The sequence below is a fragment of the Chelonoidis abingdonii genome, chromosome 19 (assembly GCF_003597395.2).
Source record: "Chelonoidis abingdonii isolate Lonesome George chromosome 19, CheloAbing_2.0, whole genome shotgun sequence".
In the NCBI taxonomy this organism is placed as follows: Eukaryota; Metazoa; Chordata; order Testudines; family Testudinidae; genus Chelonoidis; species Chelonoidis abingdonii.
In genome coordinates this window covers 34,965,670-35,037,156 of record NC_133787.1, presented here as the reverse complement: position 1 = coordinate 35,037,156, position 71,487 = coordinate 34,965,670, and the positions used below count along the sequence as shown (strand labels likewise).

General features: G+C 43.2%; 3 protein-coding genes and 1 long non-coding RNA gene across 10 annotated transcripts in view; 1 reads left to right on the top strand and 3 right to left on the bottom strand.

Moving 5' to 3' along the window:
* The window catches only part of USP10 (ubiquitin specific peptidase 10), an 81,841-nt gene extending 73,950 nt beyond the window's left edge, over positions 1–7,891 (bottom strand). The window contains exon 1 of one of the 4 annotated variants that reach the window (XM_075073760.1): positions 7,747–7,891. In XM_075073760.1, coding sequence (XP_074929861.1) covers positions 7,747–7,767 — 21 coding nt within the window. In that variant the 5' untranslated portion in view covers positions 7,768–7,891. The remainder of the gene's footprint in view (positions 1–7,746) is intronic. The other 3 variants (XM_075073761.1, XM_075073762.1, XM_075073763.1) reach the window with 3 other exon arrangements.
* A 10,176-nt stretch (positions 7,892–18,067) lies between these two features.
* Positions 18,068–40,552, bottom strand: KLHL36 (kelch like family member 36). Of its 4 annotated transcripts, none has more exons than XM_075073891.1 (7): positions 40,175–40,552; positions 39,229–39,361; positions 37,422–37,747; positions 32,216–32,297; positions 27,505–28,578; positions 26,223–26,380; positions 18,068–21,259 (listed from the first exon to the last, which is right to left on the bottom strand). In XM_075073891.1, the coding sequence occupies exons 4-7, from the start codon at positions 32,273–32,275 to the stop codon at positions 20,704–20,706; spliced, it is 1,848 nt and encodes a 615-aa protein (XP_074929992.1). In that variant the 5' UTR covers positions 32,276–32,297; positions 37,422–37,747; positions 39,229–39,361; positions 40,175–40,552; the 3' UTR covers positions 18,068–20,703. The 4 variants fall into 4 exon arrangements, with proteins under 4 accessions (XP_074929992.1, XP_032633455.1, XP_032633454.1 ...); XM_032777564.2 differs by having other exon boundaries at positions 37,422–37,572; XM_032777563.2 differs by lacking the exon at positions 37,422–37,747 and adding an exon at positions 34,084–34,278.
* Positions 39,795–68,875, top strand: COTL1 (coactosin like F-actin binding protein 1). Its single transcript, XM_032777570.2, has 4 exons — positions 39,795–40,177; positions 40,561–40,643; positions 54,725–54,882; positions 68,411–68,875. The coding sequence occupies exons 1-4, from the start codon at positions 40,101–40,103 to the stop codon at positions 68,519–68,521; spliced, it is 429 nt and encodes a 142-aa protein (XP_032633461.1). The 5' UTR covers positions 39,795–40,100; the 3' UTR covers positions 68,522–68,875.
* On the bottom strand, positions 40,843–42,711 carry LOC142047965 (uncharacterized). Its single transcript, XR_012657301.1, has 2 exons — positions 42,608–42,711; positions 40,843–40,954 (listed from the first exon to the last, which is right to left on the bottom strand). It is a non-coding gene; the product is annotated as an uncharacterized LOC142047965 (long non-coding RNA).
* Positions 68,876–71,487: the final 2,612 nt, after the last annotated feature.

The following is a 71,487-nucleotide window of genomic DNA, read 5'->3' as shown; positions in this document are numbered from 1 at the left end:
ACAGTGAAGTCTTCCCAGGACAATCAAGATATTCCCAAGCTGTGGAGTGGAGCACTTGCTGGTGGCCCACAGAAAGCCAAGTGACACATACTGCTGGCTCTATTTCCAGCTGTTAAACTGGCACAAGATACAGCTTCAAATGTGGTATACTTTCCTAATACTTCTCCATGTCGGCAACTGCTGTAGTAGCCTCCAGATATTATGCCATCATGAGCCAAAGGGGATGTCATCCACAGAAATATAGAAGGAACAGGAGATCGATGAGACACTCTCTGTACTAAAACGTGGGCCACACTAGCGAAGAGGTCAGTCTGACAACGTCAGCTCTGATCACAAACTGTTTACCCTGGTCACACTTGGGTTGGAAGAGATAGGCAAGGCCAAGTTGGCTGACCGGAAAGTTGGAGAGTGTGTGCTGTCGGCACTACGTAATCCATTCTGATTGCTAGTCCACTCAGAGGTGATGAAAAATGAAACCTCAGTATACCTTAAATTGTACTTGTGCACTGCTGGAAAGATTTATAACATGAAAAAAGTAAGAATAGGAATGTGACAGCTATAGCCCATAGAAGACTTTTGATGGAAACTACATGAAGTGAAAATCAATTGAAAGAATACTTTCAGAATAACTTAATTAGCATTGTCCACTACACTGCTTTCATGGTTGACATCAGTAACAATCCTTTGGAACTTTTATTCTGCAGCTAAAGTCAGACCCCAGCAATGATAACAACAACCCTTTATGGCCTCTATATAATAACGACAAGTACTAATCATGATAACATGTTCATTATCTTTACCCTAACTAACAAAGCAAACTTGGGGGAGTAGGCTCTTGGCAACATTAAGGTATCTCAGGTTCGTAAGCTCTTCTTTTGGAGGTGCCTTACATAGGCAGATCCCTAGCGAAGTTGGATTATTAAGTAGGAGAGGTGACTACCATAATCCAATTTTGTTTGTGAATAGAACACAAACTTGCCAAGACAGAGAATGGGACTTGGGTGACTAAGCAAATTTTACTCTTACAGTTTTACTTTTTATAGTTCAGTTTCAGAATATTCCTCTCCACTCTTGTATGGTTTTATTATGTACTTTATTTTGTTGTTGTTGTTGCTTTTAATCCCAAGAAACTGTCAGTAAAATTAGTTCTTTCCTACTAAAACACAAATATAAAAATATGTTTAAATGATCATGTAAATAATGTATGAATATTTATTTTCTGTCTTAAGCGTTATTCATCAAGGGTGGATGGGCAAAACTAATTTAAATGATCTATAACTTTCATTTGATTTTCAATACACCTTACATTAGGATGTTACTTCAATGAATAGTAATACATCACACATCAGAAATTCAAATAGCAATGCGTTACATTTTTTTGGAGGAGACAAGGGGTGAGAGGGAGTGAGGAGTGAGACAAAGGGTGAGAGGAGACCAGTGTCACTTTCCATTCTACAGGGGCATCATTTCTCACTTTCTTTTACTACCAGTCCAATTACACACCACTACTAGAGGCAGCATGGTCCAGTGGATAGGGCACTGGACTAGGACTCAAAGAGATCCAGATTCTATCCTCAATTCAGCCATTAACCTGCTTTACCACTCTATGCCTTTGTTTCCGACATCCACCTTAAAATTAAGTAATTCACTTTTCCTCCCTCTCTTCACTCCACCCCATGCCCTTTCTAGAATAATTTGGCACTTTTACACCATGCAGAAATTTACAAACCTCACTTCCCTTTGTTTGCATTCTGCTCCCATTACCTCCTGCCTTGCAAGACTGGAAGAGAGGCTGGCTCTGAAACTGCCCCCCTATTCCAGACCTGTACTGGGCCAGGCAATTGGTCAAAAAACAATTGAGGGCAGAAGAATAATGTGCTTGTGTAGCGAGAATTCAATGCTGCCTCAGGGCAAAAGAAAATGTGCTGGCTTTAAAAACAAAAGTGTAAGTTTCTGGTGACCACATACTGAATTTGAAGCCTTGAATAAGTTTGTATTAATATTTTGTTAAACTGTTAAAAATCAAAGCATGATGTGGACAAGCAATCTTTAAGTTTCACAATATGTAAAGATCAATGCTCTGCCTATGGCAAAACACTGAATTATACATCATGGTAACAACGGCCTTTTTTCAATTGATATTGCTTTAGATTGAAAATTGTTTTGGTGTCTGCAGAGACACAACCACCAGGAGTTTTCAACACCATGATTTTCACCACAAATAAGTTCTCTTTTTCTGTGGGCCAAGGATGTACAGCTTCTTTACTTCTAATATGGATTGTAACAATGCTGGTAAATCCATGACAAATATGTAGCTTTCAATAGGAAAAGAACAGAGTTAAGAGGAGATGCCCTGACTTTGTGAAACTACTGCAGTAAATTGTAAGTGATGTATGAAATGAAAAATCCTTTCCATTGCCCTCAGGAAATACAGGTCGCACTGCACTATTACTATGGTTCTAGGATATTTAGCCTAGTTCCAACAAAACAATACCCTAAAAAGCATCTACTATACACACTACTATTGGAGGGAAATCAATCTTTTAATACGTTTTTTAAAATGTTTCCCCACACATTATCTTTAGGGGAAGCTTGGAAACTATAATTTTTTATACTGAGAGCTTTCCTATAACATTCTTCTGCTCCCTCTTTTTGAAGACCTCCAGATCCTCTTCCCCACTTTAAAAGGATTTAAACATTAAATAAACTTTTGGTACTTTTCCCCCCTTATCCAAAGTGAAAATGTTGCCCTAGCTTCATGATGTGCTGTACATGAGGATCACAACAATCAACTCAAATAAATTACTCAAATATTCAAACTAGTGGCAGCAGACAGAGGTGCACAGGTAACAAGATACAACATTCAACTGCAGACTGGCAATCCTTTTAAAGTTTATTATCTGAATTCCAAAATAGTTGGGCCAATCCCCACTTATCAAAATAAAAGATAGTTTTCTGTTCTGTAGCTATTATTGATTCCCAATTAAATTTTAACAATGCATATTATGACAATGATTCCATAACCACACCCTCCTTAGATTATAAACTATATGGAACAAAGAACACGTCGTATGCTTCATTTACAAAGCCCATGTAAATTTACATCACTGCTTACATGATTAATAACTACAACCAGTGTCACTTTCACAGAATGTTAAGCCTTTATTTCAATTTCTCCTACACTACAAAATAAAAATCCACAGTAGGCTCTGGGCATCCTTGACAATCTCTTAAAAATGCATTCCTGAAAACACAACACACAACAGTTTAAACAGAATTTTAATAAGCCCCAAGACAATCTTACCCATCTCCATATAAGCAAGGGAGAAAAAGAGAGGCCTTGCAGCATGCTCCGAAGGTTAACAAACTTGGGCTATTTCAAGCCCCAGAGAAGTAGAGAACTCCAAGATACAATGGTGGTGTTAGGATCAGATGCAAATAAACTAGGTATTAAGACTGCTGAATCTAATAATCAAACACAGCTGCTGTGCTTCATTAGCGCGGTAACTCTTAACTAATTTTAACAAACAAGTCTATAGAGTTAAACTCTGAACACATTAACAATAACTTTGATTTGTACAAAGTTATAGCTTTTAAGTAATCTAAAACAGTATAATCCTATTATACTATTTAGACAAAATGGGGGGGGGGGTCTACCCCTTCTCTCCTTCCTTCGCCCACCCCAGAACACACTGACCCATCAGTGGTAATATCACCCAAAAGGTCTGTACAGTCCTATTCACTAAAATAAAAAACAAGTAATTACACAGAACAGAAATAGGGATTTCTAATCCTAATTTTAAAATGTATCAAATATGCCATGAGGCTTTTCCACTATGAAGTACCTTTGTTCTGTACAATGTTCCTTAATCCTAAATTGTATGTTAAATGGTCACAAATAAAGCACTTCCACTAAGAAGAAAAACTGCAGTTCTAGCATGTGTAATTCTTTGTAAATGAACATCTACATTGCTGAAATGGCATTAAAGTGACAAAACGACTATAATCCAATGGCCCAAGGCCAGCAAGTTCTATTACAAAACAGACAAATCTGTTTGTATGACACAGCATGCTGCACATGTATCACAACAAATAGAAACTGAACAGTATACTTTACCTATCTGCAAACACATTACTTTCCCCCCTCTTTAAACTGTAAAACTACTTTTAATCATTACATGGATGGAGGTGGCAGTGTGTCTAAGCAACAAACAGGCTCCCTAAATTGACACTACAAAAATCATTAAATAAGCAAACTGCAGTAGCAATTCTAAAATAAGATCTGAATCAGTACTGTAGTCTAGAATTTTTTTTTGGAAGAGGGGCAAGCAGACTGAAAAAAAGGTACAAATTTTCTTTCTAGGTACCTGTGTGGCACTAAATTAATCTTGTCAAAGAACAAAGCAAGAAATGATTCATCCCACTTTTGTATCCCTTTCCCCATTCAATTTGTTTTCAAAGTTTATGCATGAAGTTTGTCATATAACTAATTCCACCTAAAAAGATAAAAAAAACCAAACAGAAATAGGAACTGTTCCTAGCTTTCATACCTAGCAATGTGTATTAACACTTCCAATAAAGAAACTTCCAACATTCGCTGAAGAATGAAAATGGTTTCATTTTAAGAGTAGGATTTTTTAAGCTTTCTTAATGCAATATAGTTTCAAACACACAGCTAATGTTAAAACAAAGCTTAATACCTGTAATAGGACTCAAGCAGTGATGCAACAGGTTTATTTCGAGTTCTGTCTTTGAAGAGAGAAAAAAAACCTAACAGATTTTAAACGTGCTCAGAAGTACACACCCATAAGTATAGTAGAGTGATAGGAGTGTTTAAGTGTCTGATTAAAATGATTATGAAACAGCTTCATTAAATAAAAAGCCAAAAGCGATGAGTATATTTGAATTATATTGGGATATTCCGAAATGCATTTTGTACAGCACGTTGTCAAAACTGTCATTTCAAGACACTCCTTTCAAAAGTCATGTACTATCACTTCAACAGAAATAAAAATACAGTAAACATGGAATTAAAGCCCAGTGTATTCACTTTCTCTACTCCATTACAGTTAAACTCTCTGGATGATATTGCTCTACTGAAAACAGACTGCATGTTTCATGGATCCCAAAACAATCATAGAGAAGCAGAATAACTTTTCCTTGGAGACAAATTTCTCAATCAAGATAAACAAATTTAGTTCATAGCCACATGAAAAAATAAATGCTTTATACCTTTACTGGGTCTCTTCACAGAATCATAGAATATCAGGGTTGAAAGGGACCTCAGGAGGTAATCTAGTCCAACCCCCTGCTCAAAACAAGACCAATCCCCAGACAGATTTTTGCCCCGATCCCTAAATGCCCCCCTCAAGGATTGAACTCACAACCCTGGGTTTAGCAGGCCAATGCTCAAACCACTGATGGTATGCACATAATGTGTTAAAAAATTAGCAATGTGCTATAGTCTCATACTAATAGATAAGTCCTATCAAAACATACTCTCACTCCATTTCACTCTAATATTGCCTCAACTTAAAATTATTTTAAAAAATAAAAAAAAATCCACATCTACATCTAAAATTGTATTTCCACACACAAAAATACACACCACAAGTATGTACAGAACTTTTTCTCTTCAGGTTCCACTTTTGGGAAATGCAGTCCTGAAGATGCCTTCATAAATTTCTTTTCTCCCAAATAATATTCTCTTCCTACTTTAGCATTTAAAGCATGCCTTCCTACAATACTATCAATCACTGACACCTACAGTGATACCAAAATAAAAACAATATGCAGAACTGGATTATAACAGCACATGGTCAGAGATTTAAGCAAAAATTTAAAAAAACTAGACTATTTTCAGGAATAATGTAAGTAACAGTAAATAAACAAGTATTAGCATATGACAATTGTAAAGTGCCAAGATGATTGATTTAAAAAAAATCTGAAAGTTTATTTTCTGAAGGATACATTAACTTCAGTCCTGATCCTGTAAATACTACATGCTTCATTTTATCTACAGAATAGTCGCACTAACAGTAGTACTGCCTGCAGTTGGTTAAATGGCCTTGAAGATACTCACTGTGACAAGTGTATATTAGAAAAAGAGCAAAGCTGCATGTATAATCCTCTCTAACTGCTACAATATAACTGTAAGTTATCAGTTGTGTGCTTTTTCATTACAGAAAAAAGACAGAGACTTAATGAACTAAGCATCAATACAAAAAATGTCTGTCAGTCTGAATTTCTGTCTTTTGCACTGCATCTGGATAATAATCACACAAAATACTGCTTATTTTACTCACTTGGGGATGGGGTAGAAGGGAGTCCAAAAAACTTTAAAGCGAACTATGAATTTCTCTCAATTTTCATTACGGTAGGTGTTGCAGTCTGTCTGTTCAAGATCATATACTGATCACTTGAGAAACAAAACCACATTAAGTCCCACAGACTGCTTACAGTGGAAGTTAAAAAGATAAGAAACTCTGTAACCATTTTTTTTTTTATAAATATTAAAACCAAATGAACAGGCCACACAAACTAATTGCCTCCAGCACTCAAGGGTCAACAAAAACAGCTCTCTCAAAAATCAAGCCTGACAAGTACACCTCAGTAGTTTTGATCAAGTATACTCTTGGCTTTAAAAACAAAACAAAACAAAGAAAACCCAAAAAAAACTAACCACCATCACCATTAAAGCACTACTTTTACTATATATAAACACTTTGATGAATGACTTTCAGAAAAACATGCTACACAACTAATGCATTATCACATTGCTCTAGACACTTTCATTTTCTGAAAATATTTTTTTCAACTAGTAAAACTGCATACTATTATTATTTGTATTATGCCTAATCTGATCAAACATAAAACTTTGTTTTTTAAAATACACATCTGCCAATGCAGCATATTTATTTCCCACTACTTGGATTGGGAACAAAACTTGCACACACACACACAAAGAAATTGTCCCATTCAATCATTTGCCTTTTTTTTAAAAAAAAAAAAAAAAAAACCACACAGACACTGGAGATTGGACCAAAGAATCAAGCCTCATGTGCTAACTTTGCTTCAAATTCTAACTTTCATGCAAAAGCTCCCAGGAATGCAGGATTTTTATTCCATGTATAGCTATCTTGGTTGGTTTATTACACACACATCCCAAATACAGGATTTTTATTCCCTGCACTGACACCTTGGCTGGTTGATCACACACACACACGGATTTTCACACACATCGCAGCGCATGTTAATCTCGTTACTCAGCCCTTTGCAGCATCGTGCAGTAAGGTTTAGTTGGGAAGAGGGGAAAACCCAAATTAATCCCCAAACTCCTTATTCCCTTCCCATTACAGAATCACTTCCCCTCCGCCCCAAAAAGCCCATCTGCCTCCCTCCCCCACCACGCAAAGGCTTGGGAGGAGGAGGAGGAATCTCCACATCCCGCAAAGGACACCAAGGAGGCCACCCGTTCCCCGCACCAACCCGCAGTGAAACCCCGGCGATTAAGGGCCAGGATCCCTTCCCCCGACCAGGGGCTGCCAGGAGGGAGGCGCTGCCGCCCCCTCCGGGGGGGCTCAGAGCCCGCCGGGCCCCTGAGGAGATTCAATGAGGCTGCAGAATCACCCTGGGCCTAGTCCCGGGCAGCATGCTTCCCCTGGGCCGGCGGGGCCCAGGAGCCCCCCAGGGCCGGGCACGGCTCGCCCGCCATGCCCCGCCCGGCGGCCCCGCGCTGGGCAGTACCTGGGCGCTGTTTAAGGCCATGGCGCCCGCGCTTCAATAGGAAGCTCGGCGTCCGCTCGGCTCCTCACGCTGCTGCCTCCGCCGCCGCCATCTTCTCTCTCGCGCACACACACCACCAGGCGGGCAGGCGGTCACCAGGGCGCCTGCGCGCAGCTCGCCCGGCCGGCAGGGGGAAGGGCTCTGCGCCTGCGCGCAGCCCGGGAGGGGGGGGGCCCTGCAGAGTAGCTGAGCCAGCGGGAGAAAGGGGGGTGGGAGTGTGTGAGGGATGGAGCCGGCTTAGGGTCTTTGGGCCTCTCTCCGGCCCAGAGGCCTAGGCGGCCATTGATTGTAAGGGATCCAGCCTGATCTGCCTTCCTCTGAAGGGACGCAGGATGGCTACACAGAGCGTCCCCCCCGCACCCCGGGGGGGCGGGGGAACTGGGCTGCAACAAAGACAGCCTCACAACCCCCTCCCCCATCCCAAGTGCACGTTAATGCTCTGCCCTTTAAGCGTCATACATGTCAGCAGTTGGGCTGCCCTGAGGTACAGGTGCACAGTCCTAGCTGTCCACGGGAGATCTATCCGTCTCTGTAGTTGTCACATGTTCCACCGCTGGGAGAATTCTGCTTGGGTCCGGCTGACTCAGCCTTCTGCAAGGTTGCTGGCATTGGCAGGATGTTTGTGGGTCTTCAGTTCTAGCCCAGGTCCCAGAAAGTGTCACCTCACGGCAGCCGCCTTTCATTCAGTTGTATCACCCAGGTGATGGGGGTTGTTTGCTCAGCTGGAAAAACTCAGAAAGATGATGTTTCTATTAACCACAAATTACCAATGTAGACAAGCCATCTATGCACGGTATAAAATCAGTTCCTTGGTGAAAGCAATATATCTTCAATGTGTTATTAAAGAACACACACAATTTGCATTCATAATGGCAGTACAAAAGGCTGCCTCCAAGAAATTTAAGTCTTTATACTTTGGTAAGTGACTGTTACAATCACTGCTGCAACCTACCAGTGTTTTTAGCTGTGACTTTACTGGTCAGACAGTTCATTTCTAAAGCTTCCCCACCCCAAATACAAATATCGTTTAAAATATTTCAGAAAGAGTCACATCATCTGCTTCACTTCTTAATGTTTTTCATGCTGGTACCCTTCGCTAATTTAGTAATATGGGACAGGCAGAGTGGTCACAACCTCCACTATTGCCAACACTTCAGTTTTATTGAAAATCTTTTGCTTAAAGACCCAGCTCATAAAGTCATGTTATTACTTGAGAATCTCAGCTCTATTAACAAAATAAAAAGAAAGTAAGTTTCTAAACTTCATGTCACAGAGAAAAGTTTGAAAATATGGGACCCTAAAGCCTCAAACATCAGAAAGGAAATTCAAACAACTCAAAATTTGTATTTGACAAAAAAAATCAAATACTTAGGACAATTTCATGATGTCAAGGGAGCTGATTCATGCTTTTTGAATGCATGAGGTTGGCAATACTTCACCCTCCAGGTTGAGAATCCACAGTATACTTCACTAATTAGTCCATCAGTGTGATATGTTTGTTTTGCTCTATATTTGTTCTTTTAAAAAAAAATCTTGCTGTACCCTACAAAGGCACAGCTGGAGTTAGAGTCTGATGGTCAAAAAAAACTATGAATGTCTTGCTATGATCAAACCTATGATTGATTGTTTTTCAGAGAAAAGGCAATATTTGGGGGGGTTGAGGGGAGGGCTAAGAAAATATAGGGGGGTGTAGTGAAGGGAAAGGAGACATTCATGTTGGGCTTTTCTTCTGCATACAGATTATTAATTTTGAGTGAGCTCACCCAATTCTCTTCCAGCTGAAATTAAAAAAAAAAATCCCAATCCAAAAATAAATCTGCCCTTTTTTATCTGAATAGAAGTCTGTATCAAGCATGGAAATATCTGACTCTTAGGAAAGTTTGTGATTTTGTTTTAAGCTAAAGCTTTCTTTTAAGGAGGTCACTGCAAATGAAAAGTGTTCCTCATCCACTCTGCTTTTGGTAACAGGGTTTACCCCAACCTATTTAAAGTGAAGTTGCACTCAAGGCATTTGCTAACATATTGGCATTTGCGATGCTAGGAAATATCACAGCTTAATTTCTTAGGCCATGTCTACATTAGCAAACATACAGCGACACAGCTGTACTGATGCAGCTGTGCCGTTGTAAGATCACTTGTGTAGCCGCTCTATGCCAACTAAAGAGAGCTCTCCTGTTGACATAATAAAACCACCCAAACAAGCAGCAGTAGCTATGTCGGCGGGAGAAGCTCTTCCACCAACATAGCACTGTGCACATGAGCGCTTATGCCGGCAAAACTTATGTTGCTCAGAGGGGTGTTTTTTCACACCCCTGAGCAACATAAGTTTGCCAACATAAGTGGCAGTGTAGACATGGTCTTACTGAATAATTGTTCTGGGGTTTTTTTTCTGTCACACACCCTGTCTCCACCATTCCCTCTCTTGTTTCTGAGAAGCGTAGCTCTTCTGTCCCAAACTGAGACAAGCAGAAGTATTAAAATCTTAACAAAATAGCTGTTATTGTTTGGGGCATTACATATGGTAAAATAAAACACCAAAGGGTGTTTAGTTTACAGAGAGAATTATGGACTACTACCCACAGGAAACTCATTTAGTTGAAGGCAGGATTCACTTCAGCATAGAGTACTACCCCTGATAAACTGCTAGTATTTGTTAAGAAAAGGCTGAGTGTATAGTGTTCTACAGTAGGGTGCCACGCACATGAACTTTGAATAATGAATTAAAAGCAGTTGTTGATGGGAGAAAATTGGGGTGTGGCTAAAAAAAAGTGATGCAAGATGCAAAGGAGTCAGAACTGAACTCTGGCCTTTAAAACATTGTAGTAAGCTGATTTTGTGGGAAAGAGTGGGATATTTATAAAAAAAGTAATGTTTGTAACTAGAGACACTCCTGCAATGTTCTAGAAGTGTGCAGTTCAAAACCTTGTGAAACCATAGTCAGAGGTTAAATCTTACATCAAGAATATAGAAGATTACTTTGACTGACACCAATTCCTGGTAGGCTAATGGAGACCAAGTCTAACCATTCACTAATTCAGGATGCCCATGTTGGGTGGGATCCACAAAGGTACTTCAGTGTTGCAACACTGAACCTCCCAGAGCCTACCTTTTAGGCACCTAGAACATCATAGGAACAACACAGAGATCCACAATACCAAATTAGGTGCCTAGGCTCCCTATACAATGAACAGGGATAGGGGAGAAAGGGGTGCTTAAGAATGCAACCCACAAAAAGCCAGTGTGCTGGGCACAGAGTCACCTAAGCCAGTCAAAGGGTCTCAGAGATGCCAACCAGAGGGTATGTGCTAAGCTTCACCCCTCTCTCTGAGATAAGTGTAGATCTGTGCTTAGGCACCTAAGACAATCAAACGTACATCGCTCAGGGGTATGAAAAAGATACCTCCTTGAAAGACTCAAGTTACAGAGACGCAAGCGCTGTCCACTCCGACCCTATGTCAGCATGAGAAGCTCTCCTGCTGACTTAGATCCCATCTCTTGCGGAGGTGAAGTAATTGTGCAGATGGGAGATCACTCTCCAGTCGGCATAGAGCATCTTTGCCAGACGCACTACAGCAGTCTCCAGCACCTTCTAGTGTAGACCTGCCCTGAACTTAGTGATCCACTAGTGAATGGAAACCAGCCACTTGGAGTCAGATGGGCTTAGGCACCTAAGGTTTTCTTGCAGGAATGAGTTAGGAGCCCGCCGTGCTCCAACCAAAACGGCAAGAGGAGGAGGTGATACCACTAGCACCCACTTTATATCTTTTAGCCCAGTGGTCAGAGTACTCACCTGGCATATGGGAGACCTAGATTCAGTTCCCCCCTCTCTGTCAGAAGGGGAGAAAGGATTTGAACAGAGGTCTCTCCCACCTCTCGGGAGGGTTCTTTAATCACTGGGCTATTCTCATGTGAAGTTCCCTTGAAAGCTGTTCCATTGTGGAAGAGGGATTGGAGCAGGGGAACTGGACCCAAGGTGTCCCATCTACCAGCCCTAGCCCAGAGACTACATTCATTCTCCCTCACTCTCTTTGTCTCTGGCCAAATGACTGCTCCATTGTGGATAAATACTTAGGGCTTCTCTCCACTTCGGTGTAGCTATGCTGACAGCAGGGGTTCACTCACCAACAGGAGGGGTCCCTGACAGGCAGTAGCTAAATTGATGGGAAAATCCTTCTGTCAATCCAGTGCTGTCTATAGCGGGGATTAGGCGGTTTAACTACCTGTGGATTTTTCACACCCCTGAGCAAGGTAGCTGGGTTGACCTAACTTTTTAGACCACACCTAAGTCAGGCCAGTCCTGCTGCTCCAATCAGTGCTTCATTATTGAGCCACAGTGGAACAGCTTCAACGGGAAGATTGAGGGAACCTCTCCCGTCCCCCACCCCTGGAAGAATATCCCATAGCTCAGTGGTAGAGAACCTTCCCAGGAGGTGGGAGACCTCCTGCTCAAATCCTTGCTTCACCCCTTTGGCAAAGAGGTGGGAATTGAACCTGAATCTCCCACATTCCACACAAGTGCTCTAACCACTGAAGTAAAAGAAGTCATAAAGGTGGGTGGGCAGATTGTGAATGGGACCCAATCCAACAGAAGGCCTCTGAGCATGCCAACTGGATTGAGCCCTGCACTCCACTTAGGCAGATGACTGCCTAGCTTCCCCCTGAAGAAGAGCTCTGTGTAAGCCTGAAAGCATGTCTCTCTCACCAACAGAAGTTGGTTCAAGGACAGGTATTTCCTCACCACCTTCTCTCTTTCTGTCTTCCCCGAGTTCGTGAATTGCTCTGGGGCTCAGGTGGGAAATAGGCATCAGGATGCCTAGAGGGAGGTATTGGTGTGCATGCCCAGAGGCAGGAACAGAGGTACCTATACGTTTTGGTGGCGCCAGAACTGGGATTAGGTACTTAAGTATGAGTTTTAGGCATCTAAATACCTTTGTGACTCTCAACCATTATGTTTATGATAGTCTTCGGTTCTAAAGCATCATATAATGATCATCACCATACCTCTTAAGTGTCATTTCAGATCAGCTAGAGACAGAACATTTCTGGTTACATTTTCACCTCCATGTGAAGCTAGTTAGGTAAGCAATAGTTAGTTCATGAGTACATTATTTCATATACTCCAGAGTACTGATCAATCTCATGTCATTACAGTCCAAAATGAATATTTTAGGTAATATTTTTCTCCTTTGCTTCATTGTAGAGTTAAAGATATTTTCAAAGCTTTTTAAAATAATAAAACAAATATTCACTAATTACAAACACAAATTTACTTCTGTAATAAAGAATGTAATTCATCTCCGGTCATATCTTATCTCCTTTATAGTTAGAGAAACAAGAAACTCTGGGTTTTAGACACTTTAGAATGTTACCCGAGCTAAGAGATGTTTTTTATGTAATAGCTGATTGGGAAAAAAACAGACAATTGTCAAACTGTTCTCATGTTGTTACACAAGACCAAACAATGAAAAATTGGAAAGCCCCATATAATATCTCCTGAAGTAACTGAGTATTGGTTAGTTTCTATAAAGATACAGTAACTGCAACCATTAATATCACCCTCAGTTTTATCATGTCTTAAATCAGTACGGGTTTTATTTTAGAGACCATGGAACTGAGTTCTTTAGAATTGCAACAGCATTTTATTTGAAATTTGCTTTGGAGATGAATGTTATTGTTACATGTCCACAGTTTTAGCATCCTTTGGCAAAAAAGAAATTTTCAGTGGCTAGAAGAAAGCCTCTTCCTTTAATTCTGCTTATTCTCCATTTTTATCTGTTTGAAATAGTTAATGCCAAAAATCCACTCATCTCATGCTTATTATGCTCATTAACATTCAGCATGAAGACTTCCAAATAATACAAACAATGGATCCATCTTCATCAGCAAGATTTAGCTCCACTTCTATGCTTTAGCAATTGTACAGACTCAGTACAACTTCGCTTCCCTATGCTCCTAATTCTTTTTGTAAACATTGATCAGTAGCTCATGTAGATGTTTGTCACTTTATTCCATGTTTTAATTCTCTGTAAAGAATTCCTGATTAAATTCCTTTAGTATCTCAACCTACCTTAGCTTAAATTCAAGCCCCCTCTTGTGCAAAACAGTCTATTTTAGCAGTCACAATCTCAACCTCCTAGCCTCTCTTGCACCTCTCAATTTCCTTCATCATGAGGCTCACCATAATCTTAAAAACTGGGGGGCAGGTATGTCAGCAGTTACACTCTGTGAATTTACCTTTGTACCCCCTGAAGTCCCATCCAGCTACAGATTGCCAGCTCAACGAGATGCTGCAACATTCACCTGACAATGTCAAATCGACTGTGGAACCCTGGAAACTGCATCTGGTCTACAGGATAAATTAAGCATTTACACAGTGTGGACTGCCTATTTTTGATCAAAGTGGTAGGAAGAGAATGGACTGAAATAGGCAGAAGGTAGCAGATTATTGTCCTTGATTTCAGATTCTGCTTCACCCCGTGGTCCCGTTTAGTCTTGCTCTAGCTGATTATATGAGAACACTTTATCAAAAGAGCAACTACACCTGCATGTGGGAGGCGTGACGCTATATAAAAGAAAGGTGACCATGTTTACACTAATGTATCACCATTGTTGCACAATTGTGATAAATCTTGTACAAAGTATGCCTTGGGGTATGAATGGAAAAGTTATAGGCTGCTAAGTATTATTCTGTGTAAATCCATCTTTGTATATGAAGTTATTAATATTTGCTGGGTTGTATCTCAAACATGTTTTCTTGGGTGATGGCCCAAGACAGATTTGCCAGCTGGCTTGCTTGATGTCTCATTAAGGACAATAAGCTTGCCCAGTGAACCCCTCCTGGAGATGTTTCAGAGAAAACTGAGGCATTGGCTGCCCAAGGACTCAGTGAGGCCTGTAAAGACATGGCCTAAGCCTCCATCTTTTTGCCAGTAACTTTCCAGGCACGTGGGCTGAAATTATAAAAGACGAGACTGTGACATCACATCTTGGTCTTCCATTCTGCTCCACTTCTCTGGACTGTGATTTCTAACAAGGCAGCTTTGAACAAAGGACTGATGACCCCCAATCTTTTGAGTGATCCAGAGAGACTTACTGCAGGCCAGCAGACTTACCATCAATGTGTATTATCCTGACCTACAGACTCTGATATCTATTGTAAGGTATATGATTCCTTTTACCATTTAATAACTCTCTTGTTTTATTAATAAACCTTTAGTTTAATTACTAAAGGAATTGGCTGCAGCATGATTTTGGGGTAAGAGTGAAAGCATATATTGACCTGGAATGATTTGTGTAACTTTTCCTCAGGGTGCCTCACGACGTTTTTATTACCAATATTGAAGTTACCAACATTCATTCCTTTCCATGGTAATGCCAGGGTGTATTTGTATGGGAAAGAAAGGAAGGGAGCATTTTGACAGTTAGCTTGAATACAAATCTTGAACTTCTATAGCACTTTAGACATATAGACTCGTAGACTTTAAGGTCAGAAGGGACCATTATGATCATCTAGTCTGACTTTCTGCACAACGCAGGCCACAGAATCTCACCCACCCACTCCTGTAACAAACTCCTAACCTATGTCTGAGTTATTGAAGTCCTCAAATTATGGTTTGAAGACCTCAAGCTGCAGAGAATCCTCCAGCAAGTGATCCATGCCCCATGCTGCAGAGGAAGGCGAAAAACCTCCAGGGCCTCTGACAATCTGCCCTGGAGGAAAATTCCTTCCCAACCCCAAATATGGCAATCAGCTAAACCCTGAGCATGTGGGCAAGACTCACCAGCCAGCACTCAGGAAAGAATTCTCTACAGTAACTCAGATCCCACCCCATCTAACATCCCATCACAGACCACTGGGCATACTTACCTGCTGATAATAAAGATCAATTGCTAAATTAATTACCAAAATTAGGCTATCCCATCATACCATCCCCCCCATAAACTTATCGAGCTTAGTCTTAAAGCCAGATGTCTTTTGTCCCCACTACTCCCCTTGGAAGGCTGTTCCAGAACTTCACTCCTCTAATGGTTAGAAACCTTTGTCTAATTTCAAGTCTAAACTTCCTAGTGTCCAGTTTATATCCATTTGTTCTTGTGTCCACATTGCTACTAACCTTAAATAATTCCTCTCCCTCCTGATATTAATTCCTCTGAATATTTATAGAGAGCAAGCATATCTCCCCCTCAAGCTTCTTTTGGTTAGGCTAAACGAGCAAATCCTATGAGTCTCCTTTCATAAGACAGTTTTCCCATATCCTCGGATCATCCCAGTAGCCCGTCTCTAACCTGTTCCAGTTTTGAATTCATCTTCTTAAACACTGGGAGAACCCCCGAACTGCACACAGTATTTACCAGAGAGTCTCACCAGTGCCTAATATAAACGGTATAAACCTCCTATCTTTGCTAACGAAATATCTCACCTCGATGCATCTAAAACTGCATTAACTTTTTAACCGGCCATATCACTTGGCGGCTCAAGTCAGACCCATGTAGATCAACAAAGCTCCTGAAGTCCTTCTCCTCCTGTTATCCAACTGATGTGTCCTCAATTTATAACTAAAATTCTTGTATTAATCCCTAAATGCAGTGATCTTGGCACTTTTCACTATTAAATTTCATCCTATTACTATTACTCCAGTTTACAAGGTCATCCAGATCTTCCTGTATGATATCCCGGTCCTTCTCTGTGTTAGCAATACCTCCCAGCTTTGTGTCATCCGCAAACTTTATTAGCACATTCCTGCTTTTTGTGCCAAGGTCAGTAATGAAAAGGTTAATAAGATTGGTCCCAAAACTGATCCCTGAGGAACTCCACTAGTAACCTCCTTCCAGCCTGACAGTTCACCTTTCAATACAACCAGTTGTAGTCTCCCCTTTAACCAGTTCCTTATCCACTTTTCAGTTTTCATATTCATCCCCATCTTTGTATTAGGTGCCTTCTCAAAAATGAGAAGAAATAGTTACTTATCCCCATTTTTGTGGAAGGGGAAAGCGAGGCAAGAAGTTATGTGATTTGCAAAGATCACAAATGAAGTCTGTGAAAGCGATGGGCACAGAAAGTTTCTGACAACACAATATTTTACCTTCCACTCCTCCACTCTCCTTCTGATCCTCAACTAAGTTTTCTGGTTGATTGGCAAAATACCCATTTGGTTTATGAAACACCAAAAAGTGTGAATTCACTGTCACTGCATGTAGAAATGTTCCTGCGGGGAAATACACGTCTTGCTTTTGCAAGGATCCCAGGACATCATATAATGAGAAGCTTATTCCAAAGTATTTCAGTATGGAGCAGCTGTGTTTACAGGTCACTTTAAAATGCAATGTGCTATACCAATAACCCTAGTAATATGTATTTCATGAGGCAAGTTGGCCATACAAATAATTAGATAGATACCAATTTCATTATGAGTCCTGACTGCCCATTAGGGTCTGTAGCTACAAATAGTAATAATCTGTTCTTTTGACAGGTGTAAATTATTTATGTAAATAATGCATAGTACACCCCAAAATATTCTGAAATAGCATCTGATCCTGCAAGTACTCTCATGAGTAGCCCCTGACTTCCATGATGCTGTGTGAATCAGGGTTACTCCCCCCACTAAGAGTTTGTAATACTGGGCTTTTATTTTGCACAACCAATTAAGTTTTGTGCTATGGATTCAGTAGGGCTTGATCCAGCTCAGTGAAATATTCTTTTTGACTCCATTAGAAACTGAACTAGGTCCTCTATGTTTTGACTAATCAAATGCTTTGCTGAGAAGTGGGGGCAAGACGAACCATTTTTTGATGCCAGATACAAATTAGCGTGCTTCTGCCCCCTCAAAATGTAATTAATTGAGCCACAGTAGAACTAGCTACCACCTATATCTTGTTAAAAAGTTTGCGCTCACACTGTTGAGACTACCTCTGAAATAGTTAGAAAAAGAATTACTTCATTTCAGGTTATCAATAAAAAGAAAAAACAAACAGTTAGGGAGTAAACAATGCACATGAAGAGGAATAAAGTCTGAAATTCTTAATGTTTTATTTTTCAAATGTGTAAACACATCAAGAATGTAACACACAAGCACATACAATTAAAACAAACAAAAAAAAATATGAAAAGCAGCCAATCAGTAGAAACAAAGAAGCATCTTGGGGAATCTTTGTTGTGTATTTACACATGAAAAGGGTTGGAGGAAGATGAAGTAGGAGTTGCCAGTCAACAAATGAGTTTTCAGATACCTAAATCAGCTAATCTGTTTGTTCTAACTAAAACATTCCATTATCTCTCTTTTTTTAAATTTATTTATTTATTTATTTATTTTTAGGAACAATTAAAAAAATAACTATTTCCTCATGCAATGTAAAAGGTATCATTACTGCACATAGAGGACTTTTTGTAACTTGTTAAATTTAATAGTTTCTATTGTTTAAGAGAAACACTCAAAGGTATCCAGAGGATTTTTACAACTTATATACCTCAAGCCTGTTTTCTTCAATCTTTGTGTGTCACACGGCATCATTTGTTTCGTTTCTTTCACTCCAGCTATTCACAAGGTGCCACTTTCAATTAAAATAAATAAATAAATAAAAAAATTGAATCCTATTGATGGATAAAGAGGACCCCAAACTCCAAATGCTGTTGAAAATGATTTTTCTTTTATAGTGCAAACAAGTTTCTCTTAGAAGAATTTTCACATTAATGAGGCAAATACACCCCAGTAGCAAAAAGTAGGCAGGACATCCCTTATACATAGGATAAAAGAAAAAAGGCAGATCTGAAGTACATGGTTATGTTGCACAGTGATGGAGATGTGGATGGAGAGGGACTTGGAAGGATTTAGAGAAAATGGATCAATAGCACCAAAGCAGAACTTCAAATCAAGGCTCTTGAAATCCACTCAGTGGATCACCGACAATAAAAAGGCATTTATCAGCATGTCGGACTATTTGAACTGCCAGTGAAAGCCTTACAGTAGTCACAATTATAGGTCTGACAATGCTGAGAATGTAAATGCTGCTTTAACAGCTGCATCACATCACAACTGACTGTACACAAAGCCTGAAAGAGCCAACAAATTATGAGTTCCTGACTATAACAATAGGATCACGATTATAGGGCAGGAACTTCAATAGTAAACAACATAACATGGCAAACTAGAGACTAAGTATTAGCAAAACGTGTTATAAAAAAGTACAAAAGTTTCAAAAATTTCTAAAAATTTCTTCGTGTTGGGATGAGACAGTAATCTGTGGCCCGGAATTATTATTGTTATAAAAATTACAGAGACTGTATGAAATGACTGGTTCTTAACTTCTTGCAAATCAAACAAAAGGCCCACTTGTACACTGCTTTGGGTGAATGCTTGAAGGCTGGCCAGACAGTTGGTAAATTTAAATACTTGCAGTAGACATAACCCTGCCAGTGGAAGATGGAATGACAGAAGGATTGTACACGGTGGATAATGCACTCTACAGGGGTGTACTTTCTAAAGCGCACAAACACGTTGTGCATTAATTAGTCTGTTTTAATCCTGCTGGTGCACTTTCACACAAGACTGTTTAAAACAGTCTTGTGTGAAAGTGCACTGGCAGGGTCTACAATCAAAATGTCTTTAGTGTGGTGGGCTTAAGTCAAATTCCCTTGATATTACTCCAGAATATGATTCTCCAAACAGTTCAGTCATCTTTGCCCAAATGGCATCCCAAGAACTCTTCCCCCATGTTAAGCCCATTCTTCCAAAAGGAACAGTGTTGCAGTCACCTGACCAAGGAGTGCTGGGTTAGATTCTCATCCAGAGTCTGTTAATGGTCCCTTGCACCGACTGGTAGGGGTCATCATTGCTAGACCCATGCTAAATTCAGCAGTTCCCAGCTCCTGCAAACTTTTTTTCCCCCGTCATCCCATTGCCCTTTGTAGGATGTGTTTGCTCTTTGTCTCAAGTTCATTTTGAGCTTTTGATTTCAATACCTTCCCTTCTCCACCACCAATAAAACTCACAGTGAAGTCTACTTGTCTCACCTGGTTTAAAGTAAGGACCAAGTTCTATGTAACTTCTGCCTAAAGCCACAAATCCATTCAGAGTCTGTGAAAGGTTTAAAAAGCCTAGTCCTGAACTAGGAGAAATCAACAAAACCAAACTTGGTATTGGGTTTTGTTATGAGACTTTTGCACAGTTCTAGTCATTAACAACTGACGTAAAGGTTGTGTCACCTCCCCTGGATCTTGCAGACCATTGCACCACTGGAAAGACCAGCAGAGCTCATAAACTGAGCACAGATCAGTTATATGGCCATGCCTGGACCAGAGCACTCACACTCTGGTCACTTAATAATATCCTCTGAATCTTAAGAGTACAGAAATGTCATTTGCTTACCAAGATGCCTGAGCATGTGTATAATTTGAATGGCTACTCATGCATACCAGAAATCTTTTACTCACAAATCTAGAAAGTATTGTAAATTAAAATTTAAAAGGGGGAGGGGGAAAAAAAAAAATCAGGATTTACAAGATCCATATCAATTTTCAATAGCAACTGCTTCTAGACTTCTCTTTGTAACTTTAAACCGATGTTTAGTCCTCTTTTCCCTCCCCATCATTGAATTTTCTAATCCAAAAAGTTTTCAAATTTTTAATTTTTTTACCTTTATTATTATTAATTATTATTATTATTAATTATTATTATTATTAAATGTGTAAAAGCTAAGAACCAAGGAAGTAACAGACTACACCTAAATGTACAGGACGGGTAGCATAGCACCCTTTGCAACCTCACCACCATTCAGTATAGTAGTTATCTTCACGTGACCCTCACCCAAACAGGTTCGACCACATGTTCTCTAAGCTTTCAGAAACTATTTTCTTTTTTCCTTTTTTTTTTTTTTTTAAATGAAGATTAGAAAGATGATTAGTTACAAGGTTCCCAAGCTGTGTCATCTTCCTCGATCCTGATGCTTCTTCATTTTTGTCTTTTTCTTTTTGTCCTCCTTTCTGGGTTTCAATGCACAGACGCATGCAGACACACCAGCAATTGCTTTGGGAAGGTCAGTTCCTCTGTACCACTTGTTTTTTTCCTTGTCATACACCTGGACAGTTTTGGAGAAGACAGTGTCTTCCCAGCTATAGCCTCCAAGAATATAAATCTTGCCTTCCCAGACTGCCACTCCAGACTCACTGTTTGCTTGAAACAAGGGAGAGACTCTGGTCCATTGGTTACACTGAGGGCTGTAAGACTCCACACTCAGAATGTCAAAGCGTGCCATAGTTTCTATGTTGTCATCACTGCCACCAATGGAATAGATGTTGTCCTCCAAGGTGCACATGCTGTGCCATCCCCGAGCAGTGATCATTGGCCGCTTTTCCTCCCAGACATCTGTGCGGTAATCATAGCAAAGGAGATTTTTTCTATAGGGACCAATTTGGTAATCATGGCCCCCCGAGATATAAACAAATTCCTTGTAGACAGTGCCAGCATGCCCATAGGTAAACCTAGGATAGGCAAACAACAACAAATTATTGGTTTTGCAGACCAGCACAAATATTTAAAGTTAAGAGAGAAAAACAGTAAAAATTATCTTTGTAAATTTAAAATGGAATAGGTACAGGGTCTTTCAGCTATAGACACTGGGATACACTCCACTAGATAACAAGTAACAATTAAATTCTTCCAGCCAGCCATTTGCAAATAAAGAAAACAAACATAACTCCTTATCTACTATACTCACTATATTGGAAACGATAGAGCCGTAATGAGCAGAAACGGTATGCACACTGTAACTCAAACCAAGAGAACACACCATAAACTACCAAGACACACACAAATTCCCTTCCCTCCCTCAAGATTTGAAAGTATCCTGTCCCCTGATTGGTCCTCTGGTCAGGTGACAGCCAGGCTTACTGAACTTGTTAACCCTTTACAGTCAAAAGAGATATAAAGTACTTCTGTTCTATTAACTCCTACTATCTGTTTATGACAGAGCCTAAAAGTTGTTTTGATTTCACAGAGCAAGATTCTCTCTCAGCTACAGACTGCAAACTCTTTCGGCCCACTAGTGTAGCTTCTTTACATCTATATAGTGCCAAGAACAAAGAAAACCAAGGTTTATCTTAAATTATCATTTTGAGAGAAGACAAAAGATGTATACTTGTTAATCCAGGTTCATGCAAAAGCCCATGATCCAGCACTCCTTCACAATACTTCTGTTTGGAAGATTTGTTATGGAGACATACAAGCAAGCTCCAACTATAGGATGCAGAAGGGTCCTTGAGCTGGAATACAAAGATCACCACAGTGCCATCTCACTTGGTGAAATGGTGCCAAGTGGCTGGCGCATGGCCATCCGAGTAGCAGGACCATTCATACAGAGACTTTGGCATGAAGACGCCCCAAGACTTTGTTGCATTTGACCAAGTCAAGACTCTCAGATGAGGCTTTAAACTCTACATGAAGCGAGAACAAGTTGAAAGACATTGGAAAGGAGGTTCCAAACTCAGATGTTTTGAGTCACAAGGTGAATCTGCGTTAGGACCTTTCAGCATGTCCTCCCCACACAAAACTAACTGAGTTTATAGATGATGCTGAGCATCCGCTGCCCTCATTTAATACAATGCGAGCTGGCACTGCTCCGTAGTTTTGAGGGGCGGGGGGGAGAGGAGAAAAAAAAACAACCCCACACAGGCCAGATGAGCTTCCCTTATATGCTGTGTTGCATTCTGTTGTACTGCTGATGTGGACAGGATCAACAATGATCAGCGCCCATCATAGGAAATCAGTCCACCATGGATTTTTGTTTGTTTTTAGAGACAATTCTATTGACACTGAGTGAACTCAGCTGACTTTTACCTATACCAACAGGACAGCAGAGTATAGTAATGGCAGAGTGAGTGACCGCATTTGACAGCCCCTTTCATTCACGGTGGGAAATCTAGCATAGACACAGCCATGGAAAATGCCCTGAGATTTCTCCTTTCTGCCTTCTGACTGCTGAACAACTTCACTGGATAGCATGAATTCTACTGTAGGCAGATTCCTGTGAAACATCAAGTTGTCCATCCCGTCATTACTTTCTAACACAGCAGCCGATCGGTTGAAACAGCCTAGTCGTGTTTCAGCTAATCTGACTTAAAATGTGCTTGTCCACAGCCATATAAACCAAGCAGACTTAGAAATCAAAGCAAATGGTTTCGCACACCTAGCTTTTGTCACCTTGAATTCTCCACAAACAGCATTGCTTAAGCCTCTGAAACCGATGTGGGTACAACAGGACTGCGGTAGTTTTAGAACAACAGGCCCAGTCATGCTCCCATTGAAGGCACCAGGCATTTTGCCACACTTGTCTAAGGGAATGTTGTCAGACCTGCAGAGCAGAGGTGTTTAAGAGGAAACGGTTTCAAGCCACAATATCAATTAGAGATGCTGTGCCAGTTTCAAAGAACCTTCCCCTGATGCAATGCAGTGCGAATTACAGCTTCGGCTGCAGTAGAGCCATCCCGTGACTGCGAGAAAAGCTCAGAATTTCTCTTTTTTAAAAAAAAACAACAACTGGATGAGCAGCAAACTCTTCACCTGATTTTCTGAAGGGCCCACAACTCCAAGTCAATGGCAGCTGCAGGTGCTCATTTTTCAATGGTAGACAGTGCCTGTCCTGCAAAAATATTCCTGATATTATTAAGGTGGCCTGACGCTTCCCATGATACAATCCTATTTTCAGCTGCTTATAATTTTGCCAAACTTTAATCATTTGGGCTGAAATTTTCCATGCCAAGTGTCTGTCTCTGATGGAATTTAGAAACCAGCCAAAATGGTGCAGCCATTTTCAAGCACCAGGCTGAGGTTTTGTTTTGCTCATGTCAAAAATTCTAGCAACCATTTTTTTCAAAAGGGTGAGCACCACCAGACTTTAGATCAGAGACTTAAAATATGGCCAGGGGGAAGAGGGAGGTAGTCCTCTGTATCAGGGTTTCACAGTCTCTATGAAAATCTGTCCAAATTTGGCAAAAATGTAATATAATTTTCACCTGCCCAGGAGGAACTTCTTCAATTTTAGTAGCTATAATCTTCAATGATTCTGTCCTCACTGAGCATGCTCCAAGCCCTCACAGCTCCTACTGCTGGCCAGACCACACATGTGCCACCCCCACCGAGACACTCAGCATGGGCCCTCTAGTATAGGCCTATTGAGGTGAAGCTTTCCTTGCGATTACTGCTCCAGTCCAGGGTGCAGGCAGGCTGGAGGGGGTGTGGGAAACTGACTGAGAGCAGGAGGGGTGTGTGCAAAGACTGAAACTGGCTGGACATGGATACTGGCATTAGGAACCAGCGGAGTATGGGACAGGGGAGACTGGGACTGGTTGGGCAAGGAAACTGGGAGCTAGTTTGTTGGGGAGGGGGGTTGGGTGGGGATATGACAGAGATTGGTGAGGAGCTGGGGGGAGAGACTGGGACTGGCCTCCAAGAAGACTGGAACTAAGAACCAATGTGTATGTCCTGGGGGGAGAAATGGGACTTGGAGGACAGGAAACCGATCTGACAAGGAAACGAGAACTACCACCACTGGGTCAGCAAAGAAACAGAGAAGGAACTAGGGGTGGAGACTGAGTGGGGAGGGAGGGGAAAGACAAAATTGGACAAGAAACCTGGAGGAGGAAAACTAGAACTGGCTGGGCAAGGGCAATGGTACAAGGAGCTGGAAAGGCGAAGAGAGGACTGGGACAGGGACAGATTGGAGGGGATAGGACAGACAGGGTCATGGTTGGGGAGGGAAGGGGGCAAGGAGAGATGCAATGATCTGTGACTACTAGAAAACACTCCCCACCAGAGCCTGTAACGGAACCCAAGATTACAGAGCCTCACCATTCCTCTGCAAACAGCTGTGAGCAACACAGAACAGAAAAACTGGGAGGGAGAGAGAAAATGCTCACCCCAAAAGCAGCTGAGAGCCTGGTGGGTAACCCTGGGGCAAGGTTTTTTGGGTCAGAGGGGCAGGCTAAAAGAGCGTTCTTAGTGCTGAACAAAAGAAGCTGTTTCCTGCTATTTGTTTCCTTCTGCATTCAGAGAAACCGCACTTTGTTCACTCTTTTTGTAATGTAACAAAACTGCAAAGAAAACACCAGTCTCCAACAATCTCTACTTCCAGTTGGAATATCCCCAGGCCCGCAAAACTTTGACTAGCCACTCAGGACAAAAAGGGACAGCAATATTAACATACTTGCAGAATGCCACGTAACAGTAATCACTGTAGTTGCCACAGAAACATTATTTGACCGTGAAGGGGAGGGTGTGGGTAGGATTGTCCACAACTGTATTAAAATATAATCCACATGCGATCTAGGGGGTGGCTTTCCCTAAGCATGAATGGCAGTTAGGCCCTTAACTCTTACTTGTGCGGAAACTTCTCCCCCATACCGAGGAGGCTGGGGGATTTGATGGTGTTTAATCTCAATTGCCAAACGCACATATATGTGCGGAAGAATATCTGCCTCTTGTTTCTCAGGAGCACTGAGTTGTTGGTCCAGGTCATATTCACATAGCTACATGTGTCCAACACAGAAGTGGAAAAAGGAGTCCTCTCCGCCATCTATGTCTACACTAGCTGTCTAGGATTCTGAAATTTGGCAGCTAGGGACTGAACTGTTAGCATCAGAGAATAAGAAACACACCACAAATTCTAGGCAAAGCAGACTCTGAAGGATTCTACTGGAAGTACCACCTAACAACAACCAAGCAAACGTGACCACTGAAATCATAGGCTGCCGTGCACTCTGGTAACACAACATGAGCAGCAGCTACCTTTACGAACCTCAGAGACGCACGCAGTATCATGAACTGCCACCATACCAGTGGGAAAGATCTCACTACCACCTTCAAAAGGTCACCATCCTGAAGTTCTAAGTATCAATTTGGGATGTAAGTAAAGTCAAGTGTTAATGGTACTCACGGTACAATTAAAGCATCCTCAAAAGTGGAACAACTAAGTTTTAATTTGGACTGCACAACTGTGGCACATGGATCTCTCCATATTGGCATGTGTACAAGCAGCCAGCATAAAAATACCCGCAATGAAGAGCAGGCAGCAAAAAGCCCAAAATAGAGGACATAAAATACATGGTGCTAAAGGTACCCACCCAAACAATGCCTTGCACCGAGATCTAAACAATCTGAAGGGATTCCTCTGAGACTAACCTCAGGAAAGACACTCTACAAACACAGAACATGAAAAGAAAAAGCCCTTTTCCTTGCCCTGTTACAGTCGTAACCTCAAGGTGGAGGCCAAAGATAACCCCAGCGGATCTCAAATTCATGGCCTCGAGGAGACAGCTGCTCAGATATCATGGCCTCAGATTATTCCTCTTTTTCCCTCCCAGGATACTCACATATAGGACTGAACACAGTGGATCTTGGAGAGTTCTTTTCTTTAAGGAAAACATGGTTTTCTAAACAGACCACTGTTACCTTGGCAAGCCTGCTATATAAGACCAGGCGTCTTTTTGAGGGCTATAGGTCTCAGCTGAAGAAAGAGCCCCATTTTCATTCCTTCCACCAACAGCTACCAGCATATCTGTAATGGCCGCAAGGTAGAAATCTACTCGTCGTTGTCTCATGGAGGCAACCTGTAAAATAAATAAAATAAAATAAATTACTGACATCCTCAAACAATCGGTAAGTAAGTTTAAGAAGATTTATTTCCTCCTACAAGTTTTAAAAAGGCTGTTATTTGTGTTCGCCATATATATTAAGACAACAATAAAACTTTGCCCTTCTGTAGCACATGATACATTAGAATTGACGTTAAAGGTCAAAGAAGGATAATGGAAAGCATCTAAAGCTGTATCTACACTTGGAGCTAAGGGTGTGATTCCCAGCTTGCGTAGACATACTCACGGCTAGCTCCCTTTGAGTGTGCATGCTAAAAATAGTAGCAGAGCTGTGGTAGCACAGGCAACGGCATGGACTAGCTGCCCTGCGTAGAAACCCACCTGCACTGATATGCACTTGGAGCAACACTATTATTTTTAGCTAGCTTGATAAGAGTGAGCACAGGTATGTCTATGCAAGCTGGAAATCACACCCCTAGCTCCAAGTGCAGATATAGCCTAAGAGACAAACCACTCTATACCTTAGTGATACACGGCCCATCTCGCAATACGCTGTGCGCCCAGAGATAGTGCAATAGACACAAACACTGAACCCCAGAGGGTTCCGAGTACACAAAGAATGGAAGATCAGTCCAAAATGTAGTATCGGTTTAATATTGGGAGGGAGGGGGTTCTCTACTCAGACATGAAAGGAGAAAGACTCGATTCAATAGATGTTTTCCATCTTTAATTACTCTGGTCCCTGTATGGCCTTAAAATCTTGCAAAGTGGTCCTTGCACAGCATTTTGGGCCAGATTTTCATAAGTGATTAGGCACCTAAAGATGTAGATGGGTGCCAAATGGGATCTTCAAATGTGTCTAAGCAGGTTAGGTGTCTATGACCCAATGGGAGTTGAAAATCTGGCCCCTCGTCACTATCAATTTTTGAAATGTCATAGTCTTTCACTACTGGTGGAACTACAGTGTACACGTAAGTTATCCAATTAGCTGTTTCTACTGAGAAGGGTGTTTTACGTTTTCAAACAAATATGCGGGTAGATTTTAGTGCCCACCACAAGTGTTCTCCTTCCACCAACAAAGATAAAAACAAACATTAAGGACTTTAAAAGAATAAGATGTAATACAGCTTGAGTCTCACCTTTATCCACTGGTTACAGCGGGGATCATACCTATAAAGAAGATTTGAAGCTGCATCCCCTCCATTGTCTCTTGAAAAGCTGCCTCCAGCTATGAAGATAAAACCTCCCAGCACTGCAACACAGTGGTGACTTCGCCTGGCTGGGAGCGGCGTTTCTGTTATCCATTGCCCCTTTTTGGTGTCGAGGAAGCAGGTATCATCGCTTAACTCCAGGCACCGTTCCGAAACCTCCCCACCCACAAAGAGGAGCCTCTCTTCATTTGTACGCAAAGCCGACCGCTTGTTCTGGAGCACTGGCTGGGCTGTGACATTGTTATGATAGTTCACCGCTTCTTCTATAAACCCCTCACAGTTTGCTTCCTTCGGGAGAAGAGAGCAGACAGCAGGCTTGACTCGATGGAGCAGGTCACTCTTCGGTATCAAGGGAAAATGAATGTTGTCCAGTACTTGGTAAGCCTCGTTTTCTCTTTCCGGGTATTGTGTCAGCCACTGCAAGGCAGCCTGCAGCAAGTCGTGCTCACACTCCTGCTGCACATTACTGCTCCCCAGATACTGGCAGAGTTTTTGGATGGAAATGTTCTGCAGGAAGTTAGGCGTGAAAGAGAGCGTGCCAAAGTTCTGCAGGATGAAAGAGTCGATGTAGGAGTCCAGGCGTTTCAGGTTGTAAATAGAGGCCAGCTCTTGAAGGTACAGGTAGTTCTCCTCGCTGACCTCATTTTCGAGATACTCACAACAGAAGTCAACCACCTTCCAGATCTGCAGCAGGTGAGCTGTTTCCAGCACATAATCAATGTTGCCACCATCTAAGGACAGCTCACTACCATATAGGAAATCCACCACAGCTTTGAGACCAATGTAAGAAGCTCCAAATAGTTCGACCTCCTTTTGATAGGCCTCTCGCATGCCAATGGTGAACATGGAGTTGAAGTAGTCACTGCAAACAGCCAGGAGATTCCGATGGGCAGGGACTCTTTGTTCATCCACCACCAGAATAATATCACAGAAAAGACCTTGGTGTCTCTGCTCATTCAGACTCTGAAGGACTAGACTAGGGTGGTCAGCCCATCTGTACACCTGAAATAAAGAATTTCACTATGTAAATCCATGGTGTGCCCACACCTTGAATACTGCATGCAGTTCTGGCCATCCTAGCTCAAAAAAGATGTATTAGAATTGGAAAAGGTACAGAGAAGGGCAACAAAAATGATTACGATATAGAACAGCTTCCATATGAGGAGAGATTAAAAAGACTGGGACTATTCATCTTAGAAAAGAGACGAATACGGGGGGATATGATAGAGGACTACAAAATCATAAATGGTGTGGAGAAAGTAAATAAGGAAGTCTTATTTACCCCTTCACATAACACACAAATGATGGGTCACTCAATGAGATTAATAGGCAGCAGCTTTAAAACAAATATAAGAAAGTACTTCATATAATGCACAGTCAGCCTGTGGCGCTGATTACAAGCGGATGTTGTGAAGGCCAAAAGTGTAACTGGGTTTAAAAAAAAAAAAAGAATTAGAGAAGTTCATGGTGGATAGGTCCATCAATGGCTATTAGCCAAGATGGTCAGGGACACAACCCCATGCTCCAGGTGTCGCTAAACCTCAAATTGCCAGAAGCTGAGACTGCATGACAGGTGACAGATCACTTGATAATTGCCCTGTTCTATTCAGTCCCTCTGAAGCACTGGTCATTGGCCACTGTCAGAAGACAGGATACTGGGCTAGATGGACCATTTGTCTGATGCTATATGGCCATTCTTATGTTCTTAGAAGTTATATCAGACAGCAGCTTCCTTCAGTAGATGAAGTGTTCATCCTCACAGAAGAGCAGATATTCTTTTTCACCAGGTATAGTACACATAAGGACTTACACCACAAAGGACCTATTAAGTCTTTTAAAAGTAACCTACGAGGTATAAAATATATTTTGGGAGTGGAAAATGTTCATACAGCAATGCTTGCAGTTTGGTCATTCAACCCATGTATAATAGTCGTATTGGGTTTGTGTCCAATTTCAACAGTCACCCTGCCAAGACTTACGTAAAAGCTACTCCTATGGTAAATCTTGGCAGGATGGCTCATTTGTAAGCTCCTTGGGGCACCAATTGTGTCTTCCTCTCCATACAGATCCAACACACATCTTCTGCACTCAAATAAAATAATAAGAATAATACTGTTCATCCGTGTTCAGAGCCACCTAGTATGATGGTAACCCATTCCCAACTGACTGTTGCTATCATCCAGAAGCTAAGGTAGTTTTCATTTTTAATTTTTGCATATTATATATCAGAAGTCTAGAATGTGGTACATGGTCAGTCAAATGCTAGACCAGTATTAACAATTATAGATGTAGAGAAGGTTACATCAAGATTGTGAAAGCAGAATCCCACCCATAAAAGCTATGTGACCATGCCCCTACCTAGACTGTGGCACTATATCGGAGCTGGAACTGTGCTGCAAGGGATTAGAGAAAATTCAAATAAGCATCCCTAAATTGGGGAAGTTTTACCAGTTATATCGATAAGTATACAGCTATAACTTGCCATGTGGACACATACTTTCTAGTGTAAGAGTGGCTTTTTTAGCTTCATCTTCAACCTTTCCTTAGGCAACATAAAAAAAAAAACAAAAACACACTATTTTATTGGAATAAGAGTGTTCACACAGGGAATGGGGGGATTATACCAATATAACCATGTTGGTTTAAATTTGCACCTTAAATTATTAAAATGGTTCCCGACGTAGACAAGGTCTTAGAATTTAAGTTCCTCGGGGCAGGAAGTACGTGTTTGCACAGGACTCAGCATCATGGGACCCTGATCTCAGTCTAGGTCTCCAGGCACTACTGTAATACCAGTACTAAATAACAAAAATAGCTCTGAAAGGGTCTAATTAATCACAGAAATGTTAAAATGCTGTCAGCAGACTCCAAGGTGAACCCCCAATGGCAAGTGGAATGTATTTAAAAGTTTAGGAAGTTTTTATCTTTGTTAATGCATTTTTCAAAAGCAGTCATAAGTAACGTCAAATAAATAAGAGTGCATGCAACGACACGTGTGCGCCACATGGAGTCTCCAAAAGGTAAACCAGTAATTTTGAGCAGATTATGCAAGACAAACTTTCATTAGACAATGACCAGATAATAGCAGACAGCTTGTAACACCCTATTCTGAAGTCCTCAGACGTATAGATATTGGATTAGACTAAAAATAATATATGCTCTCTTCCCTTTGTAACAGGATTATCATCTCTCTCTCTTACATTCTTTAATATCATTGTCTTGCATAACAAGATTGCAGCAGAATTTACAAGTTACCAACGGCTCCTATTTATTAAACATGCTACAGAGTCAGCAGGGTAATCCTGAACGGCACTTATGACAACTTGTATTCCCTGACTTCTTGTCTCAGTGGAGAAGTGCTGCCACTTTGAACACTGAGTATAAACTGAGCACACATGGGACTATGCAGTAATGACTCAAAATACGTTAATACACTTCACCCGCTTACCAAGTCATCTGTTCACTCTTAGAACTTTGAGAAAAACAGAGAGCTGAAAAAGTCAAGACCAAGACGACTTTGACATTAAAAATTAACAGTTTTCTCATGCTATTTATATTCTGTATAATAGGTTTAATATTAACTAGTAATTCTAAAGTTAATAAATAATAATAGCAACTGCATACGCAAAGAGACAAAACACTGCTGTTGATATTATAGATTTGTAAAGTGATTATTATTATGCTACAGTTTTTAAATGCTACATGTGATCTGTGCAGTGGTAAAGGGACAAGATTGAAAGTCACGTATTTTAAAAATGTTTATTTACCTGTTTCTCAACCCTTGTAGTTACTATAATCAAGAAAAGTTTTAAGATCCATTTTACTCTGGACTATTATTAATGCTTTACTCTGTTGTCAAAACTGAATGAAAAGCAAAAAGATATGGAAACTGACGAATTTAGCTTTTCTGGCTCCCTTGTACTAGCATAAGGGCATAGTGTTCAGATTGCAAAAAGTGCAGAGCAATACTGAAATACAATCCTCCCCCATTTGCACTAAGATTAAATAAAATTAATGGAATCATTAACAACATTAAGGATTTACAACACTTTGTCTCCATTTCTGCATCAGAATCTACTGGTATAGACTACCGTAGGATCCCAACTGAAATCAATGTAGCTGTGCATTGGTGCAGAAACAGATCCCAATAGCACCCTTAGCCCTTACATAGAAAGTGTCACTGAGTTCACAGAGAGTTCTCACATGTGCAAGTGTTTGCAGGATCAGGGTTTGCATTTGTACAAAACCTAAGCCCAGGTATAAAATTTAACTGGTCTCTTTAACAAATCTTTAAAAAATTAAATTCAGCAACAAAATTAAATACACCCCCTTTGAATTACGGGAGAAAAACCTCTAGATACAGAGAAGGATTACGTTTTGCCAGTATGTGCCATTTTTAAAAATCATGAGTCACTCTGAACAGATGGCCTACTTGCTGCAGTTCTTTTAATTGCAGCCAATGGAATCAACTTACATTTTGAAATCAACTTGTTACATGCTACATTATATACCTAGGAACTAAATATCCAGTTGTTTCATCATGGTTGTCTCATCCCCCCTTAAAAAAGGAGAGGCGTTGCTTTCAAAGTAATCATAATTTTAGTTACAAGTTTTAGCAAGCAATGCATAATTCACTAACCTTGGAGGATTCACTTATCTTGTGCGGTCGAGAAATTCTCGTTTGTCTGGTTGCCTCCATTATAGGATGATTTGTTTTACTTCTAGAAGAGAAAACAGAAAATAAGTTCTCAGCATATGAGCCTAATATCAGCCCCTCAATGATGGCCAAACAGTCACATAGTAATAAAAAAAACAGACAATTGGAACACTTACATACAGCTGTATATATTGATCTATCCATTAAAAAGCGTTCAGTGTTGAAAATAGATTCCCTAACCCCCTCTATTGGTCTTATTTTTCATTTGGCCAACAATTTGTTGTACCAAGTTTATTGATAATACACTGAAGTTATCAAATCTCATCACCACACTTTCAGTTATGTACCAGTATTATCGATGTCATCACACCTCTGAAAATATTGCTTATTGGTTTACTGCTAGTCCCTACCACACCATGAGAAGCCTGAACAGTAATAGGACACAGAGCTTTCCTCTAGGTTGCTGGTTCCAATCCAGCTCAGGTCAGTAGCCCATGGTAGCTGAAGGGAGTTTGGTGGGTTTCAGTCTAGTTTTCATTAGGATTGTGACTATATCACCAAAATCACCACCATAACAAGTTCCCTTATTAGCAGAGAGAAGGAAGGCTGAACAAGCCAGAGAAACTGATCTACCACATTACACCCACAGATGGTCTGTGAGGCACACTGGCAGGGATGGCAGCGTGAAGGAATAAATAGATTATTTCATTTTCTAGTGCTATTAACACAGCACCTTTCACTAGCACTAAATTCACTTTAAGAATAAAGAAAAAAAGTAACCAAAAACATTGTATTGGGGTTCATGCCCCCCCTACCCCCGAGAAGGGGCAGACTGAGTTGGAGTGACACATTTCTTGCCCATTTATTAATTTTAGAAGCTTGTATGACACAAAAGAGTTTCTCCAACAGTTCTAAAGCTACATCGCAGTTTGTAGTAAAAAACCCTTGAGAGAATCCCTCTGAACTAATTAGCTATTGCAGGCAGATTCGGCCACAGGGATGGGGAGGGGGCATGGTCTCAAAAAGCAATGTGCAGCTATGTCAAACGCTATTTATGAGCCCAGCAACAGATTAACACACACTCCATTAAAGACTTTTTGTCTCACCGCCAGCTGGTGGAAATTCACCTGGAGCAGCACAGGTCTGCCTGCCTGAGAACAATGGAGAGAGGTCACTCACCTCCACTGAGACCTATGCTTGCTACCCTGAGCTGAGCTGCCATTTCAAAGAGTTATGGGTTTGGTCCTCTCCATACTAAAGAGGCTGAGTAACCACCACATCATCTGCCTCAGGATTTCTTCTATAACAGATATTCACAGACTCAGATACATGGACAGAGAGACAATGTCTGAGGGAATCCACTCTGGTGAAAGGTAAGAGATTCTTCTGCAGTTTTAATTCAAAGCTATTACCTCACCCAGCTTGGCTCAGTTTTTCCACACAAATTTATAAACTGTAGAGCCCTTCCAGAGACCAGGGTTCTGCAAGGGTTGGGTGTATATATGCACCCACACCCCTCCTCACAATTTAGCTATAGCCAAACAAGAATCTGGCAAAATGCACTGAAACCCTGAAAGCAGAGAGAAAAGAGGGGAAAGCAGCAATCTGGATCACTTGAATTTTACATTGCATTTTATTGCAATGTCTCAGATCACTATTTGGGAGGAGGGGAGGAAAAGGCACAGAGCTGCCCTGATTAAAGGGGGTGGGGGTTAACTAACTACTCTCAGGTTATGCTGTGCTCCACTTGGCTCAATGCTGCAGCATGAGGCATGTTTCTGTTCTTTAGTGCAATTGGGAGGGATGCTGGGACCCAATGCCGTCTAGGTACTAAGAAAAGGAGAGTTTACCACTGTGCAGCGTCCCTACAGTCTCCAGGCTGGAGTGCCAGCTGCCCCAATGGGACTCAGCGCCGCAGGCTGATGCTGAGGCTGTTCTGGCCGTTGCTGGTGTTTCTCTCTCCTCTCCCTCTGCAGCCATGTCTCATCCAGGAAATGCTGGCTGGATTGAAAGGGGAAGGAGCCAATAGGGAGAGAGGAGCTGTGCTGTTTGGAAGGGAGGAGAAGGGTATAATAAACGGGGTGGGATTAGGAAAGGCTGCTTGACATCAGGCCAAATTACTGCAAACAAACAAGCAGCCCCCAAGCCAGGCAGCTGCTGCTCTGGCAGCCAGAGGCTCAGTCCGTGGGAATTAATATTCCACTCAGGCAGGACTGTGGTTCCTGTCTGCCTTGCCCAGGGAAAAGTGCAACCTTGTTTTGCAGAAGGCAGGAGGAGAGGGGAAGGGATAGGTTACTACGGCCTCCTGCTCCCAGTCGTAGCTGGCACACGTCCTCCTGCTCTCAGGGCAACTCCTGGTCACGCTCTTAGGGTTCAGGCCTGCCATTACCTGACCCTGAAAGTCAGCGGAGCTACTCCCCTACAGAAAGTTACCGGCATGCATTGATTTTTGCATGACCAGGGCAGGGAGAGATGAATTAATGACTTTTAAGTTAGTATGTACTGCTTCCCAGTTCTCACACCTCCTCATGCCTCATTATCCTACCTGATCTGCCTCTCTTCCCACCTGCTGCAGGGATGCCACAGCTCAGGCTCTGGGCTAAAGGCCAGGACTGCTGAAGGGTTGAGCCTGGCTCCTGGACTCCCACTTCCAAACATCTCAGCACCCTCTTACTGGCCATGTCCCAGCAAGGGATGGGAGTGGAGGGAGGCTGCTCTAAGATGCTGAATATCTCTTGACTTTCCTGGGAGTGGAGAGTTCTCAAATCTTGCAGGATTGGGCCCTGACAGAGACGTAGACTCCCACCCAAGGCAATTTTGAAAGTAGATCCTGGCAGGAGGCAAGCTGGAATAAGCCTTCGTGCTCAGCAGACAGTTAGATGCTTCCTTTAAAATGACTAACAATTCTTTTAATTATCCTAGAGCACTGGTTCTCAATCAGAGGTCCGGGGACCCTGGGGGGGTGGGCACGAGGAGGTTTCTGAGAGAGGGCCAACCAGGGCCATCATTAGACTTACTGGGGCCCAGGGTAGAAAGGCAAAACTCCACTGCATGGGGCTGAAGCCCATGGCCCTGAGTCCCGCTACTGAGGGCTGAAGCCAGAGTCTGAGCAATGTAGCTTCGTGGGAGCCCCTGTGGTGTGGAGCCCCAGGCAATTGCCCTGCTTGCTACCCTAATGCCAGCCCCGACTTTTATATGCAGAAAACCAGTTATTGTGGAACAGCTGGACCGTGGACTTTTTATAGCATGTTGTGGGGGGTAAAGGGGTTTAGAAAGAAAAAGGTTGAAACCTCCTGTCCTAGAGGATGCCCATTTTTTGGGTAACGCTCCACACCAAATCCCTACCACTTAAAAAATTATCCCTTGGTAACAGGTTGTATGGCAAATATCTAAACACAGCCAAGCCTAATATATCCTGTTAAGTTTTCTTAGCGCTTCTTACATGTGATATTTGCAACTATTGTTATAATTCCATGATTGTTTTGGTGGTTAGAAGCAGTAGGTGTGTAATGCAAATAAGGTAACTGTTGCAAATATTTGAATGAGGGCAATCACTATAAGACACTACACTATTACTTAGGTGATGATGATTACTTAGGTTCTATTTAACGTTGTGATGTTAAAAATCTCTGTAAAGGAGTGTGTGTACCTAACACATAGCCAAGCCATCAAAAAGTGTTCATAAAAACCCCAGTAATCCTGTGGTCTTTTTATTTACCTGGATATGAAACTATATGTCCTCAGGAAAATACAATGTGGACAAAATGCAGCAGCACACCTCTTCAGCAACTTGGGTTGCTGTGAGCACACACCACCTGTGATGCCCACAATATCCACCACCCCTGCATGCACGCACTCACGCATACACACAAGATTTGCAGCCTGACCAGCAGCAACTTCTGGGCAGATTTGTGTTTGGAAATCCATCTGCACCTGAAGGTGCACAGAGCAGCCATTCCACATGTCTTCATTCTCCTAGCCCCTGGCTGCACTGTTCAGAGCAAGCAGGGGTCCTGGTGGAGCCTGGTGGGAGGAAGCAGGGAGAATGCAGCAGACCTATAGCTTCCCCCCCCGCCACACACACACACTATAGGTTTCACCACTCTTGGGGGTGGGGGATTTTTTTACCCTCCCTCTGTCCGTGGCCCAATGTGTGCACCAAAATAGCAGGGTCACTTCATGAAGGGAAGTGCTGCTTTCCCAACAATGCATGCTGAGCTAGAAGCACAAGATGGCGCAGCAGAGTGGAATAGTCGAAATAGCTAGAAAAGAAAGGGCAGAAAAAGAGCAAAGGTGGGATGGATGAGTGGTGAAGGACCAGGGGCAAGCTGCTAATGATCCATTTTAACTTATAGTCTCCCATGGCCAAAAGCCTCTGGGAGCCTTAATAGAAATCCCATTACATGCATTCCCTCCTCCTACTCTCTCCCTCTGGTCCAATGACTGTTCTACTGTGGATAAATACTTACATAGTCACTGGGCCAGGGAGTGAGTGTGAGTGAGAAGGACTCTGTAGTTCAGTGGTTAGGGCACCCTGGTGGGAGACACTGGGTCCAGTCCTCCATCTCCAGTCACTCTCATTATTTATCCCCCAATGGAACAGCTTCAACAGAAGAGAATGAGGGAGCCCCACATCAGACTATTCCCTAGCTCAATGGTTAGATCATCCTCCTGAGAGGTCCTATCTCCTCTACTGGTCCAAGTTAACCTGGATCTCCCATGCAAGTGCTCTAACCACTGGGAAAAACTTATAAGGTGGGCAGCGTTGGCAGCACTTGAATGGGACCTGACTCAACCAGCAGCCTTCCAGCACACCTAGTGGACTGGGCCCTGCATACAACACCTGTCTTCTCCTGGTTTGTGAATTGCTTTCCTGCTTAGGTGGCATCTGGCTGCTAAGAGTGAGGCAACAGTGTGAATACCCAGAGGCAGAAACTTAAGAGCCTATTGCTTTTCGTGGATGGTAGTGCAGCCACAAACGGAGAATAATATCATCACTGAAGAACAGCCTGGCTTTCGTGCGGGAAGAAATACTACAGAACAGATTTTCAATCTTCGTGTTCTATGTGAGAAGTACTTGCAACACCAGCAGGACACCTACCATGTCTTCGTTGGCTTCAAGAAGGCGTTTGACAGAGTATGGCATGAAGCTCTCATAAAGATCTCTTGGTCATAAGCTTATTCTTACCATTAAACAACTGTGTGCTAAGGCCAGCAGCGCAGATCTCGTCAATGGCATAATAGGCGAGTGGTTTCACAGCACTGTTGGAGTCCAGCCAGGCTGCCTTCTTTCGCCCACACTGGTCAACATCTACTTGGAGCACATAATGACTGATGCCCTAGAAGATCGCATATGCACAGTCAGCGCTGGGGGGGCGAACAATCTCAAATCTTCGATTTGCTGATGATATTGATGGTTTGGCAGGTAGCGAAGATGAACTTGCCAACCTTGTGAAATGACTGGATGAAACCTCTTCAAAATATGACATGGAAATCAGTGCAGAGAAAACCAAGCTGATGACAAACAAACGTGACGGGATCAGCTCACATATCACTGTCAGTGGACAAGAGCTGGAGATACTGAAATGGTTCAAGTATTTGGGGCGATCATCACTGATGAAGGATCAAGGGTAGAAATCCTGGTGCGAACTGTGCAAACATCAGTGGCAAAGCTTAAGCCTTAGGGTGGCAGGGGTGGGGGAGAGGTATTGGCCCTGTGACATACTACTAAAACTTCATCACTTTTACAAAATATACAACAGCGTATTCTGACATGCTTCTAATAATTCATGCATATGTAGTGTCCTGGTAGCCAGGTTGGTCCCTTGAAACATGTTAACTATTTTTGCTAAACCATCTGTTCTACCTTGTATTTAGCTGTGATGCTGAGTCAATTTCCCAGACCCGAGGAGGAGCTCTGTTTAAGCGCCAAAGCTCATCTGTTTCCCAACAGAAGTTGGTCCAATAAAAGATATTACCTCACCCACCTTGTCTGACTAATCATTAAAACTATTTACAGTTGTCAAGGGAAATGAACAAAGTATGGTGTATAAAATGTGATGGAATAAACTCTTCTTTTTTATTGTGGTTGTTCATTTATTTGAAAAATTCAGTCATTCACAACGGGTCTCCAAATCTTCAAGAACCAGCGTGATTCTACTGTAACTGTCTAGTTTTCAGAACTCTGATTTTCTTCACTATTAATTACAACCTCTGATTAATGGTGACACTTTCTCAGGGAGTTACAGGCTCAGGTATACATCTCCATTCTTGTGGGTGCAGAAATGAAGGTGCACATTTTACAGCTGCAAATCCACCTCTTATTCTCTAGCTCTGTAAGTCAATGTCCCAAATGCCAACATATGCACTGGGTTTTTTTCGGTAACACTAGTTTGAACTGAGTGTTTGTAATTTGCAGACCAAGAGGGGGAGCTAGTTGCTTTTGCAACACAGAGTAAAACCCGCCCACAAGCCTACAAAAACCCAGGAGCTGGCATGGCCCCAGTCACAAATTGAGACCTGGGGTAATCCCGACTGAAGGAAATGCGAAATCACCCACACCCAGAGTTCAAGATCTTTAATCTTCCTGTCTTGGCTAAAAGCTTTTGGCGGGGTTCCCTTCTTTCCTGCCAATTTTATATGCAGCACATGATTTTACCCTTACCATACTTTTTTTAAAAAACGTGCATCAGCAGAATCGCCTATTATTGCATTTATGGAACATCCTCAGGTGGTTTGTTCATGCTCTGGTTCTGCCCAGGGCCACCCAAAGGATTCAGGGGGCCTGGGGCAAAGCAATTTCGGGGGCCCCTTCCATAAAAAAAAGTTGCAATACTATAGAATACTTTATTCTCTGGGGGCCCCTGCAGGGCCCAGGGCCTGGGGCAAACTGCGCCACTTGCCCCCCCTCCCGGGTGGCCCTGACTGTACCCCCCTTCTGAAAATTCACTGTTGTCGCCCACCAGGATATGGTCCCTTTCTTTCACATCTCCTACCTGCACCAGATTGTTCCTTCTCAGGTGTCCTCCCGTTGGGCTACCTCTACATCTTCTGGAACCTCTTCTTGACCCACAGGAGTAACAAGGGACTGTGTCATCTTGCACAAGGGTTGTCCCTGTTTCCTGAGCCCTGGTGGGAGTGAATCTGTAATGCATCACTTTCTGGTCGAGCCCGGGGGGTGGTTACCCTAACACATTCCGCCAAGGACTCCCCCTAGGAGAATCCTCTTCATCATCCCCATGAAACCCCGAAGCCAGTGACAAATCTCTGGCAAGATGATTTTTTTTGGTCAGTTTCATTGGCTTCCCGCACCCTCTCGCTAAAGCTATTACATCATCGCATCGCAACCCCAGTAATGCTTTGCAGAGGAGAATGGGAGGGGGGGGGGTGAAAAAAAAGCCGCGGGAGGGAGGAGGTGGTAAGGAAACGCCACTGTGTTGCAAAGCGAAGGGGGGTTCCTGCACTGCCTTCGGTTCGGATGGGCAGAAATCAGCGAGCACAGGAGGCAAGCTCCCCCTGCCGCCACCGGGGTTAGGACCAGCAGGCTCAGGGAGGCAGAGCTCTCCGCTCCTGCAGCGCGGCAGCGAAGGGGTTAAGAGCCGCCTGGCCTGATCCTGCAGCAGGGCTCTGAGCAACCCGGCCGGAGCGGCTGCAGTGGGAATTCCGAGCCCAAAGCTACAGCATCGCTTCCCCGCGCGCGCTGCAGCCCGGCCGCGGGAGCCTTACAAAAGCCTGCACCGTTCCCAGCCCTGACCTTCCGCAAGCTCCATCTCCGCTGATTTGTTTGGTGTTTTGAGGGAGACGGGGGCACAAGCACTTTCATTCCGCTGAAATCCCATCCTCCCTCCTGACCCCGATTCTCAAGCAAATGGCAACTAAAATCGACAAGGAGGCGTGCAGAGAAGCCTACAACCTCGTAAGGGACGATGGCACGGATATTACCTGGTAAGTTTCAGCGCCTTGACGGTCTTCGTATCCTCCGGGCACAAGCTTTCTCTTAGCCCAGCCTGTAATGAGATTCAGCCCCGCCACACTGCCCTGGCAAGCTGAAGAATGCGGATCTGTACAGTAAGTGATTGAACCAGGATTTTCAATGTGCTCTGTAGTAAATTGAAAATACTGGGCAGAATTTGCTTGTCCTCTTATTAACAATGACCAGCTACATACAATACACGAACTATAATTGCATTTGAAGTCTGAAAGTGCTGGGATCCCTCTAAATTACTACAGTCTCAATTTGTCTATTAATGCTTGAATGGGGAAGATTCTTTAAGAACGTTAAAACATTTAATATTTTTCTTGTTTCCCTCCCTTTCCCCTTCCCCAAGGGTGACTTTTAAGTATGATGGCTCTACAATAGTCCCCGGAGACCAAGGAACAGACTATGAAGAGTTTATAAGGGAATGCAAAGGTAAGGCTGATCTCATTGCTTGGGTAGATGCCCGACTGCTGCTTGCTGCCTAATAAAAAGGAGAAAAGAATTGGAGTAAACTTGTGTAAAGTGGAATGTGTCCCTGCTTGTTTCAGTAGTTTACTGTCTCATCCTGTCCACAGTGATTGGATTTTCATACTGCTACAGAGTATAACTCGCCGGATGCAATGCACTCACATAGCAATCAAACTCTTTAATAATTCATTTGTTTCGCCCACAAATTTAAATATGTGCAGCATTTTTTTTTGTTTTGCACAACGGATAAGAGTTTTGATTCCCTTCCAGTTTCTCTCTAAACCGGAGGAAAATCTTATTAGCTCAGATCTTATTGTTTATCTCAAAAATTTAAAGGGTGAAATCTCTTACTGAAGAGATAAAGATACCCATTTAAGTTATTAATATAACCATAGTATTAAAAAAAACTTTGCTTTATAGAAACCTACAATAAATTCTTTTAATAGCACTAATCTATGCAGTAAGAACAACACTAATTTAAAATCACAAAACTTTAAGAACTAATAGTGAGAAATTTATATAGGAGATTGTTTGAACAAATACAGTGCTGAAAAGAAATTAATTATGTGCCACTACATAACCCTAACAGTTACAGTTCAAGGTTTAACTGCAGCAGCTGTGTGTTGAACTGTGTCCCAGAAGTAAAGTGCTAAAGGGCTGAGGGAAGGTGGTAATGGAATGGTGGATAGCCAGGAAATAGTTAACTACTTCTGACATTAAGACATGAAGCGTTTGCAAAACTCGGCTTTGTTAATAGGGATATTGTACGTATAGTCCGCTCCCCCCTCCTGCATGCTCCTGTTGGCTATGTGTCATTTAAGTCATATGGTGATGTGCCAGGCTTTAAGTATTTATTACTAATTGTTCAAGTACTAGCCTGGATTCATTTCAGAACGTTGGTCCGTAACTCTGGCAAAGCCTTCTTAGTTCATTTATCCCAGCTATGACTTTTAATTGCTTGTAATATTAATTATCTGTCTCACGGAAGCCAAACGAGGTCTATTCCTCAAGGAGTAATGTAACAATCCCTGACCTGCTAAAATGCTAGTAACCCTGTGAAGGGGCCTCTCTGTGCAGAAAGGGCCCAGCCATGGACCCAGCTAGGGTTGGATCCTCTTGCATTGAATTCAATGCCAAAACTTCCATGAACTTAAATGGGGGAGGACTGGGACTCTAATCAGCATGTAGCTGTTGGCAGGGAAAGATACTAAACTCCCAGGGGCTAGAAATATGTGTAGTCATTGAATCAAGATGCCTTAATTGTCCTATTCAAACGATTGCTGGAGGATGCTGTCAGGATTGCCTGGATACTCTGTAAAAGAGCAAAAGTCCCCAGCTGATCTCATTTACTTTGCCGAGAAACTTAAATTCATGTGGCTCCTTTCAGAAGAGTTGAATTCCTGTACCCTGAAGAGAACACTTTCTCTCTCATTCTGTGACCTTATAAGAAGGTGTGTCGGAGGAGTTAGCAGGCCAAAGGAGAGGCTCTAAGAGAGAGGAAAAGGTATTTGTCCTAAGAGAGGTGCCAGAAAATGCTTTTTGAAGGGAGGACACATCTCCAGATGGGGAAAACAAACACGGAGGCGCTGCAGCTCCCAGTGACATCAGCTGTGTTTCTGTGCACACAGCTCTTCTGAAAGTCAGACCCACATTGCCTAAGAGAGGGTCAGCCACAGGGCTCTGGGTTGAACAAGGGCGATTACAAGCTGAGGTTGCTGAATGCCTTCCATACTTCTCTCCCCTGGCAGTGACTAAGGCAGTCAAACAGCTTCCCAGGCTGGAACCCTTCCACACTTATTTTCTCTGCCATTTATTTTTAAAGCTTAAATCTCTTCTTTTGTCTGGCTTGACTCTAACTGCTCTGTCTGGGAAGATACTGACTGTGCCTCTTCCTGACGAGTGCTTCTTACCTGTCATCTCTTCCTTACCTGTTATCCCCTCCTTAACAAGTAGCCTGAGCAGGGAGTTGGAGAGAGGAGGGCTCTCGTCAGAGGCAGCTGACCCCCAGAACTTGTGCTGGGCAGGCTGGAGTATGACCTCTTGGGATCATAATCCAATTTCAGTTTCTTGCCAGCGATTTTGTGCATCAAACCCTTATTACAAGCAGGGCATGAAAAGGGACATAAACCAAAGTAGAATTCACCCCACTCTTCTCCGAGTGAATTTCTCAGTGCAGAGCTGATCCCGCTAGCCCTGAAGTTCCTCCAACAAAAAGGATCTTCAAGATCTATGACGCTCAGACTATAAAAGGGAGGTTTCATATAAAAGGTTTGGTCAGGGTAGACCTGTGTTCTAGCATTACCCCGTGCTAGGGGCTGGACAGGTCCCTCAGCAGGCCTTGAATAGAAGAAGGCAAGAGCAGATTAACCCGTGACAATAAAATATCTCTGAAGCACATGTGCTTGAAGCTTTAATAAACTATAGGAAGTGAAGAGGTACCGGGTATACAGGCCAAGTGTCAGACAGCTACTTCCTCCACCCACAAACTAACGGATGTTACATGAGTTGGGGAAGGAAGATATGCTAGTTTTAGTGACTCCATCTGTGCAACCAGCCTGAGCTCAACCACTAGACATCAGTCAGGAAACGGGATTGGTGCCAGCTGTGAAGACAGAGCTTTCCTTCCCATCTGGAGGAAAGGTGACAACTCTTAGTACACCGTAGAGCTGGTTGGAAAATTTCTGTTGAAACAAAAATTCAATGGAAAAATGTGGATTAAAATAAATGCCACTGGCTTCAAAGTAAACTTCTTTCCTTGTTTTGGATTCCTATTGTCTGAACAATACAGACTTGAAAGTCCCTCTTCCCCCCAATCCCCCCCCAACCTGCAGCTGCCTTTTGTAGAGCCTCCTATGATTCAGTGGTTGAAGATACGAGTGGGAGCTGGAATACAAAACCTCAGCTCACCAGGCGTAGGCTGAGGTACCTCAGTGCAAATTCGCTCTGCTCTGCTTACCAGGCCATCTGTTACAATATGCTCTCAAACAGAAAGCGTCTGTGTCTCCTGCTTTCTCTAATGGCCATTCTTATTAAAAGCACCTTTGGTGTGGTGTGCATATTGCTTTCCTCCTGGGCATTAGATTATAGGGAAGGCAGAGTCAGTGAGTGCTAATTCACTTGGCTCAAAGATACAGGAAGTTGTTTTGTTCACAGGTTGCTTGCTTTTTGCACTTCCTGCATTGTGCTAGGAGTTCTCAGTAGCATTACCTGCCCCTTAATTGAGACAGACAATGTTTTAGACATCTCCATTCCGAATACCACTGGGGATCCCAGAATGTCTCTGCAGCAACTACAGCAATAGCCTCCATGGGGAAAATCAGGAAATGATGTTGTGTATATCTGGCTTTTTTTTAATGTGACTTAGTGTAACTCTGACAGACCCCGGTCGCTGGCGTGCAGGACTGAACCGGGGATCTCTGGAATTTATTAGTGCGTGAGCCTCTACTGCATGAGCTAAAAGTCAACTGGCTGTCAGCAGACTCATTTTATCTCTCTCTATAAGTGGACTGAGTGCCACTAGATGGGACAGAACACCAGACCCAGAAGGTGTGTGGGTTACATATTTCCCCTATCAGAGGGGTAGCCGTGTTAGTCTGGATCTGTAAAAGCAGCAAAGAATCCTGTGGCACCTTATAGACTAACAGACGTTTTGGAGCATGAGCTTTCGTGGGTGAATACCCACTTCGTCAGATGCATCTTTGCTGCTTTTATATTTCCCCTATCTGAGGAAGCACATCCTGAGCTTCAGAGTCTTCCCAGTTGAAATCCTGGACAAGCCCTCACTTGTAACACGTCTGTCGGCGGGCGGGATCAAACTTGGGAGTCTCTATTGCATGAGCTAAAAGCCAGTAGCTGCCTGTTAGCTAAGTCGGTAGAGCAGACTCATTTTATCTCTCTCTCTAAGTGGTCTTGGTGCCATTAGATGGGACAGAACACCACACCCAGGAGGTGTGTGGATTACATTAGCAGCTGGCAAAGATACCATGTGGCCAGCCAGCTCTCCACAGACACTCTGGACTACCAGTTAATGAATATATTAAACATTGTTAGGTGTTCGGGTGCGATGGTAATTGGGACTGTATAAGTCCCATGGATCACAGTTTGAGCCCTGCTACACCCAATGTATCTTGTGAGGATTTGTTCCTCTGTATATCGTGGAGGTACAAGTCCATTCTACACTAGAGCTTTGCCTTAGATGGCCTTGCACATCCGACTTGTTCCTGAGCCTTGTACCAACCATGGGGTTATTTGCAGAAAAGCATAGCAATGAAAGATGCAGTAAACCCAGCATTTTACCCTTTCCCTGTTATTCTGGGACACTGAAACTACATGGGTGACATTTTTAAATAGGAAGATGACAGACTCATATTGAAAAAACTGTTACTGTGAATGTGTCATTTCCTTTGAGCATAGACCCAGGGCTGCTTAACTGGGTTTGCTAATACACCTCTACCCTGATATAACGCTGTCCTCGAGAGCCAAAAAATCTTACCGCGTTATAGGTGAAACCGTGTTATATCAAACTTGCTTTGATCCGCCGGAGTGCACAGCGACCCCCTTCCCCGCCCCGGAGCACTGCTTTACCACGTTATGTCTGAATTCGTGTTATATAGGGTCGTGTTATATCGGGGTAGAGGTGTATCTCATGGGCTTCCTCTCCATTAAACAAGGATTTCATTTCAGGCTTTTGATCCACTTCATTTTCTAGAGATCGCTCTCCCTTGTGCCTGCGCCAGTGGCATGGATCCAGCCGTGGCATGAATTTGACATTAAACACTTCATGACATCAATACACTTTTAGACAAAAAAATGAGTTGTTGGATTTGGAGCCAGAAAGATAGAGAAGAGTTTGAAGGTTTGTTTGTTTTTTACAACAGGGTGGGAACATCTGTTTTTATTTCAAACCCTAATAATTGGGGATGTTGAATGCATGGCTGAGAAGAGTGGAGTGACCTTATCTGGGATCCTAGACTTAAAATAATCCCAGTCAGAAATACAGTTAAGGTTTTGTAAATATCAGTGATGCCAGACTAACTAATAGCAAAACTTATTTTGCTCTCCCCAATATTATTGGAGGAACAGAGTGGAACAGTCCATACTTGCAAAAAAAAAATTATGGCTACACTGCAGTTTACTAGTGTGGAGCTTAGAAGTTCCTCCATCCCATTGAGAACCAAATGTTTACAACCATGACAAAAGAAGCAAGGAGGCTGCTGTTAGGAAAGTCCCAGTATTGATAAATACCTGTCTTGACAGCATGAGATGGAAGAGCTATTCATGTGTCTGTAAAGAGCAGACCAAAGGTACTGTGCAGTCAACATTAGGAGAAATTAAAACTCTTGGTAAGGAATAGATATGGCATAAAGCGTTTCTGATTAGCATCAGCTGTGTGTGTGTGGGGGGGAATGGAACCAGCTCCGAAGAGAGTGCATAGTGCAGTGCTCCTCATATAAAGGTGGATTGCAATCAGTAAGTAATAGAATTTAGTAGTTAAAAACTTAGGCCCACATTTATAAAGGCGTTTTGATGCCTAAAAATGTAGGTCGGTATCTGAGGAGACTGAGCAATGTACCAAAGCAGCAAAGGTTCCTAACTCACTTAGATGCTTTATAAATCCCATTAGGTGTCGATTTGCATCTTTAGGCACCAAAATACCTTTGTAATTTTGGACTTTACAGGATATTGTTGATTCTTTCTTGCGCTCGTCTGGAGTCCTTCCTTTGCCTGCTTTCCCCTTTAACATATATTTGAAGGGCAAACCTGTGAAAATTTGCCCTTTATGGTAATTATTTTGGGGGAATTTCACATTGACTGTGCATTCCTGGCTGCAAAGCCACCTTGCTCCTGCCTCCTCCCCTCCACTGCTGTGTAAAGCATAGCTCCTTGGAGGATCAGTTAAAGCAGCATCTGTTTGACAAGCACTTCCCTATGGCCATCTAGAACTTTGTCTGCTTCCGCCATCCCAGTGTTGAACACAGGAACTGGTGGGGAAAGGGGTTAAGTCCCCTTTATGCTCACTGTATTCTGGAGCCTGTCAGGGTCTGTCTGGTCGTTGGCATCAGAGCTGCCTCAGGACTGCTCTAATTTAAACTCTCTGCTTCCCATAGGCTCAAAAAGTAGCCATAGCTTATTGTCCTGGGTCCACATACAGTCTCTACATCATCACAATAGCCTGTTTCTATACCGTCATTGGTAGATCTCCAGGTGTTTCACAATCCCTAATGTATTTATTCTTACAATGCTTCTATGAGGTAAGGAAATGTTGTTAGCCCCTTTTTCCAGATAGCGTCTCTGGGCCTCAGTTCCCTAAGTGACTTGGCCATGGTTACACAGGAAGTCCCTGCTGAAGCAGGGAATTAAACCCAGGTCTCCCCTGTCCTAAGCTAATGCTCTACCATTGGACCATCCTTCCCCTTACACTAGGAGGGGAGCTAATAGAGAGCCACTGTGGCTAATGGGGGTATTCCCCAAGGCCATTTATATCCCTTAAAGGCCCCACAAACCTTTAATGCAACAGAAAATCAACCCCAGTATTTGTTTTAATGGGATGTATCAACTCAAGATGCTAATGATGGAGCTGCGTATGGATTTTGTGTGGAGGTTGGGGGAGGAGGAAGAGTCGACTGTTCACCATCTTGCAGAAATCTGAAACTTGCTTGACTTTGGGAGGCTGCCGGGCATCACTTCCATGAAAATGTATCTGGAGATGTGCCCTCATTCAGGCATGTAATAATTATAAGAAACAAAGAGGTTAGTTATGATACTGCTGGACTCTAGCTCATGCCCTTGACAACCCATCCCTTAACAAGTCATGAGGACTTCGATCGTCTTCTCTCTGAACCACATCCTGGCTGTACTGAGGCTTGAGAGCATTTTGATATTGACTTTGGTGAGACAATTACTTCGCCCTTTCTTCACTGACGGGTGAGAGCAAAGGAACTCTGCTGAGGCTGATGGCTCATCAGTCTCATGAGCTCATGTCCTGGACCTAAGCGCACTGGATATGTCAGGGATTGGCAGCCTTTGGCATGTGGCTCGCCAGGGTAAGCCCCCTGGTGGGCCAGGCCAGTTTGTTTACCTGCCATTTCCACAGGTTCAGCTGATCGCGGCTCCCATGGTTTGTTACTCCAGGCCAATGGGGGTTGCGGGAAGTGGCGCGGGCTGAGGGATATGCTGGCTGCCACTTCCCGCAGCCCCCATTGGCCTGGACTGGCGAACCACGGCCAGTGGGAGCCGCGATCGGCCGAACCTGCGGACGAGGCAAGTAAACAAACTGCCCTGGCCCACCGGGAGGCTTACCCTGGCGGGCCGCATGCCAAAGGTTGCCAATCCCTGGGATATGTGTTGGCTGGACATTAGAATGGATTATTGGCCTTGGTTACATTTTGTCTTGTATTTGTAATCATGATGCTAAACATCAGTTTTCCTTTTAAGGAAGATTATAGGACCTGAGCCAAAGCCCATTGAAGTAAATGGAAAGACCTGTTGTCTTCAATGGGCTTTTGATAAGGTTCCAAAGGCCTAAACTTTACCAGGGACCGAGTGCTGCCCAGGGACTGGGCCCTCACCAGTGTGATGATGGGGATGGCTGCTCTAGGAGCATCTCATCCCAGGTATCTCAGACCATTGGTGTCTGCGTACTGAGGGTTAAGAAGTGAAGAATTGCAACCCAGAGCCAGGTGTTTAAAAGAGAAAGCAGATGCTGGGCTTTTCCTCCTGCCAAACTGGGCCCGTGTCCCTTCCTTCCCCAGTGTCTCCTACACAGTCATGTTTCTCTGAGACAGCTCAGTTCTGAGAGTATCCTTATAATAAAATTTTAAAATGTCAGCTTAAGCAATCTTACTTCCTGTTGGTTAACCTTAGCTTAACATTCTAGCTTGCATCAGGGAGGGTCAAGAGGGGACAGAGTTTGTGTCCTGATAGCAGGAAACCAAGTGGTCTGACATTAAACAAAGAGATGGCCCAAGATCTTTACCATGTGGCTCATTTCTTACGCTTACCCATGACAGGCAGTAGTTATCGGTTAACACTGACCAGGCATCTGGCACAAAATGGATCTTCAAGCCCATGAGGGGGCCACTTCTGAGTCTGCAGTTTAATGCTACATAGTGTTCATATGCAACCAATGTTCTTTGGGACTAGAACCAGTATCTAGCTGTAAGAGTACTCGAAATTGGCACCATGCAAACTAAATTCCCTTTGGTTTCATTACAAGACAGCCTTACTGTTACTTAGGGTTATACACACACAATTCTTCCCCCAAAAGTTTCTAAAACATTTGCAGATGTGTCTTGTTATGCATGCAAAGAGCTGCATCCCATAAAAGTGGTATACAACTGGAATTAACCTCCTACATATTGTCATGTTTGAGAGCTTTCTTTTTTGTTTTCTCCCAGTGTAGTTGGGTTGCTATCGTAGGAAAAGTGGTAAGCTTTTCCTAGTTTTGTGGTGGTGGATTTTTTTTCCTCAGCAAATTAATCACAAGTCAAAATATGTACATAGACTGAGTATCATTTAAGGGAGCAGGAGCTGCAATTCTTGCTTCCTGTTTGGAGTAGAGGGGGAAAATCTTTGGTGTCCCAAAATGTTGGCGAGTGTTTGTCAGTGGTAGGCTTTGTGGAAAACACACAGAGATAGAACTTCAATGGTTGTAATAGCTGTAGCTCAGGGATTGGCTACCTTTGGCACAGGGTCCGCCAGGGTAAGCACCCTGGTGGGCCGGGCCGGTTTGTTTATCTGTCGCGTCAGCAGGTTCAGCTGCACCAGGCCAATGGGGGCAGCGGAAAGTGGCAGCCAGCACATCCTCCAGCCCACGCCACTTTCTGCTGCCCCCATTGGCCTGAAGCGGCGAACCGCAGCCAGTGGGAGTCATGATTGGCCGAACCTGTGGACACGGCAGGTAAACAAACCAGCCTGGCCTGCCAGGGTGCTTACCCTGGTGGGCCACGTGCCAAAGGTTGCCGATCCCTGCTATAGCTCAACAATTCACACCATCTGAGGATCTTGCCCCATAATATTCTCAGCCTGAAGAGCAGAACTTGAGTTGTCCAGTTCTCATTAATATCATACTTGGCCATATCCGTTAACAGGATGTTAAAGATACGTCCTTGAAGGTTTATTTAAAGGTTGTTTTAATTAGCTATAAAAGTGGAGTAGATTTCCTCAGAGCATTTACAAGAAAAATTCCTCAGAGCTAGAGCAGTTTTAGTTTCTTTTAAACTCTCTCCTCACCTTTTTTACTTTGTGCAGCTACGGGAGTATACTCACATTGTGATGTCCTGGTAAAATGTAACAAGATGGTATGGCTGCTACAAAAAGTGTAGGAAAAGGAATCTGTTCATCCAAGATTCAATTGAACATGTAATGAAGAATTTTGACTTTCTTTCTTTGAGGATTAAGTAAGCCAATGTTTTCCAAGTAAAATATGAATAAATATGAATAAAGCCACATGGAAAGCAATAAGAACCAGGACACTTTTGAGGAAATCTGCCACGTTTTCTCTATAACTAGCTCTATAGGGCCAAGGTATTCATAACACATGGTATGTAAGGACAAAGCCTTCTGTCAGATGTTTCCTTGCAGTCCCTAGGTACAGTAATGCTGGGTGAGTAAAGCTAGGAGTGGTGACGTTATCTAAGAATATGATTGATTTGCCAGTTTGTTACAGCAATGGGACTAATGTTATAAGGCTTTTTGCAGTTAATATATCTTTCTTGATTCTAGTCGGTGTGGAATGTTGCAGCTTTGTAGTCCAGTGGGGAAACTTTTTTGATTCAATTGTATTAAAATACTTGAGCGGATCAGAATAGATATTGTCAACAAGGAAACCACTTGGGGTAGGGGAGGGGGAGAAACACTACCTACCTACTGATAAGTAAGGAATGAACTTGAGAGAAGGAGATTAAGTGACCTTATTGTTGAGGTGTTCGTTGCATTATTACTTCATTATTTACATAGCGTCTACCCCACCCTTGGCATATACAACTGTAATATGCTCTGGTTGAAGCTTGTGAAATCTTCCCAACCGCAGCCATTGTCTATGCTAGGTCCAGGTCTATGAATAATGCTCTTTTATTTGCTTCAGGCTGTACTGATATTCAAAGGTCAGCGGTTAGGAAGATTGCTGCACGGAAGCAGGGCAAGATTCCCTCTTTCAGAGGGAATGTGCCATCTCTATTATAAGTTTGTTTAAACAACAGTGCAGACATCAACAGCCATCTTCTAAAGCCAATTTAAACGGTTCTTGGAGAGGGGGAGGAGGAAATTAAAGTGTCTTGGGTTTTTTCAGTTGGGGAGGGGAGAGGACCAGCGTTAACTAAGGCTCTGACTACTTCTACATAAGAACAGCCATATTGTATCAGTGCAATGGTCCATCTAGCCCAGTATCCTGTCTCCTGACGATGACCAGTGCTATATGCTTCAGAGGGAATGAACAGACCAGTGCAATTTAAAGTGATCCATCCCCTGTCGTCCAGTCCCAGCTTCTGTCAATTGGAGGTTTAGGGACACCTGGGGTATGGGGCTGTGTCCCTGACCATCTTGCTAATAGCCATGGATGGACCCATCACCCATCAATTTATCTTAATTCTTTTTTAACCCAGTTACACTTTTGGCCTTCACAACATCCCCTGGCAATGAGTTCCACAGGTTGACTGCACTGTGTGAAGTACTACTTCCTTTTCTTTGCTCTAATGCAGAGAAATGATTTGGCACGATAGCTCTGGTTAACCCTGGAAAGGGAATCCATGAATATACAAGAACTTACGCTTGGATCCTGTTTCACTGACAATTTGTCACTGTGAACATGCTTCAGATTATTTGTGAAACTCAACCAGTTCTGCCCAGGGATTCTGACTGCACACTCTGAATTCTGCCAGAAAGACCTGCTTCTCTTGTTGGTGATCTGTTATCAATTATACCAGCTTTTTCTTTTATGTCTAACCTTTGCATTTCTTAAACATGAATATGTCTACACAGCAATTAAACACCCACAGCTGCGTGCTGCGGGGCTGTAAAATTGTGGTGTGGACGTTCAGGCTAGGATTGGAGTCTGGGCTCTCGAACCCTGTGATGGGGGAGGGTCTCGTCTGAGCCCGCAGCAGCTCATGTGCACTAGTCGTGGGTGTTCAATTGCTGTGTAGATATACTCAGAGGCATTAAGTGACATTTGTTGGCTTTCAAAGGCTTCTTGCATTGGCTTTGGCACTTATTTTCTGTGGAGCGGGGACAAGGGAAATGGTACAGAGCCTTTTAGGTTTCTGTAAGGCTCCTTGGTGATGCTCTATAGCAATATATGTGGTATACAGGAAAATTTTATTATGGATCTAGATGAGGGTGATGTGAATTAACATTTGACTTCCCACTGGGCATCCTGGATGTCTCACATGGTGGTAGTTGGGACAGCATAGGAATAAAACATGCTGAATTGTTTACAGTAAACTTAAGTAGGACTAGGTGTAACAGGCTCCTTTTCCAAAAAGCAAGTGCTCTGATTCATGGTTCTTTTATGTGTCTTCTTGTTGCACTAAAAGGACACCAAGTGACCTATTAAATCAATGAAGCAGCTGTGATTAGGTGTATTCTGTGCTCGCATGACCATCCATTTGTTCTGCTTCTCTGGAAGATCAAGGCTGATGTAGGTTTCAGTATCTTGTGTGCTCACAAGAAAAGACTGGAAGGGGGTGGTACTATGTATGTGCCTGTGATTGCAAATGCACCCAACAGCTTGGGTTGGTGAGTCACCCTGCAGAGAAGGAACGCAGAATCTGTCCGACTCCAGAGATAAGATGCTTGTATGCAGATGGTCACTAAATAGAAACCTTAGTTTGGCCTAAGAGAGCAGAAGCCAGGCCTTGAAACAAGGCCTATGGTGATCTTAAAATCTAAGGGCCTGATGCTCTGTTCTCTTCTTTCAGTGGAGGGGAAGGGAATGAAAGAGAGCTCGTTCTGGAAGTAGGTGCAGAAATGCCTCTGCTGCTGGCTACTCTTCTTAGTGGCCCTGTGCTTTGAATCACAGATGGAGGTGGGGGGAAGCTAGCTGGAGGGGGCAAGGAGCAGCCATGCCCTGTGGCATGCTCCCTTCCTGACTCAGTGGACCTCCATCAGGAACTCCTAGGGATAGCTAATACAGCCAAACAACACCTCAATGGCACTATTGTGCCACTACCAGGGTTTATGCCTGGGCAGTACGACATGCTGCTGTGGAGAGGGGAGTAAGCTGCTCTAAAGATTCCAGGATGAACCCACATGCTTGGTATCTGCTTTCCCCATACATTGGCAGGCTCCAAAGGTTGTGCCCATTCTTTCAGGCTGCAAACCCCTTCCCTTTGGACAGAGACAATGTGCATGCCAATCCTTTCAATCAGGAGTTCGCAAAAGTTCTAGAAGCTCTCTAAGAAAGCAGAGAGATACTGTAGTTTTTTCTTGTGATTTCTCCCCATGAATCTTGCAGTAAACGTGGTATGTCTTCTCAAAGCCCCAGTATCTGGAATTGTGAGAGTTGTGGCAGTAATTGATAAAGAAAATTAAGCTTTCAGCTTTTCTCTGCAGCCACCTGACACCTAAAGGCTCTCAAACGAGAAAGTAAAAATGGACTCAATGTACTGTTTATGAATCTCATGGATTTTTAACCCAGTCATGATTTTTGGGTGGCCTGACTGTTCATTTTTGAAGCCTTGGGGTTGAAAACACTTGTTTTCCTTATTCCAGAAAAAGTGCCTTGTTCTGTATCGTAGGGGAGAAGTGTCTCTTTCTGTGATTCTTTGCCATGGCCAAGTGAAGGAGCAGAGGAAACAAAGGCGTTTCTATGAGATATCTTTTGAAGTTCTTCCCCTCCTGTGGATTTTTCAGCAGCAGAGAGTGATCTGTCTGCAGGTCATGTAGATCAGACACTTAACTGGAACATCCACAGGTCTCTGACTCTGGATTACACTCAGCAGGGCAGCACCTTTGTAGATTAGCCCAATTTCATTATGTGGATCTGCAGAAGTTTCAGGGACAGTAGGAAATAGTTTGAGAGCTCTTAGTAGAGAGCACTGGTGATCTAAATGTATCCAGCACATGCTTTTCAGCATGAGATACTGTGATAGGGCACAAGCCTAATCACTAACCCAGACCTTAAAGAGTTAATGCAGCCATCACTTAACCCTGACACATTAGTGGGAGCATGGGAAATATGAAGGGTTGCCTGGGAACATCTCCCTGCGAGTTGGAGCCCTGCCCACAGGTCTGTGTGTGGAGACTGGTGGTTGTAGTTGCTGTCTTTGTCTTGTTAAGGCCGTGTGTTTTGTTGTTGTTCTGTTTGGACTCCTTATAAGTTCCCCTTGGGAAGAAGGGATCACAGTGGGCTGAAGGCTGCCTGCCTATCTTATTTTGTGGGCTGGGAAATCAGCACACCGGCCCACTGATGTGTCCACCCTCAGCAACTACTGGTCTTGGTTTTTGTTCAGTGAGCTGTTTCCTTGGTCTATATGGTATGGTTCTTTCGGTTGCTGTGCAGTGCAGTCACCTGTTACAGTAACTTGACTAGCCTTTCTCATTGCTTATCCAATCAGGCTTAGGTGTGGATCTGGTCATAGGTCCCCTGTCCTGCAAACTGCCTTGCACAGGTGGATTCCTATCTTCCAAGAGCAGCTTGTGGCATAGGGGCCAGTGATCAATGTCTTCCCTTTCCTGCATGCTGAAGACTAAATGCATCATCCAGGTCAGCTGTGTGGACTTGAAAGACCTGGCCAATTGCGAGTGCGTTCCTCGCTTCCAAACTTAACAACGTAGCAGCTGGCATGGTACAGCTGTGCCAGTCAGGTAAGTCCTAGTCAGTGAGTGTGCCATAGTGAAAGGCAGATCTAACAGGGGAAGAAGATATGCTACACACGTGTGTACACATCTCCTCTATTCTAAGAGTGTTTAGATTTTTATAAGTGTTGGTAATTCAGATCAGGACACCACCTGGCTATGCTCAGGATCGATCAAGACGAATTCTTTAGTGAGGTAGTATTTTGTCTCCTTTCTAATGACATCTCCTTTTTGTTTCTTTGTTTTTAAAGATGACATCAGGTTGTTTGGATTTGTCCGATTTACCACTGGGGATGCCATGAGCAAGCGAGTCAAGTTTGCCCTCATCACTTGGATCGGAGAGAACGTTAGCGGCCTGCAGAGAGCCAAAACCGGGACTGACAAAACTCTGGTCAAAGAAGTAGTACAGGTAATACCACCTTTCTGACCTGCGCTGCTTCTAGCCTTTGAGAGCAGGGGGTGGGAAGAGGGAAATTTGGTCGTCCTTAGAAAACTATTCTCTTTTTAAAGCTTTAACTTTTCCCCCTCCTTACCGTCACCAAGACTCAATCTGCCCTTTGCATGCTCAGTTAAAAATGAGCACGTTTGGACTCTCAGCTGTCACCAAAGTTTATGGCTGTAAGGAGAGCAACAAAAGTATGCATTCCAGTCCTTGCCTGGGTAAGTACATCTCTTCGCCCCTGTTCTTTTTCTATCTCATATAAGAACAGCTTAATATTGAGACATGTATAGCAACGCACTGGTAGTTAGATTGGATAAAGATAATAGGAAAGAGACTGCCATGCATATTGTTTCAGTGATTTTTTTATTTTATTTTAGACCATCAGAAGGCTCCAGGTTATCTCACTATGCAGAGACAATAGACTGCAAGGCTGGGCTTGCAATTGGTATTAATTAACGAGCAACTTTTAATAGTTAACTAGATTTGAATAGTTTCCTGTTTGGCATTGGGTGTAACAGGAACATGGAGATGTCTGTACTAAGCACACATCTCGGAAAGTTTCCCCAGTGGAATTTGTCTGTCCAAGCACAAAGTGTAATTTAACCATTTAGCGCATGCCTAGAACATTCTGACACAGTGTTGTGTTTCCACAAAATTCAAGTTCAACGGACCTTAGCAGACTTAAATCAAGGAGGAGGGGAACTTCAGCATTGTGGAATTCTTATCAAATCCTCTCATCTAAAATAGATAGAAGCAGAGAGTGCACTGGACTGGGAGTCAGGAGACTGGGGTTCTATTCCCAGCTCTTCCACTGGCCTACAGAGTAATCCTGGGCAAGTCATGTCCCTTCTCTATACCTCAGTTTTCCTATCTGTAAAATGGGAATAATAATACTAACCTCCTTAGTAAAGGGCTTTGAAATCTATTGCTGAAAGCACTGTGTCAGAACCAGGTGCTAAAACAGTCTTAGAGTTTAAGGCAAGAAGGGACCACCAAAAATGTTCCTATCGCTTTTGTATGCAAGGGTATCCTAGCCAACAGCAGCGCAACTGTGACTAAACCGATTTACAGTTCAGCATTTGCTTCCTCTGAAGAAATGTTTATGGTGGGACCCATCTGATAAACAAGTTCCCTAAATGTACTGCCTCTTTCTGGTGCCTCAGAATACCCTTTCTCATTGAGCTGTCAGAACAGGCTGAATATTGAAAATCATAGAAGAGATCGGAAGGGACCTCAAACAGGTCATCTAGTCCAGTCCTCTGCACTCAAGGCAGAACTAAGTAATAACTAGACCATTCCTGACAGGTGTTTGTCAAACCTGTTCTTAAAAACCTCCAATGACTGAGATTCCACAACTTTCTTACGCAACTTGTTCCAGTGCTTAACTACCCTGACAGTTAGGAAGTTTTTAGCTAGAAGATCAAAGCCAAGAGTGGTTAACTCTCCAATAGCCTATTAAATCAAATAGGCTATTAAACAGGCAACCAATCGAGTTTCATGTAACAGGAAGTTATGGACTGTTGTATGGGTCAGTTGTCAGCATTATAGTTTTGCCTAATGTCCAATCTAAACTACACTTGCTGCAATTTAAGCCCATTGCTTATTGTCCTATCCTCAAAGATTAACGAGAACAGTTTTTCATCCTCCTCCTTGTCCCACAGTATGTCCCATAGTATTTGTCTACATTAAGAAATCTCCTTTGAGGAGGGATTGTGCAGGATGAAAATGAAGGTCCCTTCAGTTTACTGTGTAATGTTTGTTACTTAATGTTTTTAATCTACAAATAACTCACACAGGCCTGCTGAAATTCAAACTGCTTCCTAGGAAATACCCATTTATGCTGCACCTCCCAACATGGGAACTACACTGAAGGATTCATGCTGAAACAGAAGGTTTACCCCGTAAATGGTAGTGATGAAGCAAAGCTTTATTAATATGAAGTAGCTGAAACTGTATAATTGTAGTTGAAGCAGAAATTATATAATGCTGGCAACTGACCCATACAACAATCTGTAACTTTCTGTTACATGTCATTTGAAACTTGATTGGTTGCTTGTTTAATAGCTTATTAGATTTAATAGGCTATTGAAGTGTTAACCACTCTTGGCTTTGATGTAAACCCTTGATCTTCTAGCTAATCAATATATACCCTGTAAAAGCTCTGAACCTGAAATACGAACATTATGGAAATTGTGCTATAAACCTACTTTATTAGGCAAATCTGTCTCTTTTGAGATCATCCCCAAAGTATTTCCAAAGGTATCGACAATTCTCGTCCACCTTCTTTTGAAAATTACCTCCATTAAGCAAACTATTTGGAGGTGTCACTTAAGGCAATTTGAACTGTAGTGTTGTGCTTCCCCTCCCCACTCCCTTTGTGGATGTCCTAATTGAGAGCCAAAGAATGTAACCCATATCATGGGGTGTGTGTGGGTATGTTCCATTGAATTGATACATAATACCAAATAGGCCAAACAGGCTTAACTTTGAGATAAACCCCACAAAATCCACAATGAGCTGGGGAAGTAGCCAACCGCAGGACCAAAGGAAGCAAGACAGAAGCATAATGCCAGGTAACCCCCAGGTGGATAATAAGTTGGTAGAGAGCTTTCCCTTCACCCTTCCACTTCCCTGGTTCTTGGCACGCAGACAGAAACCATAAGAGACCAGAAGTCCGAAGTGCAGACAATGCGATGTTTATTGGGGTTAGTTTCCAAGCATATTCCAAAGCCCTTCACACCAGCCGGGCTTATCTCTATACGCTGATAGTCTGTTCCCAGCTCTGACACCGCAGAGCCTTGCCTGTGTCCCTCTTCCCTGTTCCCATTCCCCTCAAGTGCTCAGTTACGATGGAAAGGAGGACCACTAAGGGCATGTCTACACTGCATTGTAAATCTGGGCTCAGACTCCAGTTTGAGCCCAACCCCCTGCTGCCGCTTCTGTCCACACATGAATCTATCTGGCTCAGGTCACCAGGCGTTCAGGACCTGGGTCCCAGGACCCACCCATCTGGTGGGTCTGAGCCCAAGTCCCACTGAGGCTTGGGTCCAAATTCTATCATTTTGCAGTGTGGACACAGCTTGATCTGCAGACCCAAGGCAGAAGGTGTGCATAATGAGGCATGGACACATTAGCATGGTTGTGAGACCTGGGTCCAGCAATTGTAAACCCAGTTTTACAATGTTGTGTGGATGCTCAAGCACTGGCTTGTTCACACCAAATCCGCAAGCCCGGATCCCACACACCCAGGTTTACAATTCAGTGTCCATATACCCTAAGTACCGAGACACAGAGAATCCCATGCACCCACTACTCAGTGCTAAGCATCATCCTATCCTATGAAATAATTCAGTTTTATACTTGTTTTGCAAAATACCTCTTTTATCTTTCTAGAGAAGTATGGCTGATTTCCATTTAACGGTTCAGCTACTTGTAGACGTGGACATGTTCCCCTCTCTCCCTTTTAATATCTGTGACATAGGCAGAGAAAGAAGAGCAAGAAGGGCATTAATGTTGCAAGTTTTTTTTGTTTTGTTTTGTTTAAAGAGAACATATTGATGCTTATTTTCAACTGTGGGACAATGAATGGACAAACTTCCATATTTCTTAGAGCTTTGTATTGCATGCTGGAACTAAATATTTTTCAAATAAGGGGCCGCACCTTGCTGCTAGTTGCAGTGGTGCAAATCTAGTGTCAACCCCATTGACTTAAGCTCTAGTGGGGTGCAAGCAGAAATATTCAAATCTATTTATTTTTTTGCCAAGAAAGCACAAGCTTTACCCAGTTTTGGTTCACTGAGTGGGATAACAGGAGCTCTAGAAAGAGAAATAACATTAAAAAAACCCAGTTGTGTGCTCATTACTTTGTGGCTTCTCTTGCAGCCCGGCCCCCTACATACACTTAGTTGTATATTCTACTCATAGTTCACACAGGGATGCCTTCAGAATTAGCAGTATAGCACAAAGTGTTTTTGTATTGCAGATAACAGCTTTGAGTTTTAAATGATCAGAACAAGTCTCTGGGTTTCAAACAACAGTCAGTGGACCCTGGAGTAAAACATGAAGGGCACTTGCTTGTATATATTTGTATAATAATTGTGAAAGTCCATGTTCTTTTCTCTAAGACCCAAGTTCCAATGAGAAGGAGTCCTGCTTGGGTATTCTTGGAGAGGTCACAGGGGGGTTAGACTAGATGACCCTTGCAGTACCTTCTAATCCTATGATTAACAGAGGCAGAGCATGCAAGTCATGGGAGGTGATTGTACTGTTCTACTTGGAGCTGGTTAGGCCTCAGCTGGAGAACCACGTCCAATTTTGGTAACCAATGTGTAGAAAGGATGTAAAGAAAGTGGAAAGGATTCAGAGGCAAGCAACAAAGCTGATCCAAGGGATGGAATGTAAGCCATATGAGCAAAGGCTGAAGGAACTGGATATGTTTGGAAAAGAGGAGATTAAGAAGGGATATGATAGAGGTCTTCAAATACTTGAAATGCCGCCTTAAAAAAGATGGAGAAAAGTTGTTCTCTTTTGCCACAGAGGGCAGGACAAGAGGCAAACTACAGCAGAGCAGAGTTCAATCTCTGGAAAAACTTCCTCACTGTAAGAACAATGGAACAAGGGGAACAGCCTGCTTGAGAGGTTGTGGAAGCTCCTTCACTGGAGGTTTTCAAGAGGAGGCTGGATAGCCATCTGTCTTGGATACTTTAGACACAACAAATTCTGCATCTTGGCAGGTCCCTTCTAACTCTGTGGTTCAATGATACACTATAGATGCGTTTCAAGTAATGGGCTGAGCACTGTTCAAAGCTGAACAAATGCCAGTAGACACCGTGCTTCTGCCGAGATCCTAAAAGCAAGTGGAACCCAGCTCGACCGCTGCCAAACAAATGAAATCCATTGCATTGCATTACAGTATAAAGTACATTTACATATGGAGACTATTAAGGGTCTGCTAGAAGCACCTGCTGTAAGGGAACTACTTGGGATAGCAACTGTTCAAGACGAGATTGGGGCTTGTGAGCAAAAGAATAACTTCTTATAAAGGAAAGGGAGAGGTACTGGCCTGCCCTTTCTTTGTGCTTTGCATTCTTTTGGGTTCCTCTCCTGGGAGTGGCTGCAGGGGCTCTGTATTCTATGAAGTGATATTTTAAGAATTGTAAAATTACTGGGCCAGATCCTCAACTGGTGTAAATCAGCACATTTGCATTGGCTTCAGTGTTGCTGAATTCCCTCATCTTAAACTATGGCAAAAGGTCCAGACACTCTGTGCTTATTATACTGGAGGCGTTCAAGTAAACCTTGGGTGAGTCCTTTGTCAGGCTATTCAATTTCCACCCCCATCCCTCTACCACAGCTGGAAAGCCAACATTCAGGTCTGTGACTTGCCCCAAACCCTTCTGCAATGTCAGCTGAGGACAGGTTTGGAGTAGGGGTGGATGGCCTACAGACATGCACCCAGAATGGGTGCCTTTTAACATGCTATTAAGGGGCTAGTGGATGGTGACTTCCTGCAGTATAGCTTGTTGGAGTGCAAATTAACTTGATGGAGCTCTGTCAGCATGCTCCATCTCATGCTGCACACCTTGTGGTATGGGAATGGCTGGGTAATTCATGGGGACTTCTGAATCTAAAAGCATAAATCCCCAACTTAAGCTGGGGGACCAAGTCCATTCAATTAGCAGCAGTAACAGCCTCAAACCTATGTCTGTAGTCCAACCAGGAGAGGGGGACAAAGATTTACACTGGACTAGTGTGGATTACACACTCCCCTGGCTGAAGGGACTCATCCCAAATTTCAGAGATCCGGAGCAGTTCAAATCCTACTATAAGCCACCATTCATAATAACAAAGATCAAACACAGGCAGGGCCGGCTCCAGCTTTTTTGCCACCCCAAGCAGTGAAGCAGGGAAAAAAAAAAGAAAAAGAAAAAGTCACGATCGGCGGCAGCTCTACTGCACCGCTTCATTCTTCGGCGGCACTTTGGCGGCGGGTCCTTCGCTCCGAGAGGGACTCGGGGACCCGCTGCCGAATTGTTGCCAAAGACCTGGACGTGCTGCCCCTTTCCATTGGCCACCTCAAGCACCTGCTTCCTTTGCTGGTGCCTGGAGCTGGCCCTGAACACAGGACATTTGGTGCTTTTTGATGCAAAGGTCCCATTGATAAAGCTGACCCAAGCTGGGTAGGTCTGTGGCTGCAGGTTTGACCGTCTGATTGAGTAGGCCCCACTTGTTCACTTAAAATTATACACTAGTGTTACACTTTAAACTTTTTGTGCCATTTAAAAAGCCAAGTCCTCTCCTAGATTTATCTGTTTTTATAATTGAGTTCTGTCTCTTGGTGCTCAAACACACATCCAACCTATTGGCTGTCTCCATTTCTGTAGCTATTGTTTTGACCTGCCTTGCTCAGGAGCACCCAGGAAATGTGGAAAAGTAAAGTGTGCGCTAGGGCAGTGGTTCTCAAACTAGGGCTGCCGCTTGTTCAGGGAAAGTCCCTGGCAGGCCGGGCCGGTTTATTTACCTGCCGCATCCACAGGTTGGGCTGATCGTGGGTCCCACTGGCTGCAGTTCACCGCTCCAGGCCAATGGGGGCTGCAGGAAGCGGCAGCCAGTATGTCCCTTGGCCCACACCACTTCCCGCTACCCCCATTGGCCTGGACACTGAGAGCTGCGATCGGCCGAACCTGCGGATGTGGCAGGTAAACAAACCGGCCCGGCCCGCTTGGGGCTTTCCCTGAACAAGTGGCAGCCTTAGTTTGAGAACCAGTGCACTAGGGTAGTTAATGGTGTTTCGAGCTGTTCATGTTTCGAGCTGTTTGATCTGTTCTGAGGGCCATGAGTCTTCACTCAGATTGCTGCATGATGACATATGCCACACATGGCCTTAGCGCAGGAGGGCTGTCTTTTTACCTTAAAAAAAGGCTCCACTTGGGTTTTAAAATGGGCAACTCTGCTGATGACTAATGACCGCCCTGTGCACTGTGGTCCTAACAGTGCCTTGCCCCACACTTCTGGAAGCCAGGCTGTCAAATGCTACCACGCTGATTTTACACTCACTCTGTACTCGCCTTTGAGCTGGTGTAGATGACTCCATGCGATGCAGGGCCATGAAGGATCAGGTCCAGCCTTTCCCTGATTGCTGCTACAATGTCCACACATGTGCTACTTGCCTTCACTCGCCTATCTGCTCTTGTTTGCAAAAGGGGTGTCAAAGAGAGCAGGAGGCTGGTAGTACCAGCATTTCTCTGGTGGCCTCCTCCCTTTCTGCAGATTGTAGATTCATTTAAAAAAAAAGTCTTAGTTCTCCTTTCTGCAGGGAAACTCCTTTTTTCTCTTCCTTCATCTATATCATTCTCATCTTAACTTAGGGTTTTAAGCTCCTCAGAGTAGGAAATCTTTGTTCTGTAAACACCAAGCTCTTCCCTGGCTCTGTATAAATAAAGAGATTCCCAGTCCCTGGTTGGATGCGTGCCTGGTACAAATGCTCACATTTGCAAGTTCAACATTTACCTTCTGGAAACCTTGACTATTGACGATTTCCTCCAGCATTCCTGCCCAGAAAGTCATATGCTCTGTTGTCTGTCTAAATTTGGGTGGAAAGCCACTCAATTTTTATGAGCAAATATTCACGGAATTCCTTTGGATGAGGAAATTGCCGGGGTTTGAAGACAAACTTGCTGAGTTCCTGTTTTGCATTTAACAATCAATTCATTTTTTTAAAGTGAGGAAGGGGAAGAAGCCTGGCTTCTCATTTGCACTGAGGCTACTCTGCACTGCACCAGCTGTGCAAAGCATCCCTACAAGCTGGTGCAGTGGCCACTACTGGGTCACTTCCACCCAGGGGTTTCATCTGTGCTGTAATGACTGCTGGAAGCTCAGTCCAGCATAGGGTGATCATCCTCTGCCATAGAGTCACTGTGGCTCTGTATGTATTCCCCGTGGGTGGCATAGGGGATGTTGCTGGATAAGAGGCTCCACTGATCCCTTAGTTGCTGTGTTGTCTGCCTGTGGCTGTTGACATCTGACACAAGTGAGGGTAACCTTCAGGCAGCTTTCACTTCTGTTGTGTGGCCAGACTGGCACACAGCTGGCCCAGGACTGGGGCAGTATAAAGGTGCCTTAAGGACATTTTTACTCACACACTTGCTTGTGCCATGTCCTCCTGGGCTGCAGCATCAGAGGATCTGGGCCTAAATGTTCTCTGTCCTCTTGGGTATGAATAATTCATCTTCTTTTCATTGCTTCTACTGTGGGGAAACTTAAATGGCTAAAATACTGAAAACAAGATCTGAGGTCACTCTCTAAATTGCAAATGAAGTTGTCTTTAGATCAGACTGTGTCTGCTGCTAAGGTGGAGGTAGAGGGTGATGAAACTGCACTGATGTGGTAAGCGAAGAAAGGCGGCTGACTCCAATTTACCATGATTCATAGAATTAAGTACCCTGAGAGAGGAGCTGCAGGCTTAGCAGATCAACACATTCTATATTACCAGGCTGAAATCTTATTTCAACGCCGCTTAAAATGGCAAGGCAAATTACCCTTTTTCATAGGGCAAGAGGCAGCCTGTCACCATGCAGACTTGTAAGGTACAAAGTGGAAGCTGCTTCCTTTTAAGGTCAGACTGATGAGCCTTCACTCTGAACTGAGCTCTGTGTGTATGTGTGTGTTGTGCAACACTTCAAATGCTAGCACAGAAAATTGTTGAATGAGACACAGTCTGATAACCAGGCCTTCAGAGTAATGTGTGCTGCCTCTAGCGAATATGAATCAGTCTCTCCCAGGTGAGGCTAGGTGGATAGTGTCTGTTAACTCAAACAGTAGTTCCGCTTCTGTCTTAACATGACCATTTTTAATCCTTTTTTTCTCTGCCGGTGTTTTAACATAATAGCTATAACAAATGGAGATGGAATTCCTCCACCTCATAGTCCTGGTCTAGTGAGGATAGTTCAATGTCTAATGTTCTCAACCCAGAATAAACAATATTCAGTAATCCAGTTTTTGACACCGTGGCCTAACTTTTCCTATCTAAGACCTTTTGTAAGAAGCTAGAGATCAGCTCAGATACAGTTGTCATTGGTAGGGTCCACATTTCCTAGAGGATGGTACTGGCTTCTCCCTACAATCAGAATTGGTGGATACCAACGTTGGCAAATGTTGCATTTGAAATGGCCTCACCTATAGCGTAGGGCCAGTGCCTTTTGTGGCTGTGGCACTGGCTACAATGCAATAACTCATCTCTATTATTCTAGTGCCTAGAAACCCCATTTAGGATCAAGGCTCCATTATGCGGGGCACTGCACGCAGCCATGGTGAGAGATGGTCTTTACCCCAAGCTGCTGGCAAACTAAATAGACAAGACAAAGGGTGAGAGGAAGGAAGTATTGTATCCCCTTTGTACAGATAGGGACTTGAGGCACACAGAGAGTATGTGACATGCCCAAGGTCACCCAGAACATGTCTCCTCTAGGTTGCATCTGAACTGGACATAAACCAGCAGCAGCAGCCTCCAGTAGATGTAAGGGGTGGAATTCTGTACTGTGCCTCCATGGAGGATTTGAGCTGCTGTGGGACCCACTACAAGCCACTTGACATGATTTTAAAGCAGCCAGGAGCTGCTGTAACTCATCCTCAGCTGCTTTGCAGCAGTACCATCCGCATAGCTGTGTGTGATGCAATGACTTTCCTTCTGCCCTCGGCCCTGCCATGCCCTTTATGCCAAGATTTATAAGGGGGCCTCTGCAAGGCAGCCCAATTGTACACAATACCTGCACCAAGCACATTCTGCCTTGGTTGGCTAAGGAGCTTTTATGGCCCCTGTATTAGAGCATTCAGAGGCCATATGGGAGGAAGAATCCTTCACAAAGTTCCTTTGCAAAGTTTCTTTGCAAGGTCCCTTCCAGTCCTACATTTTTATGATTCTGTGCTTCATTTGCACATTGTGCATGGAGGCATAGTTTTTTTGGTTTTGTTTTTAAAGGCATTATGGGCCAGCTACAACTCTTGTTAAAGTCTATGTAAAGACTTATGTTACTTTAAGTAATCCTGGCTCTGGCAAGCTTTTGTATTGGAGAGGAGGAAGGTTTACTAACCCAGTGGGAAACAGACTGAAACTGCTAAGCTCACAAGGAGGGTGGTGGTGATGGTAATACAGCACAGTGAACAGCAACTTGATAGGACTCTGTTTGCATGGGATTAACAAGAGCTGAGCTCCTCTGCAGAGCTTCACACAGAATAATTGCAAGTACAATAGCTCTTTGGGTTTCTTAGCTGGGTAAATCCTCATGGAATTTGAATGCCTTAACACGGTCCCTTCCCCGTTCTGTATTCCAGACTACTGAGCATAGCTGGATTAAGTGCTCTTGGGTTTCTCCCTTTAAAACACCTCATTTTAAATAGTCATAATCTGTCAGTTACTTTCTGGGAAGGTAGCTTTATCTGTCTTGTACCAGAAAGGAACTGATTATGGGAGTAAGGGGAACTGGTTTGATCTAGGAGCCTGAAGTGCTGCCAAACAATTGCCGTTTTCCAGAATTCCTTCTGACCACAATTTAAACTAAAGCAGAGCGGAACAGGCTTCACTTAGCTGCTATGAGCTTTTTTTCTTTCAAGTATCTTTTAAATATTGAGGTTCCCTGCAATGTGGAACAGGATCAGTCACGGTCTGCGTGCCTTCCTTTTCCATTGCATGAAAAAAGTGGCAAATCTTTTCCAAAGTGACCATTTTCTCTCCCCCCCCCCCCCCCCCGCCATATAAATTGCGGCTCTTGAGAAACTGCCAAAATGAAAGCTTTCCATGTAGCATAGAATTTGATGTCAATATAAAACCTACTTCTTCCCTATACATATAGAGACAGTCTTGGCTGGTCTGTTCCAGAACAGTTTACACCCAAACAAGATGACTGCTTCCCCATGAAAGCCTTGCCTAGCTCTGCTAGGCTTCATCTTTTGGGGTTTTGGGCTTTCATTATCTAGGAATCCTGGCTCTGCTGACTTCTTGATGCAGTCCAGCTGGGAGATCAGGCTTTCTGTCAGCTGTGCTGTTGCTATTAAGAATCCACAGGCACACAGAGGACAAGGGAACGCAGTCTTTTTGTTTAATTGCCTGATAGATGTTAGTGTCTGAAATGGGGAAAGGATAAATGAAATGCTTGCAGCTGTGGGACATGGTTAGGTTTAGGGAGCGAAGAGAAAATATGAAGCAAGAGGCAATATGTGTGTGTATGTGTGTGTGCATGTACCCAACCCCAGCAGAAGCAGACGTACATTTCACTAGCGATCCAAAAATACTGAATCAGCACCAGTAGACTTGCTTTAGTATAGTAGCAATGGTATCCCAGAGGTGCTGTGGAACTGCTTTCACAGTCTGTTCTGAAAAACCTCTCTTTTGCACGAAACCCACGGCAACTTCTAGCTTTAGGGTTTCACAGCTGACCATCCTATGAGCTGTATATACCTCTGCAGCTCTTCTGAATCTCTGTGCTGTGACACCAACAGCCAGTGTCCCAAAGAATAGTTTATATCGAGTTAACCTTTGGTAGAGAGACTATAGAACATTTGGGAATTGCCAGGCTGGATCAGACCCAAGATCCCTTTCAGTGACTGTTACTAGATGCTTCAGAGGTCAGTTCAAGACATCAGTTTGTCTATTAGATACTTATATGGCTCCCAATACCATGGCAACTGAGCACCTCACCATTTAATCGATTTATCCTCACAACATTAGAATGAGGTAGGGCAGTTCTGTTATACAGATGGGGGAACAGAGACACAAAGGCTAAGTGATTTGCCCAATGTCACACAGGATGTCGGTGGCAGGGCAGGGAATTAACCCAGGTCTCTCAAGTCCAAGGCTAGTGCCCTAGCCACTGGGACAGCCTTCCTCAGCCCAGCAGCCTGCTGGATCGAACAACAGTAGTTCCTACTCTCCATAATTATATCTGCAGAATGTCTTTGAAACAGCTTTTCTCTTGCATTGGCCAAGCCCAGCCTGGGACAAGAGTGGAATGATGACAGTAGTTGAGTTCAAAGTAGCTGTGGCGACACTGGGCCAGCGTAAGATCCCAATGTCTGACTGTAAAGCATTTGAAAAGTAGGGGAGGGAGGACGGTTAACTGTCAGCGGATGTGATCTTTTTATTATTATTATTCATATCCCAGCGATATGGAAATTAGCCTCCTACGCAGATCATGAAATGATGTTTCTGATCAGGGTGGCCTCTTGCTAATGGTTTCAGAAATTCCAATTAAAAACTTCACTTTCAAATGCACGTTCACATTAATTCATGATGACAAAGTGCTTCTGATCCCTTCAGTTTTCAAACAGCTGGGCTGAGCAAAATAGGCCAGTTGTTCTTGCCACAAAGGTTCTGGGGGAAGGGTGATGAGGTTGGGGGACCCTGGCAGACAGTGGCAACAAAAATATCTACAAGAGGTTCATTCTGCAGGGAACCTAATCATGTTCTGTCTTCAGTCATACTGGCTTTCCTGCATTGATTGGCTGCATCTTTGGACAATCCTATTAATTTATAGATCTGATTATGCAGTGTCCAAGATGCTATTTATGGCTTCAGCGAAAAATCTTACCTGTACTGCACTTGGAATAAGAACTAGTCTTTTGTCAAAGTCCCATCTCTCTAAAAAGGCCTTTTTATCTCTATCACGGTAGCACTTAAAAGCACCAAGCAAGGACTCCATTATGCACAGGCATAGTAAGAGAGAGTCCAGGGGTGGGCAAACTACGGCCCACAGGCCATGTCCAGTCCACCTTTTAATCTGGCCCCCGAGGAGCAGGGTTGGGGGCTTGCCACGCTCCAGCCTGGGAGCGGGGTTGGGGGCTTGCCACGCTCCGGCACACCCGTGTGTTCAGGACCTGCGTGGGGGCACACATGTTACGATGGCTGCAGAACCCTCACCCTCATGTGCCATCAGAGCCTGGAACATGCAAGCTCACGTGCCTGCTACTTATTGGCTTAGGTGACTCTGCTGTTTTAGTAGTGTTAATTTTCCATTGTTGAGGATAAAACAAAGAGTAGCTGGCCAGGAAGTGCCAGCTGCATTGTTCACATTAATCAAAGAGGCCATGGAAAGTGGGTAAGTTTGGTATAATTATCGTAATCGGTTGTTTTGTATATATATTTGTAATAGTAAGTAAGGTTTAATGTTTGTTTCCACTAAAATGTATCTTTATTAAATAAAGTTTATTTGAATGTGTCTGAATTGTTAATTTCATGAGCATTCATGGCCTGCCATACAATTTCCATACCCAGTTGTGGACCTCAGGCCAATAAGTTTGCCCACCCCTGAGATAGTCCCTACTCCAAAGAGCTTGCAGGCTAAATAGACAAAGTGCAGGAGAAAGAGTTGCAACCTGCATCAACCTTGAGGTGTCCTGGGCCAAAGGAGGTTCCAATGGAAACAGCCTCCCAGTGTTTACACAGCTGGACAGTTTCTGGTCCCCAAGTAATTAACGTCATTACTCTTTTCTCTGTCTCTTTCAGAACTTTGCCAAAGAATTTGTGATCAGCGACCACAAAGAGCTGGAGGAGGAGTACATCAAGAATGAGCTGAAGAAAGCCGGGGGTGCTAATTATGATGCCCAGAATGAGTAAATACACTAGCCATGTCATACCATCTGCCTGAATCAGGAAGGGAGGGGCAAAGCACAACCACCCAACTAAATTCTGATGAGGTGAACGAGAGAAGACTGGGCTTATTTGTGTGTACCTAAGAGGTCCCTTCCCTTCTGCCAGAATGGACTTTTATTTTCCATTCCACTTCCCTCTTCCATATGAGCTGTTCTTATTTTTTACAAAAGTTGCGTAAGTAACTCAGTCCCCAAGCAAATGCTGATACTTTCTATAGCATGTTGGTTTACCTTTCTGTTTGGCCCTGCACTTGTCATAGTCAACCTTGCTCTTCTTACAGGCCTGCCATTATATCCTTTTTTTTTTTTTTTTTTTTTTTGGACAAACTGAGGCACAAAAAGGTGAAGCAATTTGCCTTGAGACCACACAACAACCCAATTGTATCCTTTTTTTTTTTTTTTTTTTTTTCTGGTGTGTGTTCACATTCGAATGGGGTTCAGAGTGGGCTTCGGTTACCACCAGGAGAAAAATCTCTAGGAATTGTGCACATACGGCATTTTTTTAAAGTTTCTGATGGTATTCGTGGGACTACATCATTTTCCTTCTTCGATGTCCAGATCTAGTTGAATTAACGCCACTTAAACTTTGATTAAATTACCTGAGCTTAGATGTCCAGTGGCGATAATGATGCTCAGCAGTTTAAAAAAACAAATCTCGTTTTCAACTCTTAATCAATGGGAAGAAGTAAATTTGCCTTAAACATTGCTTGATGGTTGCTGTGCTGCACCTCCACCTTCCCCCTTCTTTAAAATTTGATCCAATGTGATCTGAATGTTTTGAAGATATGGCAACAGTAAACTGGAAAAAAAAAATGTCTGGACATTTGTTCACTATTTTGTATACAGCGGTCTCTGGGCTTATTTTTAAACAACTGCAAAAATAACAGCTGCTGCATCCAAGCAGCCTTTTATATTTACCGCCCCCCCTTGCAAAGGTCATTTAAAAACAACATCTTGAGTCATCTGGGGGGCCTTAAGGCAGCTCCGTGATGCTCTAGCTTCATAACCCAAGAGATGGAGCAGAGCAGACCTGTCCATTCAGAACAGAATGTTCAACAGCAGTACGTCAATGCTTAACATTCAGGGATTAATAAAATAACATTGGCACAATTTTAGTTACCAAACAAAGATCTTTTCTGTATGTTTTTTTTCTTCCATCGATGATGAGTGTCCCCGAAATTAAGTTTAGGGAAAACTGTGTATTGGGGTTTGTGAGTTGGCGCTAATAAAAACCAGTAAAGAAATGTTTTTCAAAATAATGTTGTCCGTGACTGTTTAGTTCTTTTAATACAACCTATTTGGGTTTGGTGGCTCTCTTAATTCTGGTTGTTTGTAGTGGGTGAAGGGAGGTGGGGTACAGAGCATGCAGCCTTGGTGCTCATTAGTAGAGCTTAGCACTGGTTTAAATTCATTTACATGTATTTAGTGTATACCGACCCTGTCTGCACTTCCCCTTCTGGTAAGTCAGAGCTGACCATAGTCAGCTGACACGCTTTGTAGAGCTTTGTTCAGGAGCTCTGTGTCTGAATTTCCAGCACCGGGAGATACCAGCTGGGAATTGTAATTAGGTAGTAGCATATTTCACTCTCACACAGCAGATGCAGGGAGGTCAGAAGCAGATTTCTGAGCAAGGAGTGCATTTTCAGAGCAAGCCGCATAATTTCCCTTAATGACTTGGTCCGTGTGTTATAATGCTGGGCTGACTAGGAAAAACTTACCTAAAAGGTAAATCAAATGGACATTTGTTGACAAGTTAAGATACAACAGAGGGAACAGAATGGAGTCTTGACTTCTAGCTCATCAATTCAAATGCAGCCCAGGTCAGTAAGCATTTAAACGCTGTTATGGCCTGTGTGAAATGACTGAGTCAGGTTATAGTCTAGGAACAAGATTGTATCAGAAATTTCACCACATCCGGCTTTGAAGCCTTGTTAGTCATTACACAGTGACCAAGGGCTGTGCTGGCATAGCGAACAAACTGTCCCTTCCCTTCTAGAGCTGCTCCCATTTGGTCTGCTTTAAGGCACATCAGCAAGACAGTATGGATAAGCTAGCACAGAAGAATTAAAGGTCACGTTCTGGTCACTGCTTTGCTCTGCTCTATGAACACAAGACCACCAGAGCCTTTTTAACCAGCTCCCACAGGCGTTACCTGGAGAAGGGAGTGGCATAGAACCAGGATAGCAAGCGCTATGCATTTCCCCCCGGCAAAGGAAGTATCAGGTGTGTGACTAGAGAAAGGGGATGTGGTCAGAGTGCCACTGTGCTCCAGTGATCCCTAGCTGCCAGACCTGCCCACTGAGGCTGCTCTAATTTGCACCTATTTGAGGGTGGAAGATAAAGGTGATGAACAACCACTTTCTGTCCCTTCACGGTCAGATCTTGTGCTGCTGTCTGGGCACAAGGCTCTCCCCTTCAGTGTTTAGAAATGCTAATCCAGCACCCTGCAACCCTAACTACACTTGAAGAAAATGGAAAGGTAAAGAAATAATTTATGCTACCTACCAACTCAGGACTAGCCCTTTGGAGCTTTTTGAAACCATTTTGCACCCAGGCTAGAATTCACCAGAGTAGAATTAAATGGGTGGAACTGTATAAACAATAGCTATGGCTCAGATTTTCCTAAGCACTGTGTTGGCTCGACTCTGACTTTAGTTTATACAGTTGTACTCTTTTAATAACCATGTAATGGCGAATTTAAGATATCGCTGAGCATCAAGTCAGTGACTGTCCGCCTCTTAAAACAAAAAATTTTCTTTGTCTCAGAGACATCAGATAGTAGCTTATAAGCACATGGAGCAAACTCTCCTTCAAGAATTAAGTCTGTCCCTTCACCTCTCCCAGCCCCTTTTCAATGTAAACTTAATTTAAACTTGAAATTAAAACCTGTGCATTTTTTTACAACAATCTCTTTTTCTAAGTTATAGCAGG

Bases quoted from the DNA above. Each gene is read 5' to 3' on its own strand.
- COTL1 (XM_032777570.2), top strand. From the start codon at position 40,101: ATGGCAACTAAAATCGACAAGGAGGCGTGCAGAGAAGCCTACAACCTC. The intron at 40,644-54,724 runs GTAAGGCTGATC...TTGTTTTTAAAG, and splicing joins GTTTATAAGGGAATGCAAAG to ATGACATCAGGTTGTTTGGA. The intron at 54,883-68,410 runs GTAATACCACCT...TGTCTCTTTCAG, and splicing joins TGGTCAAAGAAGTAGTACAG to AACTTTGCCAAAGAATTTGT.
- KLHL36 (XM_075073891.1), bottom strand. From the start codon at position 32,275: ATGGAGGCAACCAGACAAACGAGAATTTCTCGACCGCACAAGATAAGT. The intron at 26,381-27,504 runs GTGAGACTCAAG...TTTATTTTACAG, and splicing joins GCTGTAACCAGTGGATAAAG to GTTGCCTCCATGAGACAACG. The intron at 21,260-26,222 runs GTAACAGTGGTC...TGCCTATCCTAG, and splicing joins TATATAGCAGGCTTGCCAAG to GTTTACCTATGGGCATGCTG.